This window comes from Cheilinus undulatus, linkage group 1 (genome assembly GCF_018320785.1).
Source record: "Cheilinus undulatus linkage group 1, ASM1832078v1, whole genome shotgun sequence".
Classification (NCBI taxonomy): domain Eukaryota; kingdom Metazoa; phylum Chordata; class Actinopteri; order Labriformes; family Labridae; genus Cheilinus; species Cheilinus undulatus.
The window spans coordinates 47,252,161-47,323,804 of NC_054865.1; the positions used below are offsets into that span (position 1 = coordinate 47,252,161).

Genomic DNA, 71,644 nt, shown 5'->3' on the forward strand with positions numbered 1-71,644 from the left:
CCAAAAAACTTTAGGGTATCCAGTACTTCAGCTCAAAAGCATGGTTCTGAAAGTCAAAGTTCTGTTGCTTTCCTCCATAGAAGATTTGATTATGAACCATAATGTCTGACATGTCCAAGGTAGACTTACCACAAGCTACCTGAGTGTGAAATGATGGTATGTGCTCCTGTAAAAGATTACATTTCACATCATATCAAGCTCTTTTTAAGAAAAAACATAGCTTAGTCACCATTTCACCCAAAAATTCCACAGTACCCACAATCCTACAAATTAACAGCAATGTTTCTGATAGGTGGGATCTGCTGTAACCACAGAACTGTCTACTGCACCATAGAACGATGATCAGTGGCTGGTGATGCCACCATAGTATGAAGCAGAATACAAGTAAACTATTTACAATATAATTCAACACTGTCATTTAAAATGTAAATACTGCATTAAGTATAAATGTAGAGAGAAGGTACAAACAGTATATGGACAAAAATATTTGGCCACATCTTTTAATCATTGAATTCAGGTGTTTCAATCTGACTCGTTGCCACGGGTGTATAAAATCAAGCACCCAGCCATGCAGTCTCCTTTTGCAAACATTTGTGATCCTAAATAGGTCGTTCTGAACATAGTATTGTGATGGATACCACCTTTGCAATAAGACAGTTTTTGAAATTTCATCCCTGATGGATATTCCACAGTCAACTGTAAGTGATAATATTAGAAAGAGACCACATGAAATCACAGAGCAGGGTCAACAGCTACTAAGGTGTATGGTGCGGCAAAGCCTCCACTGCTCTGCTGATTCCATAGCTGAAGAGTTTTGAACTTCCACAGGCATTAATGTAAGCACTAAAACTTCATGTGATGGGTTTTCATGGTCGATCAGCTGCATGCAAGCCTCACATCACTAAGCCAAAAGCCAAGTGTCAGACAATTTAAGCTTTTTGTTTGGAAGTCAGATGAGTTTGGAAGTTGCCAGAAGAATATTACCTGCCTGACTGCATTGTGCTAGCTGTAAAATTTGGTGGAGGAGGGATAATGTATGGGACTGTTTATCAGGGTTTGAGCTAGGCCCCTTATCTCCAGTCAAGAGTAATCTTAATACTTCAGCATACCAAGATGCTATGCTTCCAACTTTGTGGCATCAGTTTGGGGAAGGCCCTTTAGAGACATGTTTTAATGAGTGTGGTTTGGAAGAACTTGAAAAGCCCACACAGATCCTTGACCTCAACGCCATCAAGCACCTTTATGGTGAAGTGGAAGGGAGATTGTGAGCCAGGCCTTTTCATCCAACATCAGTGCCTGACCTCATAAATGCTTGACAGAATGGATGGGCACAAATTCCCACAGAAACACACCCAAATCTTGTGTGAAGTCTTCCAAGAAGAGAGATAGTTGTTATAGCTGCAAAAGGGGTGGCAACTCCATATGAAAGCACATGTATTTGAATACTATGTCATCACAGTCCCTGTTGGTGTAATGGTCAGCTAGCCAAATACTTTTGTCCATATACTGTACATGAGTTGAAGTTTGGAAAACTACAATTTACAATTAATTTAAGAATTCCCAATAGATTGTGGGGTACGTTGTCCATCCTTTAAAAAATGTGTGCACAGAAATGTACCTTTGCTTTTTTGTTTTCAAATATCCTTTTTGTGCTGAATAAAATGTATTAGGTAGCTGGTTACATTGGTTCATGCATTAAAAGTGTTGATACAAGGATTTTTCAAGAGAAATTGACTTCTTGCACCCACATCCACCCAAAAAAGTGGGTGGGTACGGTTAAGCTCTGTATAGCAATACATTCTTGTAGCTACCTAACCTTACAAAGCAGATAGATTTGCCCGTTTTCCGTGTTTCTCACTGGCGAATCCATCTTGCAAAGCTCCCATCTGGACAGTTAGGGCCCTTTTAGAAAGTGACAGGACCAGTCAGCGTAGAGGGGCAGTTCTCTATGGAGTTTACTCCTCGGTAGCGGCTACGACGTCACATGTTTTGTTGCTCTGATTGGCCTGTGAAGATGTGACAGACAGAACGTTCATCCAATCACCCTCCGAGTTAATTTTCATAGGCTCTGCCCTTTCCCAAACACTGTCTATGGAAGGTTTCCCAGATGGATGTGTGAAACACATCCATCTGGCGTGTCAGGTTATACCCTAAACTAGCATCATTTCTTTTAACTTATCATCACAAGGGTGTCAAACATTTCCACCGTTTTCCAAGAGATTACAGATTGGAATGGTGAGCCGTGCAGATAGATATTGAAGAGAAGTGTTTGAAGAGGCAAAGCCGTCCCTCTATCATCACCAAATTCATACCGTACATGTCTGGCCCATCATGGAAACAAGATGAAGACAGAGTCCCCTCTAACACTGTTTTTGGTTTAGGTTCGTCACCTTAGACACTACTATGAAAGCCATGTGGCTGAAATATTCTTGCCAATTTTAAGCTCATTCCTACTTGTGAATAGCATCTAAAGGCAAATTAAAGTTTTGGTTCAAGGGGCAGAAGTCCATAATAAGAAATGCCCCGAACAAAAATCGCAACTTGGTATTCTGAGCCTTTTTACTATCTTGTTGACCTCCAGCACAGAGATGGTCAAGGCTCCCTGACACTTAAAGTTTAAGGGGATTTTTTTAGTGAAAGTATATCCATCAATCCCCTCTTCAGGAAACCACACAGTTTCCAAGAAGTCTGTCCCAGAGGTCTACTTTTCAAGGGACTGAATGGTTCAGTACTCCAACCATAAAACACCCCTCCACCCCATCCCCTTTGTTTACTAAAGAGTACTAACATTTTGGCAAGGTTCATGAGCTGCTGCATAGGTTAAGGGGAGGCCAACAACATGTAGTTGGTATTTATCAGTCTATTGCCTCTAATGGCTTATTGTCCTTTTCCACCAAGTAAAAGACTTTAAAAGGGTTAAATCTCGAAGACCTAGAGGTGTTGAAAAAAATAAGTTAATGTCAAAATTCCACATATTAATCTACAACTCTGAATCATTTCAAAATGTCCAAAAATCAGGTGCCCCTTTAGCACAGTTAGTAGAGCAGGCCAAGAGTCCTTGGCACACTCGTTACGAAATGGTGCTGTTTGGTGCATATCTTCTCGCTCTCTATCTCCCCTTGTTTCTGATCTCTCTTTAGCAATCCTATCCATTAACGGCAAAAAAGCGCCCCCAAAAAGAAAAAACAGTCCAAAAGTTAAAACATTTAAATGTACTTGTTTCAAACCAAACTATATTTTCCCACATTGCAAATTTGAGGACAGTAAACCTGCTGGCTTTTCATCTTCTATGCACCATCTCCTCCTTTCTTGGTTCACTGATGCAGCAGGGATGTGTCAGTCAGGCTGCTGAAATCAGCGCTAGCTCTCACGGTCAGTAATTTATCATTTGTCAAACATACTAACAGTACTGCCTGTACTGTTTATGGACTAGTTGGACATTCAGCCAGTCCTGCTTTCATTAAAGAAGAGTGTTAGGATGCACTGTGATTTTTGCAGTCCCTCAAGAGAGAGGAAGCCTAACTCCATGCAAGTATGAAGTATTGCATCTAAGTAAGGTTGTATGTCTGCCCCATGAAAAACAAAGCATGTAAGGATCAAGTCAGATAAGTAGCCACCTCAAGATAAAATAAGTAGAACAGCCATCACCAACTACTGACCATCACTTTAGGGATCTGCCAGTTAATTCTGAACAGACATCACCTCATCAACAATGAAGACTTCACTTTTTGTAATACAACGCCTATAAAAGTATTCAATCCCTTGATTGTTTGATGTTTTACTCTTTTGTTGATTTTATAAATCATGATCAATATAATTTGACAAAAAAATCTTAAATGTCAAAGTGAACAAATAATTCTAATGCCAACTGAATAAAAATATGTAATGTAAAACAACTGACCACATAAATATTCGCCCAAATCAGTTCAGTATTTAGTAGATGCTCCTTAGCTGTAATCACAGCACTGAGTCTGTGTGGATAGGCGTCAATCAGGCTTGCACATCTGGACACTGCGATCTCACTCCATTCTTCTTTGCAAAACTGCTCAAGCTCCGTCAGATTGCACAGAGTATGAACAACCCTTTTCAATTCTAGCCATAAATTCTTTATTGGATTGAGGTCTGGGTTTTGGCTCGGCCACTCCAGAGCAATCCCCTTGTTGTCTTTAAACCATTTCTGCGTAGCTTTCACTGTATGTAGCAGGTCATTATCTTGCTGGAAAACAAATCTTCTCTCAAGCCGTAGTTCTGTGCAGACTCAATAAGATTGTCCTCCAGGATCTTCCCATATTTCGCCACATCCCTTTTGGTAAACTCTAGTCCAGATTTAATCTGTTTTCTTCCACAGTGTCTTTTTCTTTGCCATTCTCTCATAAAGCTTTGGCTGGTGAAGATCCTGGGCAACAGTTGTTGTAAGCAGAGTCTCTCCCATCTCAGCTGCTGAAGCTTGTAACTGCTGCAGATAGGTCACTAGTCTCCTTCTTGTATGATCACTCAGATTGTGAGGACAGCCTGATTTAGGCAGATTTACCCATGTCCCATATTCCTTCCATTTCTTGATGATGGATTTAAGTGAACTCCATGGGATGTTTGGTGCCTTGGAAACTTTTTACATCCATCCCCAGACTTGCACTTCTCAAAAACCTTTTCTGAGTTGCTTGGAGTGTTCTTTTGTCTTCACAGTGTAATAGTAGCCAGGAATAATGATTAACCAGTGACTGGACCTTCCAGACACAGTTGCTTTTATACAGTCACTTGAGACGCATCACCTAGGTGATCCCCATTTTACTAGTTGTGAAACTGCTAGCACCAGTTGACTGTACTTCTGCTGAATTAGGTCTATCTCTTTGAAGGGGGTGCATATTTATGCAGACACTTATTTTTCATTACATACTTTTGTTTAACTGACACTACTTTGTTTTCATTTTGACATTAGGGTATGCTTTGAGAATTAGGAATTATTTTAAATCAAAAACAGTTTTGGATTCAAATTGAGGCCCCCAGAACGTAAATTAAATTAAATCATGACATATTGTAAGATATACACCCCTACCTGGCATGGCATCAAACCCCAACATAGATCTTTGACACCATGTTTTTCTCTCAATATCACATTTATACAAACATAATCTTTTCCAAAAACTGCATACAAATTTTCTGAGCCTAAACAGACGCCATGAACTCAGGCAATGAGGTCCAGCTTCTCTTCCAGGCCTGTCTTTAAGAAAGGGCGACCTACTCCAACCAAGCAAAGTCATTCATTTCTTTTTAGGCCAATCGATTGGGGGCTTGGAATTGTCTGGCCCCTCTGCTGGCAGCAATTTACCTCTAGGGACCCCTTCCACGTGCTACCTGCCCCGTGAAACAGCTCCTCAGGTCATGCAAACCATTTCACAATGAATGGTTGGCAATTTCTGGACAATGGTTCTGATCTTATATGTCTGAGATTTATTTCTGTTGAATTTACTTAAGAAGTGCTGCTCCTGTTTTATCAATTATACATACAGTAAATAAACAATAGCACTTATGTGATCAAAAACTAGAATTGTAATGAGGTGTTTCACGGTGTACTAGCTGTCAGAAGTGATGTTTTGTTCTGTCTGAGGTGATAGAAGGGACAGATGAACAGGCCATAGTGACACCTAATAGATCAGGTCTTTACGACCCCCAGTTTAGAGATGAGAGGGAGACCTACTGCGGCCAGAAGTCCCTCTCTCTCGGGCCTGCAGCCCTGACCTCCCCAGGGGAGCGCGTTATTAGGGCCCATATAAACTTTTGAAGTAGTGAGTCCAAGGAAAGGCCAGGTATGTAAGGCAATAAATTGTGACTTTAAATACAAACACGAAAAGTGAAAGAGTGCATGACCCATGACACAGAGATGACTACTTCTGAGCAGTTCTGTCCTCTGTTTTTCTCCCCTTCGATGGATACCTGTCAGCCATAACTTATTGCTTCCCTCTATTACACTCAATGGTAATGAGAACTAAAAGGCTTCTCTGAAGTGTTTTTCTTTAAGTCAATAAATCCTTACCAATGATTTGGTGCAGCCATGTAAAACCCCTCATTAATCGTGACTTCTAAATAATAGGGGAGAGATTCTTTAAGGCTTTGTCATCAGAGCAAATATCTTAACCAGCACTCACATGAATCCCTGTTAGAGGTGTATCAAACACAGCAAACATATTTAAGTGCAAGATGTTTCTTGGAAAAAATGCAGTAGCTTCTTCAAAGGTGAGTTTGCATGCAAATACACTAAAAGTATTTAGGAGCGCATACCACAAGAGCATGCAGTTCTAAGAGTTTATAGCTCCCTCTCATGTCCGGTGGGTGAGTGACAGTATGAGGCAGGCAGAGGGTGTTTCTTCATTGCATCTCGGCCAGGGACAGCTGACTGGTTGGGATCTAATTGCTCTCAAGTGAGGTCAGCAGGAGGCATTTATCTAAGCAGAGTACACAGCGACAGTGGAAGATGCACAGAGTCAGCCTGCCAGAATCAGGGAGACATCCATGGGAATTGACAGAAGCTCCAAGCTTACTTAGATGTTTTGTGTTGCTGGGTTTTAGGGCTAAGATTCTTCAAATTAAAACTCGACTGAAAGGGAATACACCTCTGAAAACTCCAGTCAACATTCAGAGCACGTGTGAGTATCAAATATACAGATTTTTTTAAGCAAGAAAAAAGAGTTTGTTTGATTTTAAGTACATTCTGTAACTTGATATTGCATCACTGTAGTTAGATTGCATAAAATAAACCTGTAAAGCAATCTAACAGCAGTGATGCAATATTTAAAGTTCACTGGTCCATGACAAGGGGGCATATGCCTGTCAAATTCACAGTATAAATATTGAGGAAAACAACAGCTATTCTTTTCATTAAAGAAAAACAGATGCTCTTTAAAAGTAGTTTAAGAATTTATGAGAAATCAACTACTGGGGATATTCCAGACATAGTTTCATTTTTTTGGCAGCTGCCTAAACAGCCTTCAACTTGTAAATATACTTGTGGTTGTTATAATTTTATTTTATTTTACTGCATTTACTAAAACCCAACCGGTCTACTTTTTTTTAACAGTGCCCTGCATAACATTACATGAACTGGATTCTTATGCCTTCCAAGTGGGACTATGATCACAAGAGGATGGAGCAGTCAACTCACAGCATCAGTGAGGATTAAGAGAGATATCATCTTTTAATTCTATCACCTGCCAACTTCTTCACACCAATCTCCAGCCACCGCCAACTAACCTCAAAAGTCTTCTCCCCAAGTGCTCTGCGTCAACATCCCACAGGGATTCCTGCTGCGGGAACAGGGAGCCGAAGGTTAAGCACAAGGGCTCAAAAGTCAGGGGTCAGGGGTCGGCACACAGATCTCTATTTCACATTTCACATCAGTATGTTGTTCATTGACCCCCACTGCATTGTATTATAATGCGCAAATGGATGCTGACATGGAACCTTCAAAATCTGTTCTCGGGACTGTACCTGCATGCAATCTTCCTGTTTGGTAGCGTGTGTGTGGTCTACAGTGACTGCACTCCTGAGCAACTTGCCGCCATTATGAACTGCTCCAGACACGAGCGCCACACCAGGAACTATGACTACATGGAGGGAGGAGATGTGCGCATCCGACAGCTGTTCAGCCGCACGCAATGGTTCCTGACAATTGATGATTTTGGCAACATCAATGGAACACAAGACCCAACCAACTGCCACAGTAAGGATGACTCTTTTAACATCTTATAAAACAAGTGGTTTCACTAAATCTCATCTGTATGTTAAAGACAAAACACCACCATTACAGTAGGTGTGAATTTATTTTGAGAATTAGTTCTTTTACACCGACTTTTGCTGTGGGATTTTTCCACTGAGTCAGTAACAAACCTTTCGCCTGTCAAGGTGACAGAAGCACGTGGGCGGTGTTATTGTACAACAGTTCTCGCAGTGTAATCACAGAGCTAATGGGTCATGTGTCTTTGTCAGAGCAGCCGAAGTGACAGGCGCAAAATGAAGCAGGTGTAGCTTTAGGCTTTTAAAACTAACACCATCCAAACACAGGAGGTAATGAAGTAAATAGGAGCATCTTGGAGACCAATGGGTGCCAGGTCTCTCTGACCACTGACTCTTACTAGCTACTTAAGTTAAAACAGACGTAAAGTATTATGTCAGAACGAGAGACTGGGACCAAAAATGTTGAAAATCCTCAATAATGAAAGAGGACCTTCTGATGAACCCACTTCAAATTACACTTCAAACAAATGAACCCCAAAATTAGTGGTTCACAAAGCATAAAATGCATGCCACTAACTACTGCGGCTGCTTGTCTGGTTATGGATGTTTAAAAGGGTTAACATTTTTTATTCTTGTACAGCCAATGTTTTTCAAATTCATGTTTAAAAGATACTAGTGGAAATCTCTGACATGGTGAGGATGTTTTGAGTGGTTATCATTTCCTCCTATCGGACAGTGTGGCTGTGGCAGGAATGTTGGTCTGACGGGGAAATGCCTCAAAGCTGATGGAAAAGACACTTGTGTAATCACTGGCAATACAAGACAGAAAACTTAAACACTCATGAGGCTACCGCATTCTAAAGATGAAGTGAACTGTAAATGATAAGCCTCTAAATAGACAAGCTCTGTTGACATAACATGTATTAAATCAGTGAGAGTAATGGAGAAAAAGTCCTCAAAGCATATTGCGTGTTTCACAAACAGAGTCTAAAAGACTAGAAACCAAAATGAGAAACTTTGAGTGCCATTATTTTGGGCTTCCACATTCCATGTGCCTCTGCAACAAAATACAGGCTTGCTTCCCAGAACAAAAAAAAATCTTCTCTATTATTTCCAAGTGTTGCTTTAATCAAAATCCAAAGACTAAAACTTCATTTTTTTGTCTTTGTAAACGTATAGACCACTGAAATGTTTCAGGCTAGTAGAAAAGAAAAAGAAATTACTCAGCAGCATTGCACAATACAATAATAAAATGTGTGACTTCTGGTTTTGGGTGCTTCAGTAGTTTATGGCATAGCTCTGAACATGTAAACAAATCCTCAAAGCAAAACCAATCCCTTTATGGATAAAGGACACATTAATGTCTAACCAAATACTAAATCGAAATAACAAACACATGTCATCGCTCTGTGGGACAAACCATGAAACAACTAAATAAAGTTAAACCAAAACGTGATAATCATATCAATAAAAAGTTGTGTTGAGCCACTTTAAAGAGCAAATAAACAACGTTCAAGTGGTTTGTCAACCAATTACAAACCAAAGCATGACAAGTGGAAAACAGGGAATTCAAAGAAAACAGGAAATCACGCACGTTATCATATAAGTGGGTGGTAGTACTTCTGAATCCAACAGATCTCTATATTCTTAATCATTTCTCTTTAACAAGTAGCTTCTACAGGTTTTACTGTAGGAGTAATGCCATTTTTTCTGTTGTACTTCTTTCGATAATACACTTCAGTAACCTAAACTGATGTTGAGCAAAGGGATGCACAATATCAAACTTGCTTTATCTGGTAGCCAATAATAAAAATTAACCTTAGCCTTACCAATACAGATAGCTCAGACCTAAAATTTCAGCCCGTATCCCCAATCTAAAGTTTAAGGAACGAGGATGAAAAAAAGGGAGACTTCAGCTGACATGGGTCTGTTGGTCCTGTCTAAACTCCAAAACGTATTCACACATATGGCCATACATACAGACGATACTTAGGTTGTAAATATCAGCAGAAATGTGTATGCGTATGCCGATACTGGTAACCCATGTTTTTACCTGATCAGGGTCTCTACACATTTTAAAAATCAAATTAAAGACATTTAAGACCTAAATGAAAAAATAATACCGCTTTTGCAAGTTGTCAAAAATGAAAGGCATGATATTTTTGGCACACCAGACCAGGACTGAATTCTCTGATTAAGAGATCTGTTTATGAAATGTTAAATGCTATAGAGCAAAATAAATGTTTTGGGTCATAAACGCCCAAATCGGATGATTTCGGGAACATTTAATGCCTCTATTCTGGCAGTTTACAGCATATTGATATTTATCATAACATATTTTTGGTGCTGAGCAGGTGTGCTGAGTTGAGTCTAAACAATTTAACTATTTAAAAGCAGAATATTACTTTTTGTCAGTTAAGACCTGTTAAATAAGGGTGGGCTACAAGAATTTTTAAGTAGGCAACCTGGTTTGATATAACAGTACCAAGTTTATCAAATCACAGTGAGTCAGGCAAAATTTAAGAGGGGTATGGGGGTCTTGCTACAGAAATTTAGAACATCCAACAATAAATTCCCTGAATAATGGAGAATATTTCTGCAACAATTCGTGGGGGAAGATGATTAAAATTGGTTAGAAAACAACAATTGAATAAAGACGTGTTACTCAAAGTGCCTGCTAAAATTCAAGATCTCTCACTGGTAAAATCAGACTTTTTAAGACTTTTATGGCCTAGAATTTCTAATGTGCCATTTAAGACTACTAACTACTTTTCACTGATCTTCAGGAGCCCCCCCTGTCTGCTGATAACTGAAATCATACAGATAATATGGCGGATCCATGTCCATCCATGCATCCAATGTATTATTGCTTGCAATGAAAATTTGAAATTTGGAGCACATGTAATTTAATTTCAGATAATTTTATTAATGTAAGTGTTCCTTTTATTGCAGACTGGGTACATTCTAGTCTACCAAATAGAAATATTTTATCCTAATTAGATTTCTGAATGGTACAGGTTTCTAAGAAGTCAATATCAATCTTAAAATCAGTTGTACGGTTATACACTATGCTTGGAAAGCTTTCCATAATTCCTTCCAGTGAATATAAACACTGGATTGAAAATCAAAAAGCAGGATTAGGGATTACCCACAGTTAGTTTACTTAGCTGAGAGTTGGATCAGCAAGTGATAACAAATCTGTTCAAGCTGAGGTTCATCTGAGAGGCTATACGCATCACAGCCAAAACGTTAACAACATGCACATGTGTATGTGTGACGAGAAATGAGATCCATCTTTTCACTATATATAATATGCTTCTTAATGCAAATAAATACACACAGATATAAGCCTTAAACTCAAGCTTTCAGGCTCAAACATGTCTCTAAAGTTGTCAGAAATGTATAGTTTATAAGGAAATGCTTCAGCTAACTTTGAATGGACAGGGCTCCCAGGTTTAGTGGAGCTACAACCGCATAAATTTGATCTAAGAAGCTTCTTCCCCTTCAGTCATAGCAAATAATATCAAACAGGGGAATAGAAAGCAGGGGTAAGTCACAGTCAAAGGGCAGTAATATTAAGTTAAATATCAAGTGCAAGCAGAGCACAAACAACATTCCAAGATTGGGAGACTGCCATCTGTTTGTAATCAAATACTAAAAGTGCTGCACGCTCAATGTCAGTCTGAAGGGCTTTAATAGAGTTCTTCCCTTTTTCTCTGCCTGTCAGACGGGAGAATTTCTGTAATCTATAAAAGCGAAAGACAAGGTTTATATAAAACCAAATAATCTACTATCTAGACCATGTGATTTACTTTCAAAAGCATATTTATATGTTTAAGTTAGCTTTAACTTTTGAGTCAATGCTTAAAATCCTTCATATCTGTAAAAAATAAAATAATGGCTTTAAACGATATGTATGTTGAAGCTTTTGTTTCTGGCAAGGATAACTTTTCATGTCATATTCAAGAAAACAGACCTACTTCTGCTTATGATTAGTATTAGCATTTAATCACATGTAAAACGGCATTCTCCACCTTCTTGGCCTGCAGGATCAGTCATAAGCACCTTTGTTGTTAACGGAGGTGAAAGCTTTGACCACAATTGTAAATAGCCCCAGTGAGATATTTTCTTTGTATATTTATAAAAACTACAGTGGCATGATTTGCCTCTCTCTTTTGAAAGCGAAAACAAACTTTATTCTTTCAAAAAGGTTTTGGCCAAAAAGTTCTAAACCAAAATAGTTAAGTATTTCTTCTCTCCCACATATTCAAAGAGCAGGCCTACAACGTAGCGTGCAAAGCCCATGCAAGGAGGTGGTTTGTTCAATCCCAGGAGACAGAGGCCTAATCTGTCTCCCACATGTGCTATGGCATAGGTTGTGGTTTGTGTAATGGCCACCCAGGCCAGTTAACAAGACTTGAATAAAGCCAGAGAGACCACAGACTGATTAACCACAGGGACTTCCATCCCATTTGTTAATGAAGATGAATGTTGAGAGCAGTGTAGAGCCTGAGTGAAGACTACATGTCAATAGAGTCTTATCTGTCCTGTAATATGTCTTCCCTAACTGTCTGAATGTTGGGCAGGTATCCTGGAGATCAGGACAGTGTCTGAGGGGGGCATCCTTGCCATCAAAGGCGTGAAGAGTCAGTATTATATCTCCATGAACAAGGCTGGACAGCTGCAAGGCAAGGTAATATTTTTCTCAGTGAGAAAAGTCATGCACTGTTTTCAGCTCAGGCAGTTAAGCAGAGGAAGACATGAGTTTGCCAAACATCCTTTGAAATAACCAAGAAAAAAGTATGAATAAGAGTTGTTTTGGATTAATGTAGTAATGTTTGTTTTATCCTTTCCAGAGGATCTACAATGAAAACTGCAACTTCAAGGAGGTTTTCCTAGAAAACTACTTCAATGCTTACTCCTCTGTAAAGTGGACTAAAAATGGCAAAGAAATGTTCATAGCTCTTTCTCAGAAGGGAAGGCCGATGCGAGGAAAGAAGACCAGGAGGGAGCATGTTGCATCGCATTTCATCCCAATGAAGTGTAGAGAAGAGGAGAGGAGGGTGGAGTAAAAAGTAGAGGACTAATGAATTGCAAATTATATCAGATTTCAGTCAAATATCATATATGTTAACAGACACATTTAAACTCTTTAACAGCATCACACTCATCCACTCTCCTCCAGTTTGATCTTTTATGATCTACTACTTTTTGTCATTCTCATTTCAAAGTAAGGTATCAGATTGGCATGTTTGAGTACTCCAAACAACCTGAAAATAAGATGCTGAAACAAAAAAATTGTGACATTTTTTAAGTAACTTCCATTGGTACGCCAAATGTAAAACTAATAAAACCTATTCAATGTTATTATTATTTTGAGTATTACATTTCCTTACAAAACATTTAAGTGTTTTCTTATAAAACAGTCAAATGTATTACGCACAGTCGGACTGTATCCTCTTCCAAAGATTTACACCCTGCTGGATGAGAAGACCTGTGATGGTCAGCAGAAAGGTCCAGAGAAGAGATTTGGCTTGACCAAGACGTCCTGAAGCAAGCTGGACTTGTGTTTTTTTAATGGTACAAGTGCTCAGAGCACACGAAACTAAGGCAGGGTGGATGGCACGCCCATTAACATTGTGTGCGTGTAGGAGTCTTTTTTGTACTGATCTGTTGTGAACCATCTGTCCTTCCTGCAGTGAAAACTCTGATCATTGTAGCTGTTCACTGATTCCCTCTTCATTATTGAGGTGTGATTTTGAGGTGTGATTTTGAAAGCTAAAATATTCTGCTGCTGCTGAAAAGATATCCACATTAAAATACAAAGTGAACAACAATATATTATTGTACTATATTATTGTACTGCTACGAGTCTTGTTATGGTGGCTGCGGCGGAGCCACAGCTGCATCTCATTCATGTTTTGGGCTGCTTACTTGTGATGGACAATGACTGTTCTCCACCGTCAGTTACATGTTAATTTGCCTGAGTTAATGCAAAATCCCCATCGATAATATTGCAGCCCCACTAGGCATTTCCAGGTCCAGTAGAGGTTTTTGTACATCAAAAACTACACACCATAACAATAAACCAACATTGTGGTTTTATTTCTCATAAGGAGGGAGAAAAGCTGTTAAAAGTGTCCTTCACGCTGTCAGTAATCCCAGAAGGCTTTGCAAGTAGCTTTCTTGCATATCACAAAAGGCACTTTAAGCAGCTTTTTTCCCTTATTATCTGAAAAATCATCCCTGAGACCAAAACAATGATTACTATTTAACACATGCAGTTTATGGAGGAGTTGCACAGTCTTCAATTTAAAACAAGAGGTAAACGGCAGAGATGGGCAGCACTGGTCTCTACTCTTCGTATTGTGTTATTGTTTTGATTGAGAGCCCCCTGGAGAAATTCACATACAATGTTTTTAAATAACTTAGGGCAGGAGTGTCCAAACTATGGCCCATCCCCTCTCTGCTTCACATCCTTATTCTGATCAGGGGCGAAGCAAAGGGGCTTTTCCATTACATTGAGCATCTTGGCTCTACTTGGTTTGACTCGGCCCGGCAGTCCAGCACGACAGGGGATTTCTTTTTCCGCCACAACCGCGCTACCCATTTGAGGGTGTGTCTTGATTTGAAGACAAAGCGTTTTGAGTTGATGATATTAAATAGCTGTGCTCTAGTAAGCATTATTTTGCTATGCCAAGAAGAACAAGAAACACCCACTGTTTCTGCTTCAAAGTTTCTTCTTCTTCTATTGGTTATCCTGCAGGTATTTCAAAGTTTGGTGAAGCAGTTGCTACTTAAACATGACTGCAAGGCATCCCCAAATGATGACAAACCCGAAACTGTTGCGACGTCACTGCACACACTTGGAGGTGAGGAGGGCGTGCTTGGGCCCTGCTCCAGTATGATAAAAAGTTCACAAAGATCTTTTGTCTTGAATCTTTTTGTTCCTTTATATCTTTTCTTCTATTGCAAGTCCAGACTGCCAGATTTTTTCAATAAAACTACTTGGTAATGATTGAAAAAACTAAGAAATTTGGTTCATGATTTATCATTTAGGAGGTGGTGGTGGGTCCTTACACTTAACCGGTTGACAATTACTGACTTAAAAGATTTTAAAGGACTAGAGAGAAATACAACAACACTAGTGGCAATTTTGAAGGCAAGCTCTATTTAATAAAACTGCAATACCCTGAAACTGTAACATTAATATTCCATACCATTTCTTTTTTAAGGAAAAGAAGAACAAGACAGAGGAATTTCATTTTACAATGTCCTCTTTCTCTTACTATGCACATGGTTTAACTTGGATGTCTTACTCTGCAACTTTTGACACCATGTTAGGGTTTTTGACCACAAGAGGGCATAGAAAACCTCTGACTAAATTCTACATTAAGTTATGATGCTTTCATTCCCTGTTATTGTCTATACCGCTTGCAAGTAATGCTTAGTAATGTAATTTTGAGACAGTGGTTTGGTCTTACCTTGACATGGAGGGAGTGACATTGTTGGACCAATATAGCCGGCTAAAGAATGGCGTTCAGGCAATGGAAGAATGCTGGACTTCTACAAATAAGACTGTAGTTGGAGTCCTGTGAAAAAGAAGACCAAGTTGACACTGAGTTATCATATTTCAATAAAGTGTATCTTAACTTATCAAAGATGCATTTATTGCTAAAACCAAACATTTGGAAGAACCCATTCTCCAGGGCACTGTAAAACAGACATAACTAGGTTTTAAACAGAAAGAAAACAGACTATAACCCAGACATTAAAGGTTACCTTAAAACAGACCTAAATATGTATAAGAAAGGAATAAAACAGAACTCACAGCATTCACAAAGGGGATCTTTAAATGGATCCATCCACAGTTCAGAAAGGGAGAAACCAAACATTAAACAGATACAAAAAGGCTCCTTTGAACAGACTGACCTTTATGCTACACCTTAACCCATATGCCAAAGAGTACCCTGGTAAAGGCTCAAAGGGTATCCCACAGAGGCTGCGAAAAAGCATCAGCATTTGAAGGCCTGGGATTTCAACAAGTTGGACCTTTAGGAGATTGCTAACAAAATATGAGCATAACTATTTGTGCAGTAATAGAGCAAATTTTGTTTGACACGTTGATGAGGTTTGTTTGCACTTGCCAAATTATCTAGTTCATCTGAAGAAAGACACTGACATCAGTTTTCCAAAATCCTAGCACTTTTCCCTGCTGTCACCTGACATTAATGAAAAACGATATGGCATTAGTTCACTTGCAAAATTTTCTACCTTTCAACAGCATCCTCTCTTCACATCAGTAAGGTATTTATCACACCAAGCATCTGGCAACATACAATCTGTGCAGCATCCATCCTTAATGGATCTAATTGCAATATTTAAAGCCATTTGATTAACACTGAATGTGAATAACATTTCTTAATACAATTTCGGGTAGATCTGCTTTTAATAAAAACTATCTAATGAAAAAGGATAAAATGTGTAAGTTTGGCCTTAATAAAAATACTGTTGAGGGATTAATCCTTACTAACTTTTAAACATTATTTGGTAAAATTAGCATACAGTTATTCAGATTCAAAGTCTGTAACTCCAACCAGCCTGTAGAGAAAATGTATTTCACATTGGGCAACAAGTGTTTCAAATATAAATATAACCACAATCCTCAGGAGATATTAAGCAGTACATTTCCCAGCTTAGCTGATTTAACGACAAGATAATCAAATTTGTTGATGTTGTCTTAAGGAAGATAGAAGACACATTGCAAAGAAGCATTTGGGAAAACTTCAGTGTCCACTGACAATCTTGGATGCATGACTTACATGAATTAGATCATTCAATCAGATAAGAGAGGATGAGATGTGGTAATACAACTCAAGGATAAATGTATTAATCTGTGATTGAAGATAAAAATATAACTACAGGGTCAAATGCCACATTTATTCCCTCCTTGAGTTTATATCTTGATAAAAAGCTTAGCAGACAAATTGGCAGAGTGCCTCCACCATAAGCTCATACAAATAATACATATTAGCACAAGCATGCAGGCACACGCACAGAAACACACAGGCAGACATGAGGTTTACCTTTTGCCTGAGTTCACATCTGGAGTGGAGAACCCCTGTCAGATAAAGACAGTCAAATTGAGAGAGCCAACCCCTGAAATACGTTTGACCCAAACAACATCTGAGCAAGGTGAAGGCTTCTGCCAAGTCACGCAAAGTTAGTCTTAGCAGATAATTTGTAACATGTTCAAAATGTAAACACATTTCAGACTCAAGGCTGTGTATTCCCAACAGGACGAGGAGAGGCTGAAGCCAAAGAGAATGAGAGAAAACTGTCATAGACGTGAAAGCTGCAGACTTCCAAGAGAAAAGACGCAACACAGTCACGCCAGACACATAAATTACATTTACAAGGTGTTCCAAGACCTGCAGATTTTGTTTAATAAAATGCTCCTGAAATCACAAATCATCTCTAGTTTTTTTCTTTTTATGAAATGAGGGATTCCCATCCACTCCTCTTCATCTGCTGTGCATTAGAGGTACAAAGTAGCCAAATTACGAAACTGGCTTTACTCTTGCCAGCAATGACATGGAGTTTCTTAACAGTAAAAATATTGCCTTGTAACATCGCTGAATGTACACTATGCAGGTAAGTTGTTTAAACAGAATGTCTAAACTGTTTTTATTTAGCATTACTGATACTTACATGTGGGTAATAAGACATTTCTTAATGGAATTTTACATTCTATATTAGCTGTTAACAAATCAGATATGGTTTTACAGCAGTGAATAAAAACTGTTTTATAAATCACAGTACCAGCTGAGCAGTTTTAATGTCTGTACTTCTTTACTTCCTGCATGAAAAGCTTCTGTGCAGTTCGATAAACCTCCTGGGATGAATAATAACTCTATGACAATGATTGATCATTCATTAGATTGTTTTAGAACGGTATTACATTTGTATTTGTGTGGAAGGATGAACACACAGCACCACATGTATTCCATATTTTATATGGTATAAATGAACAGAGGTTGAAGGAAGTCTGACACTGGCTGTGAAGAGCTGCAGGGAAAGATGGAGTGAGACAAACAGAAAGGGGGAGGATGAGAAAGAAAGGCAAGGGAACATAAACAAGGAAAGAGGCTGGGGAGTCTCGTGCGAAGTAAAGAGGTGGTCTTGGGGCAGCGGGAGAAAAGGGAGGCCCCAAGGGGGAGGGGGAACACGCAGTTGAACTTGATACATTTCAAGGCCATAAACCTTCATTTCCACTGAGGAAATCTGTGGTTATGCAATGTGGGGATTTCTGTGTTCCCTTTGTGTGGAACCCCCAGAACACCAGATTATTGTGAAGGAAAGCTGAAACCTCCAAGAACTCACAGGAAAATCACCATATCAGATAATATAATCCACAGGATAAAATAAGATAAAATGTTTATGATAATCATATCACATTTAAGACAAGAAAGTCTACTAGCTTGTAGCCATTGTTAAGGCCATTATTAAAAAGATGTAAAAACTGTCACCTCTGGCATCCAACAACAGTGCTGTGAGAAATTATTTGCCCCCTTTCTGATTCCTGAATTCTTGCATATTTATCACACCTTAATGTTTCATATCATCAAACCAATTTTTATATCTCACAACAACAACCCAAGTAAATAAAAAATGCAGTGTTTTAATGATTATTTAAGTTTTTAAGGGGGGAAAAAAATTCAAACCTATCTGACCCTGTGTGAATAAGTAACTGCCCCCCTGAACCTAATAACTGGTTGTGCCACCCTTGGCAGCAATAACTGAAATCAAGCATTTGTGATAACTGGTGATGAGTCTTTCACATCAGTGTGGAGGAATTTGGGCCCACTCTTCTTTGCAGAATTGTTTTAACTCAGCCATATTGGAGGGTTTTCCAGCATGAACTGCCCGATTAAGATCACACCACAGCATCTCAATTGGATTTAAGTCCGGACCCTGACTGGGTCACTCAAAAACCTTAATTTTGGTTTTCTTGAGCGGTGGACTTGCTGGTATTTTTCGGGTCATTGTCCAGCTCCATAGCCCAAGAGCACTGGAGCTTGAGAGCTCAAACTGATGGCCGGACGATGGCCTTCAGGATTTTCTGATAGACAGCAGCATTCATTGTTCCCTCAATCACAGCGAGTTGTCTCATCCTCCTGGATGAGTCGTCGTTGCACTCTTGGAGTAATTTTGGTTGGCCGACCACTCCTTGGAAGGTTCACCACTGTTCCCAGTTTTCTCGATTTGTGGATAATAGCTCTGACTGTGGTTTGCTGAAGTCCCAAAGTCTTGAAAATGGCTTAGTAACCTTTTCCAGATGGATAGATTTCTATCACTTTGTTTCTCATTTGTTCTTGAATTTAATTGGATCGTGGCATGATGTGTTTCTTTTTGAGATCTTGTAGCCTACTTCACTTTGTCTGGCAGCTTCTATTTAAGTGAATTCTTGATTCAACAAATCTGTTAGTAATCAGGCCTGGCTATGGCCAGTGAAATTGAACTCAGCTTTCCAAAACCTGTGGTTAATCACAGTTAACTCGTGATTTAACAAGAGGGGGCAATTACTTATTCATACAGGGTCAGATAGGTTTGAATTTTTTTCCCCCCTTAAAAACTTAAATAATCATTAAAACACTGCATTTTTTATTTACTTGGGTTGTTGTTGTGAGATATAAAAATTGGTTTGATGATCCAAAACATTTAAGTGTGATAAATATGCAAAAAAAAAAAAAACCTCAGGAATCAGAAAGGGGGCAAATACTTTTTCACGGCACTGTAATTGTGATACACAAGCTTAGTATTGCCCCTTAAGACCAGAAATGTCATGGGCTCCTATATTTGCCCAGCTCAAATTAAGCCAAGCCAGGTGAACATCTTTCTAATAGTCTACATTAAGAATTCAGTCACACGTATATCTCAGTGTTTTTCACATGTTTACAGCTACCTTATTCAAACTACCTAGTGTTTAAACACATTTTAGATTTCACTTCACTAGGATTTTTATGTCTCATTTCACTTTAAAAACTCATTGACAGCCCAGTGGACAAGTCAAAAGTTGTCTGCACCCTGTGTTATAAAACATTTACCTTTATAATGCACCTTATTTCCTTTTCCATCCATGACAAGCTCCTTTTTTCTGTGGTTAAGTTCATGTCATATGCTCCATTTCATTAATGTCAGATGTAAAAATTGAGAATGATATCACACTCAGTTTGAAGGCTTTCCAGTTACTTCAAATTGATTAATCTGGTTCCTGAAGTCCCTCAGAGTTTCTTAGTCATAATTCCAACTTCAGGGGGGAATGAGATGACTAGCATCTTGGAATTTCTGAGGTCAAACCAAAACTGGAATGCACCAATAAACTTTGATCTACCCATAAATCAAAAATCCTCATTTTTCTTTGAAAATGAAAGGTCTGTATCCAAATGGGAGGTTTTTACCGTAGTTTTAGACAGCACAGAATACAAAATGAAACAAAAGCAGTTTTAAATGCAAATGATGTTCTAATGCCATCTCAAGGGTCAGATATCAATAATCAGAAAATGGTCCACAACAAATGAGTCACGCATACCTTCACACTCTGTAAAGTCACAGAAGTCATGAATCTGTCTGCCTTTAAATTAAAGCTTCATGTTTATAGCCCTTTAGAGGGATTAACAGGCAGACTTGTTCCAGTAAGAAAAGGATAGAATGGAGACTGTGCAATAGAGGAAAGGATAAAAAAGAATTACAGCAAAAGCCTTGGCTGTCTCACTTCACTACACCAGGAAAAAAATGAACATATTTAAAAAGCCTATTTATAATACAGATGTATAAGAGCAGTACTGTGCTGGATTCGCATGCAACACAGATTCCAAACTAGTAATTCTGTGTGATAGGGTTAAGATTAATTATTCAAGTTTGACTGAACAAAATCACAGCAATGAGAGCATTAGGATCAATAATAATTTCACTTACTGATTGATGACAAAGGTTTCATTCATTCCTACAAACATAATACTAGTGATTGTAATTCCAGCTCTTTTTAGTGATCTGGATCATTGAGCTCAGCTCAGCAAAAAGAGCCAGCTCCCAAACAGATCCTCATTAATTACATTAAGGCTTTATTAGACCAGCCAAATATAGCAATGTTTTGACATATGGTTGATATTTGTGGTGGTATTTTGCTTCAATTGTGCTTACATGTTTCAATTCATTATATTCTTAGAGAGTTATTCTCTGAAATGTCCCATCAACCCAAAATGCCTTTTGGGCTGGATGAAACCTGCTCACTGGTTAAGCAATATGTCACCCCTGGTAAAAAATGTTAATGTTACACCATCAAGCACAAGTCCTTAGTGAGTGGTGTAGCTGTGGCAGAGGATGAGGAGAAAAGAGCATCCCTAATCTGTCAATCAGTAACAACAATAACAAACAAACATCTCTCAGACAGATCACAAATTCCATCGCTCATATAAAATATCCAGATTGTTCACAAACAACACATCACTATATGATACAAAAGATTCGGTCAGCAAGGGTTGCCAACTTGATTAAATCAAATGTAGGGCTGAATATAATTAAAATATTTAATTGCAATTTATCTTAGAATTTCTGTAGTTATTCATGATTGAGCATCCTATTCTGGAATTTCACTGAAACTGTGTTTGTCTCATTTTGGATTTTGTACTGTGTTAAACTAAGAGTAAATAACTTTATGTTTGACACAGACCTGGACTGAACAGAAGGCATATATGACTTTTGACTTGTCCACTGAGCTGACTGTGAGTTGAAAGATAAAAGATTAATGCTGACACTCTGACTCAGATAGTTTGGAAAATTAAAAACATCTGTTGTCTCCATGAAGATAATTGTGGTGGGTATTTAAGAAATTATTTGTCTTACTATATATGTGTTCCAGTTACTGGGACTCATATAAATATTTTAAAAATCAATTAAAAAGAAAAGTAAATACATTCTTAAAAAGATTTGATTTTCAATTAGCTGCAAACGAGAGTAGCTTTGGATTATTGTGCTTCGAAAATGCATGCTTTTTTAGACTTATTTTGTATTATATGAACATAAATATGGCTACCGTTTTCTGCATAAACAGCTGATCTGTCTAATGAATGCATAACAAAAATGAGGTTATTGCTTGCATGTAAGATCAATGAATTGTTTACAACTTTGGTGTGCTTTGTTTTAAATGTGATTTCTGTATCAGTGTTAAGTATTGCTAGTGCTGAGCTCATGGTGATAAGTATTAGGTCTTTATAATAATACATCAAAGAGTGTGATCTTCACCCCACTCTTTGTGAAGTGTCTTAAATTAACATCTGTTACGACTCATTTCACTTATAAATTTTAGATTCTTTATAAGCTATAATTTCCTTTTACAAACCTCCATGAACTGGGGGTAATGTTAGTGTGTTCCTGAATGTAAATACACTATTATGCACTGGGCTGAAACACAATGCCCTACTTAAGTAAATATATACAGTACATCTCACCATGAGCTAGGACAAAGTCCTTTTGACTCCACTTTGGCTGGTGTATTCACTGCAGGTCCAGCTCTTCTAAGAAAAGAGTTTGGGCTTTATACCTGAAAAACAAGATGTTTGAAAAATAGTTGTTCAAAAAGTCACACTATGTCAGTTTTAAAAAGTCAAAGAAGCATTGTGGGGAATGTATCCTCAGTCTGTGGTAAAAGCCATAGGACATAGAGGAACACAATGCATCATTATTTTATCTGGCCTTCTGTCAACACTAAAACAAACATTCCTGAATGTGGTCAGATGGTTGGCTTTTCCTTCCTCTGTGTCAGACTAAACAGAAAAGGAGGAAACATGAATGAATTTTAATAAAGGGTTATGTGAGGCACGGTCAATCCATTCATATTTTTTAACCTCAACAATTGTTGTTGTGTTGCTATTCAGAATTTAATATAAAAAGCTATACAGGGCATAGAGACTGAAAGACGGTTCAAAGTACAGCAGGCAATCATGTATGTAGAAACTGAAGCTTCAGATTTAAGAGAGCCGAATCTCCTTAAATCTGTGGAAGGATAACCAACAGACGCATATTGTAGAAAGAAGACACAAAAACAGGCTGCTTGATCCTCCACAGCCTGTCCTGATGACAGGAAAGTTTCTGTGATTGATTTGACTAATATTGATAAACTGTTTTACTGTGGCGATTATCATAGCAGCCTGGCACAAACTACACATTTGGCAGATTTGTTATTGTTTGGAATCTAATATCACAGACAACGGAAGGTCACATTTGATACGCATCTGTTTGCCATGCAAGTCTGCATGCGATTGTCTGTTTCATAAGAAGGGAGACAGCTCAGGTATCTTTGAAATCTGACATAGAGCAATCTGTTTTACATCATTCCAAGAACATCTGGCTTTGAACAAGACAAATTCATATTGATATTTTAGACTATTCTTTCCCAGAAGGAACCTTTAAGGCAGGGTTGTCCAAACTTTTTTCACTGAGTGCCACATACAAAAGTTATAAGGATAAATAGGCTGCTTTGATATAACTCACCTTTGAGGCCTTTGCACGAGTCTGTTATTTTCATATGCACTTTTCGAAACCATAATCTGATTAAAAAACATCAAGTAAACAATCCTTGCACATCGAGTTTGGTTCCATTATTTTCTATTCATTGCAAAAATTCACATCATAACCTAAAAGGGTCTAGCACTGAAAAGAAAAAAGTTATGATGATAATGTTGTAGCTCTTTCACTCCTTGACAAAGAAAAAATTTGATCCACCCTGACAGAACTTTTCATATATCTAGGTTAATAACGGTGCAGGTAAGCGAGCATCACAGCGCTGCACCAAGTTTGAGAGAAAGAGAGCAACTTTTCAGTTTCTTTCTTAGTGTCTGCAAGTACAAATTTTGAAGTTAATTGAAGAAATTCCACAGATGATATCTATAAAATACTTGGGCAAAGCCCCATCATGACAAAGTGATAACAGAATTTTTGACATTTTTGCAAATCTATTGAAAAAAATGAAATATCACATTGAAGTAAGTATTCAGACCCTTTACTCAGTACTTAGTTGAAGCAACATTGGCAGCTATTACAGCCTTGAGTCTTTTGGAGTATGATGTAACAAGCTTTGCACACCTTGACTGGGCCATTTTCTGCCATTCTTCTGTACAAATCCTTTCAGTCTCAGTCAGGTTGGATAGGGACCATTGATGGACAGCCATTTTCAGGTCTCTCCAGAGATGTTCAATAGGGCTCAAGTCAAGGCTCTGGCTGGAACACTCTAGGACATTCACAGAGAAAGATGGATTCAGAGGTGGAAAGTTACTAATCACTGTTACTTTTGTGTACTTTTGCTGTTTAAATACATTTTGAAATTAGTACTTGATTCTTTTTGTTTTAATCAGAATTACTGTCACATCCCAAAACAGCAAAACTGGAGCGGTGATGTCTCAGTGTAAAAATTTGGAAGTTGATATTGACTCCAAAAGAGTAATTCTAACTCCATTCTGAGTGAAACTGTTTTCAGTGTTGGAGTTATTTGACAGTGTTGATCCACCAGTGCTGGTTCAATTCTGTTGAGTCAATCTAAGCAGGACCACTGTGAATTTAAAAAAAAAGGGGGGGCTAAGTTAGTTGTGTTTAGATGTTGCCTGTTGTACAGTGATGCTTGCTGGGGTTGTTTTTTTGCTCATGTTTCTGGTGGACACATTTGCACCATGAGCGAAGTTATCCAGAGTTAGAGTTCATGCCTGTGACTTAAGGTGATCCTACAGGACACACAGTGCATATTCTTCATCAGTATAAAGTGCATTGCTATGAAAATGACTCTCTGTTTTTCCCGAGGGAAAGTGTTAAATTTAACTCTATATGAGTTTGTCAATTTTGCTGTGATTTGACTTTATTATACAGGTGTGACTTCATCTGAACAACCTGGTTGGAGATCTAGTCTCTTGTTCTTGCCCATAAGGAAAGATCATATTTTCCCGTAAAGCACCTCGGTAGCTATTCAGTACTTAAAGTAAATTTTATATAAAATTCTTTTTACTTTTACTTTGGTATATTTGCTTTTACTTTAGTATATTTACTTTTACCTAAGTACATTTTAACCAGAGAAACTGTATTTTTCTTGAGTACAATAGTCATGTATTTTTCCACCTCTGGTTATTTTTACCTGCAAACCTGCTGATCTCACAACAAATACCGAAAAACAAGCAGACATTTCTGAAATATAAGTGACCGCAATCATTACATAGTCTAAAGGACACAAGTTTTAACGTAAAGACAGTAAGACAGTCTAACAAGCTTATTATTTGAAATAGCCACTTCCATGAGCAACTTAACAACTTTGTAAAACAACACAACAGCTAGCTTAAACATCGAGGTTTTATGATTTATTTCATTTAACCCGTATCCCTGGTGTACGTTATAATGTCTAGACCCATTATTTGGCTAATCTAAATATACTCTGTAATACCAGTATATGTTTTTGGTGAGTTTTATTGTTATTTATCCATAAAAAATGGGATAAGTACCTTCTCTTGACTGTTTCTCCCTCTCTTCAGGTGGGGTCGCTGCCCATCAGCACACGTTCGAATGTCGTTGCTCGGCAACATGACTGACAAGTTCTCCTTCCTTCACGCGGAACCGTACATCCGGCGTAGAAGAAGACGTTCACGCTGCTGTACATGATATAACAACCTACCGATACACACATTTTATCCTTGGTATGTGATGAGCTTTTGGACAGCTTTTCGCCACAGGTCGTTACTTTTATTCCGTCCTTTCGTTTTTATAAAGCAGCCAAATGTGTCACTTTGTTAACGAGGCTACTGAGCATGTGGCAAGCATGCTAACAGAAGCTAGCTTACTAGCATGAGTGCAATATTTACTAAACCGTACTGTCAGATCTCACTGGAAGTAAGAGAGGAGATTAATAGCTATGCAAAGGATGGGTTTTATTGAATTCTGTGCTTTTAATCTTAGCCTTCAATTGTAGTAAGTTGTCTTTAATTCGCTTCACATTAACACACGTGATTTCTCATCATCGTATTGCTTATTTTCCTATTAATAGAGGTGGAAAGAGGACAAGACCATAGCACTCAATTTAAGTAAAGCTGCTTCGGTTAGAATTTACTTTGGATGACGTAAAAGTACCGGATTATAAATCTACTCAAGTACGTGTAAAATTAACTGAAATTCACTGAAAGTTAACTAATTGAGGAACTGCACGGTAAAAAATAATGTTTTCTTATAGGCAATAACAACATTGGAATATTAATTTTCACAAGTCACACCTTTCTCATACAGTGAAATCCACCAGTGTATTTTAGATTTAATATGGATTCAATCTCTATGTGCTACTGGCCGTCATGTGCATTCACATACTGTCATGTTGTTGACAGAAAGCTAGGGCCTCTTTGTTAACCCAAAAATGTGCTATAGTAAAAATAAAATCACACCTTCCACAGTAGACTCAAGAAAGTACAAGTACACAAAAGCTATCTGATTACAGTAATTTGTGTGAATAAAACTAGTTTTTTCCACCCCTGCCTATTGACCCTCTGACGTCAAATTTGTATAGAGACATAGGTTACAAAAGTTAAACAACTTTTGCACCTTAAATCACAGCCACTATTTTCTAATTCTAGCCTGCCATTGTGCCATTCTAACTAAGCTATCTTCTATAGCAACTCTTGAACTCAGGTGACAATCCTGGGTATTTAAAGATTAAATCCCCACCAACAAGTCAGATATTGAACATCTTTTATCAATTTTATAATCAATTTTTTTAAATCAGTTCTGCTGCTTGCAGCTATTGCTATTCACCACGATGCATTGAGGCAGGCTATCACAGCAAATGGCAGGCTGTTCCATTGTTGATCATGCTTTGTCAAAATGTGCATGTCTTTATTCTTAAATCCTGGAGGAGCCGACCTGAATAGCTTATAATGGAGAGAAAGAGAGACAGAGCGCCTGTGATGTGTGTCCCTGCTTTGTATAATCACTCAAATAGCCAATACAGAGAAGCACAAGAACTTTTTTTGTAGAGTATGATTTTGAATGTTTTTTGTAGAATATGATTATTCTTTCTCTTTCTAGTCCCAAACCGATGGGAAATAAGTTTGTGCAAAAAATGTCTGAATCATTAATATTTACTGTGTATCACACACAAAAATCTTTGAGTTTTATTTTATGTTTAGTTTTTTTGTCTTTGTAGTCCCATAGTTTTTTTTTTTTAATTAAAGTAAGATTACTTCACCACACATATTCTTAAAGCCCAGGTTGTCCTGATTAAAAAAAGACATTCAGAGCTTGACTGTGCACAACAGTTTTAATGTTTTCCAAGCTTTTTAAGACAATAATTTCAAGCACAACAAAATGTTTTAAACAGCTAAAGGCTCAAAGGGTTAAAGATTGAAGCAGTGTCTCTACTTACTTTTATATATGGCAAAAGTCTCCCAGCCAGTGGAGTTAGTTTTGCGCAGAAGGTCCCCTCCCTCTTGCAGTTTATTTCCAGTGTTCACTTCGCTGTTAATTATTAAATCAGTTCAGTAAGTGGTTGTGATCAGGGCTGGAAAGCAACTAAAGACATTTACTTACATTACTGTAACTGAGTAGCTTTTTTGTGTACTTGTACTAACTATTGAATTTCCCTTCGGGGATAAATAAAGTTCTTGTATTTTAGTCCTTTTAATATTTATTAACCACTTTTACTATTACTTGAGTATATTTTGGTGAAGTATTCATTACATTTTAAAAAATTATCAAGTACTGAGTAAAAACTGAAAGCCACAACAAGGTTGTCGAAGCTGGCCAGTAGTTTGACTTCAACAACATGTGATTATCAGTAGCACATAGCGAGAAAATGATTCCACATTTCATCCTTAAACAGCAGTTGCATTTTACTTTAGTTTAAGTCACGCTATAAATAACCAACCTGGCTGGAGACTCATATTCTCTTGTAGTTATTGCACATTAAGAAATATTCATATTTCATTGTGAAAGCCCCTTAGACATGGGGCTTTTTGTGTACTGTGGACTACTTGAGTAGTTTTTGAAATAACCAATTTTACTTTTACTAAAGTTTAGTTTGGCAAAAGTATTGTACTTCACGCATTTTTTTGGAAAAAAAGCATCAAGTACTGAGGAAAAACAAAAACAGCTTAAAGCCAAAATGAGGAGGCATGTCCAGTTCCACACTTTCTGTTAAAAAGTGGAACTAGCCATGTTTTTTACAGAAAATTTAAGCTTAAATTTATAGACTAGTATTTTACTTGTGCTGGAGTAAATTTGAACCAGAAAACTTTAATTTGACTTGATAACATTATTCTTATGCTTTTCTAGTGTTAAAAAATAGATAAGAGAAGAGGATTCTTTATATCTCTGAGTCGAAATCAACTTTTTTCACTCTTATTGTTCACTCTAAACGTATGCAAAAAACATGCCCTATGGGTCTAATGCCTTATTCTGGAGCACCTCTGCAGCGCTCAGGAAGGGAACCAGCATCGCTCCCCATTTTTCTTTGGTCCATGCAGAGACTTTAACCAGGTGACCTGCAGGTTTCAAACTCAAGTCCTTACAGATTGAGCTACTGCTTCCCCAAAATAGATAATATATTTTATTATCATGTCTTGTGTACGCTGATGGACCACTGCTGTCAAATTTGATAAAAAGTCAGATAAAGTTACAGGTTAGAAAGATACAACTAAAAAACGTCAAGAGTTAACATTGATAAAGAAGTCCCTATGTAAAACACACTCATAAGAATAATCACACTAGTTGGGGCACATTTAAAGATAGTGGCGTTTTTTAAAGCAAGTTTTGAGAGTTCACCGTACAGGTCGTTCTGAAGTTGATTCATGCTTACAAAGGCTATACGAGACATGATTCTGGGGTGGGATTTTAGTGGTTGTACATAGCAGCTATGCATCTCTGTAGCCTGGAAAAGAGCATTTAAGCAACAACAAGTGAAGTTGTTACCCATTCTCATCAAAATATTAATACACCATAGATTTGTCAAATAAATGACTCATTTGTCCTACAAAAAAAAGACTTATTTATAATCTTTTAAATAACCCCTCACTTGATTAATGGCTTTTCCACATTGCTGTGCTCCTGACATTTAAATTTGTCTAATTTGTATTATTTTTGTCATGTAAATTCACTTTGTTTGTTTTTGTCATTGTTGTGCAGCTATGAATGTAGAGCCCACATACTCAAACATTGGTCTGTTAACATTAAAAGAACAAGCATGAGTAGCCTGGATCAAGACCAGCGTCTCCATCCCAGTTGCCGTGACAAAACAACAGTCTCCAGTGATTCATCAGATGCTTGTGAGCTTGCCAAGCAGCCTTTCCAAGGTCTAAAATTGGCATCACATGAAGTGCTGGAGAATGCGCAGCAGAAAGGCAGGTTGAAATGCGCTAAATGTGGAGGATCAAGGATGTTCTTCTGCTACACATGCTGCTCATTAGTCGGTGTCGCCCTGCAAGAGATCCCTTTAATCAAGGTCAGTAAGAGGTTAGGACTCAAGTGATTTCTCTTTTTCAAAGAGGCCTTCAGCTGTGAGGTTTTTACCATGGTAGTATCCTAATGTGGTGGAAATAAGTTATGTTTTTTTCTATCTAAGAGGGAATTTCTCACATATGGTGGTTGAAGAGTCACTGTCCTCTGAACCTGACTCTACATGTTGTACATTGTGTCCAGCTTCCTGTTAAAATAGACATCATCAAGCATCCAAATGAGACGGATGGAAAGAGCACAGCGATACACGCCAAGATCCTCGCACCCAATGATGTCACCATATACACTTACCCCTGCATACCTGACTATGAGAGGGATAAGGTAAGTTGTTTTTTATATCAGAACAGATGCGGTTTATTTACCCCAACATACTTATTGTGGGTATGCACGTTAATGGCTGCAGCTAATTATACTTCTCTATATTACTTTTCGTTATCTATACTAATAATTGGTCTTGAAATGAAAGTTCAGGAATTATGTAAACAGAAAGTTACATGTCACATCAGCTCAATATCTGCACAGTGGCCCAGGGGTTGGTGCTGGCATCTCATATCAAGAATGGTCTGAACCCCCACATGACAGGGCCTTTCTGTGTGGAGTTTGCATATTCTACCATGTATTCGTGGGTATTTTATCACACAGTTGGTAGGTTATAAAACAGTGGAAGTGACAAGAAGCATAACTTTATGTTTTTCATCCTCAAAGGGCAAAGGAGTGCAGAGGGAGAGCTCTGTGGCTTTTGGCAGAAACTAGAGTGATGTAAATTATCATAAATATCATAAAATGTGGGACTGCTATTGTGCTGCTACTGAGTTATGCAGGTGACAGCTCTGTGACAAGAGGAGCTGTAGTCAGCGTGCTTGTTAACAGATTCCTCACACGTTCACTAACAGTGGTTCTCAGATGGTCCTGCCTCAGGACCCACTGCCAACTTCTTAATTAGAAACCCAAATTTCTGATAAATACCTCAGAGTATCCAGGAAAATACACTAGAAGATTCACAAAAGTTTTGAGACACATTCCAGGTAAAATTCCAAAAAGTTTCCTGGAAGGTTTCCAAAAAAACCTCCTGATTATTCCTTGTGAAAATTCCTGAAACATTCCACGAAATCTCTTGGAAAACACTGCTGAAAGGTTCTGTGAAAACTCCTAATTGTTACTGCTAAAAATGCAAGAGGGTTCCTGGTTCCTTGTGATTTTTTTTATTTATAGTAAAAGTCCCAGAGAATTTTTACCTAATACTTCAGCAAAAATTTCCACAAAAATGGAAGGGGAAATTACTTAAAAGTTAACTAAAAGGTTTACAGGGAAAATTCTCCAAAGATTTCAGTTACATTCATGATGTCAATTCCTGAAAAATAAGAAAAAAATCAGTCAAGTACTTCATTTGTTTCCGCTAACAACATGGCAAAGGATTAAAAATGCTTCAGATTCTTTGACCTTTTTTTTTTTTTCATGCACACATTCGGGACCCATTCAGAACAGCTCTGTGACACACTTTTGGGTGCTGACCCACCACTTCAGAACCTTTGCACTAACATATTAACACTGCTTTAAAAGTTAAGATACAACAACTTTAACATGGTTGGAGTACACACATAAAGTATGTGATGCCAGATTATGACATCTCCGGTCTCAAGCTGGGGTTGTTTGTCCAGTTTAATTGAAAGAGTCTGAAAGGACACTCAAATACGTCAGAACTCTGTTTGTTTTTCATTAGGATACCAATTCTTATTTAGAAAAGTCTTAATTTTTATGTTTAACTCAAATCCAAGTTGGATTTGGTTGCAAAAAAAAATTGTTAAACTGGGTGGTTTTTATAGTGTACTAGTGCAAATCCCTAAAGACCCTCTCTCTCTGTTTTACCACCATTCATCTTGATGGAATGTGTTCACCCTGGAATGGGCAGGACCAGTGTCTTTTGGGCTAGGTACCTGGATGGATTTCTCTTCTGGCTTATGGATGGCTTGTTAAGCCCAAGTTTTTGTTTTCCAGTTCTTTCCTTGTTTTTTTGCCTCAGCAGTCTAAAACACATCTTTATTCTATCATAAAATATGAAGAAAAATGCAATTTCTTATTGTTATGAAGCTTAAATAAAAGGATATTTGGTATTTTTAAATGAAAAATAAAAGTTTGTGTAAAGTCTTTTGCACATCTTCAGTGGTCTGTGCTCTTTGTTTTCATTCTTCTGCATGGTGTTATTCATCCTTTTCTTCTGAGAAAAACATCCTTGTCATGAACCCTTATTGTTTGTTCATATTACTGTGTTATGTTCCTCAAAGGAGCTGCTTTTAATCATGCTTTTAAACTCTCGCTGTTCATAAAATTCTCCAAATTCCCCTTTCTTTCTTTTGCATTTCTTGTTTTTTTTAGCTAATTTAGATTTTGATTTAATTACAGACTCTGATTTTTTATAAGAAAAAAACTTGAATAGATTCTGAAGATGAAATCAGTTGAAATTATAACCTTTAGGTATAGGCATAATCAGATACTCTAGATTGACTTAATTCACAAAAGGTGACATTTAGATACAAGCTCTGTTAGTTTATTTCAACCATCAGGATCCAAATAATTCCTCCTGGCTATCTAATTTGTTGTATTTGACTGAACAACATCATGTTTCAGGTTTAAAACAGATTTATTCCTAGATAAGTGTTACATCTCCTGTGTGTTAAATTTAGAATAAAAATAAAATCAATAAGAAATTTAAACATATTAAACATAAACAGGTTTCTGAATGAATTCCTTTATTGTGATCTTGCTCTGTATGATGTTGTTGAATCTGTGTTCCTTCTCTAGGTGGTGGTGGTGTTCCCCGGTCCTGGGGCGGTCTCTGTCAAAGACATGATGCAGTGTTTGCATGACAGCAGGTCACATGAGTCCTCTGATGAACGCTGCATAAAAAGGCTGAAGAGGGAGGAGGGTCAAGGTGCCACAAACACTGACAAGAACTCTGAGTCAGGGACCCCTGATGAAACACAGGGCTCAGAGTCCAGGGTGTATCCCCTCCAGAAGGTGGTCTTCATCGACAGCACGTGGAACCAGACCAATAAGATCAATACAGATGAGAGACTGCAAGGTAATCATAACAGACTCCATTTGTGCAGCTTTTCAAAGAGCTGCTGTTGATTGTTAAGGGCAAATGTACTTCACCCACAGTGCTGTTGAACGTGATCTCACTCTGCTTTAGTTTGCATTCTGACTGACGCACGTTCTTCTACAGATTTTATCCGGGTTGAGCTGAAGACGAGGAAAACCTGTTTCTGGCGCCATCAAAAAGGCAAACCAGACACCTACCTCTCTACTATTGAGGCTATCTATTATTTCCTCAAGGACTACCATGAGCTGTACATTGCAGAGGAATACAAAGGAGAATATGACAACCTGCTTTTCTTCTACTCTTATCTGCACTCACTCGTGAACACAGCAAAGACTTTGGCGGGAAAATGCTGAAGGGAAAAACTGGAATCAGCTATAAGAGACAGTTTTAGCTGCAGCTGAAGACTCAATTTACATACAATCTTTTTGGTTTCCTGTTTTATTAAATGGTGAAGGATATTTTATTTGTAAGGAACATGCAATAAAACGAATGGTTTACAGCCATTTCAAATGAATAAGCTGTTTTGGTTTTAAGTACCATAATCAGTCTCTTGAATGTTTTATTTATTGTGATGTGTGCTGCCTTTCGAAAGAGACCTTGATCTCAACGGGACTTCATAGGGTTAAATAAAGGTCAAACACAAAAAATACATATGATAATAATATCCTTTGGTGGCTCAAAGCCTTCATACAGTAAAATTAATAATTCCTACAAATGTACAAACAAGCAGTCCCGCTCACATTCATACCTGTGGGCAATTTAGAGTTACCAGCTAACCTAACAAGCTTGTCTTTGGACTGAGGGAGAAAACCAGAGTACCTGGAGGGAACTCATACATGCACAGGGGATCAGAACCAGGAGCCTTGATGCTAACGGATCTTTTAAATTAGAAATGTCCTACATGTCAGACATTGTACCTCTTCTTCTGGTTAAACCTAAAGCCTGGCCAACACTGTGAATTGAGCCGATTCGATTGGCCGACTTTTCATATGGGTTTCTGGCATAAGACCTTGCATAGTTAAACATGTACTGTAGTTTTTTATGTTCTAGGCAAGTGTGAGTACTATTTGCCTTTTATATATTTATGTATTTACATTTTAAAGCAGTAGCACGCACACAAAAAGGGATGCATTTAGGAATGCAGGTTTCTAATGATATATCCAAACTAATTTTAGCCAGCATCCATATTATCTACACATTTTTTAGTTGCAAAAAAGTTTCTCCTGTGCAAAGAGAGGCTGAATCAAGCTGAGCTGCGAGAGGAATGTGGAAGGAGACTGTTTTACCCTTGGGGCTTCATTCATTACGTTAAGGGCTCACTTTGGGCCTTGAGTGTGTGGCGCCCTAGATAACCACATCTACCTGAAGGTACAAATGTACATTTTGCTGATATTTAAGACCTGCATATGTATTTTATACAAGCAAGGACTGCTGTATCAGTAGAAATTTTTATTATTGGTTATCACAATATTCAGCTTCCTAAGCTAATATCTACTGATATCAATATTATGCTGATAATAACATGTATCCCTAGATACATTGCTTTTAACTGTTTCAAGTCTACACATTTTGTTCACATTTAAGCCTGTTCTAGAGATCTGGCTGACTTAAGTAGCCTGATATTTTTGAGTTTGGAACATGTCATGGTTACCAAGTTATGTTCTGACTGAGTGAGCTGGTATGCCTTGAGTCAGTTCTAGGTTTGACATGGGAATTATACAACCATGCATTACTACAACTAATTTTTTAACCTTTATTTGATCAGGGAAAACCCCACTGAGTTAAAAAAAAATTTTTAAGAGTGTGTCCTGGCCAAGACGGGCAACCAAACATACAATCATAATAGTAAACTGAACAAAACATGAAATAAACATATAAAATATTTGTCAAAATTGGACAACAATCATAAAAATCACATAGTGTAGATCAAGTAGAGCATTTATATACAGATGTATCCTCTCCAAACCACCCAGCAATCTTTTAAAAATATCTAGTAAGACCTAGTCATTTGAGTCATTCTAGCCAAAGGGAGCAGAACATTAAAGGCCTGTTTTTTTTCCCCAAGTTCAGTTCTGACACATTTTAACCCTTTAAGACAAGTTTATGTTGGTCTCAGAGGTCTCCAAAACATGCCTGTGAAGTTTGTTGCTGAAAAAAACACTCCAGTATTGGATTTTTTCATGTCTAAAACACCCTGTTTCAGCCCTGCTCAGAACAAGCTGTTTCTGTGTCTGTAGCTTTAAATGTTACTGAGCGGTCTGACTTCGCCCCTCACAGAAAACGGATGTGGCTTAATGGCTGTGGCTCTCCTGATCAGGAGAGCAGGGCAGAAATTTTTTCCCAGCACGGGAGGGCCAACCAAACCTTGGAGCGGTACCAACTCCCCACATGAGATCATGAAGGAAAAATCTGAGAACGGCTTGTTTCAGCACATATCTTCTGAAAGGTGGAGAAAGGGAGGGGGCACAGAATGGATTTTTCTGATTCTTGGGGGGATTGTGGACAGGCCAGGGGCACATATTTTTGCTAGAGAAGCCTGAAAAAGTGTATTTGGCATATTTGACCTTTAAGGCACTCTAGCATTGTACATGATTTCAAGCCACATTTTAGGCCAGATCTGGCACCACTGGCTATAAGAAGGGTGTGACCCGATTTTAGGCTCGGCACAAATAATGATCAAATAATCGAATGTGTTGTGTCAAAGTTATTATTTAACTGTTCCCTACTGCATCAGAATGTCCTCGTCCTTGAATCATAAATATCAAACCTGTTTGATATTTATGATTCTAGGTCGAACTGCAGTTGACAGAACCCACAACAACCAGGGAGAGCGAGCAGACTGGGTAGCATCATCTCAGAAAGAATTTCACCCCTGTTCTTCGTTGTTTTTTTTTCTGCAACTGTAATAGATGACAGAGGATTTCTGTTGTCCTCCATGTCTGTTTTTCTTTCGGAGTCACATTTGCTAATATGAGTTTCTGAAAGATCTTGCAAGCAACAAAACAGTGAATAAAGAAAAAGATAATTTTAACCTTTTTCTTGAGAAAAAAATCTCCCATGTGACATTGTTACTACAGACAGCAGGTGTGTGGTCTAATAGTCCGACTGAGTCATCCAGTGTCCAGTGGGGGTTAGCACCCCAAGGGGGGTCACCAGACACTTAAGAGGGGATCACTGGAATCTTTCAAAAACAACCAAGAGAAATTTAACATTATTTTAAGTGATATATTTATCCATTTTTGTAAAAATATCCCTAAAATTAGTTCAATTTAATGTAAAAAAGAGTTAAGTTAGATTTGTGCTTAGATAAACTGTAAATAACATGTACAAAAACACACTGAAATGTAAATTTGGGAGGGTCAGAGGCTGAAAAGTTTGGGAACCCCTGATCTAGAGTGTGCATTCAGAGGGCTATAAGATAAAAACTCTGTTGAAAATGTCTTTTTGTCTGCAGTCTCCCACATCTCTATATTCGTTTAACGTTTGAAAATTATCTTATAAAATAAACCAGACAGGTTTAAATATTTTTATTTACAAATTCATACACAAATGTGCTTCAGTTATTCAAACCATATGATTAAATTAATATTGAATCTTGGAAACTTTCTGTAATCAGATAATTTGCTGCTGACACTTAAAGCCATTTTCCAAAAATATATAAACTTAAAGCCAAGACTGGAACTCTAGAATCCGTGCACCTGCCTCTGGGCCTGACTTCTTCCGTCTGTGAAGGAGGGTTAATGAGGGGTCACTAATAAAAGGCCTCTCTGATCTTTGCTTGAAGGTTATCACATGTTTTCTTGGCATCTCCCAGCAGCATTGATGTGTTGGGCTTGTAGAAAATAGGGTTATCTACTGCAGCGTAGCCCACACCCAAGGTACGCTTCATAACGATCACCTGCAGAAAAATAAGAGTCCATGGTCACTTTCAGTGCAACACAGCAGCGGAAAGACTCAGATACTGATGCCGTCATTTGATAATGTACCTGTTTGGACTTCCACACTTCCAGGACAGGCATTCCTGCAATGATGGAGTTAGGATCTTCCTGTGCTGCAGAGTTCACCGTGTCGTTGGCACCGATTACCAGCGTCAAATCAGTCTCTGTGGGCCACAGACGTTTACACGTTTATATGAAAAACAGATGAACACACAAACTGCTAACTAAATGGTCTACAATTGTGCTCTCTAATGTGATGGGATCCCCAGAACCACACTTATCTCCCGCGCTCATAAACAGAACCATGTGTCTCACGCTGCGTTCCTGGTTGCTAAGAAAACAAGACTGTTGCCCTGATAACAAGGCATGTCTAAATATCAAAACACATCACAAGGCTGCTCCGACTGCAGATGAAAGGAGGATGTGATCATTACAAACAACTCATCTGGTGTTATTATCTGACACCTTCCGGCCAAAGTGACAACCACACAGCTGTAAATATTCTGACAGCTCTGTGATTTTTTTCCTTTCATAAGGGGGAGTTTACCAGGGAAGTCGTCATTGATCTCATCCATCTCCAGGACCACATCATAGGGAACTCCAGCCTCAGCCAGGAGGACATTCAGCTGGCCAGGCATACGACCGGCCACTGGGTGGATACCAAACCTGTTTACAGTGGAAGCAAAAACTGATCAAAAACAGATTTTCATTTGCACATAAGACTAACAACTCGCTCACTGATGATGCCTGTCTACTTTTCAAAAACTCCCGTTTTTTTTCTAGTGCAGTCCTTCCCAAACTTCAGCATGATGAAGCCAAATTTGAAACCTGAAAATCCTCTGGGATCCAGCAAAAAACATTTTACAACAATGACATGGGATGTAAATATTTAGCTTTTATTCATCATACTTTTGTTTCATCAATAGAGATATTTCAGTGCAAATGCTTGACTTTCAGATACATTAGCAATACTCTGAAAGTGTTTTGGGGGTCACAGGGTACAGTCAATGAGCCACCATCTTTTATTTTGTGTAATCAGGCATCTACAAAATCACCTACATTTTCTTTTCTAACATTTTTTCTGTAAATTATACCTAGAAAACTCTTCCGAAGAAGCAGCAATGTCTGTGAAAAATTATGAATTTGTAAAACCGGGAAGTGAGCAGCAGAGTAAAATGTTAACAGAGTGTCACCGGTTAATCCAACACCAGTTAAACCGTGACACCAGTTGTACACATCAGACAAAATAAATGATAAAAAGATGACATGAGCTAAAACATCTAGCTGTATTTTGTTGCTTCTCAGACTTAGAATATCAACATTTAATCAAATGTTTTATGATCATTTAAAAGCATGAGTTTTTTTCTCTGTGATTTTAAGTCACAGTACCTCTGGGGCGGTCTGGTGGGCCCTGGCCAACAAAGCAACAAAACAGTGAATAAAGTAAATGATAATTTTAACCTTTTTCTTGAGAAAAAAGTCACATCACAAAGAAATGATGCTCTAAGAATGAGTCTTACCCATGACAAGTATTATCAGCATACCAACATAAGGTGTAGGTGTCAGCATACCAGCAAAAGCTCACGTTATGCATATTTTCAATTTACAATTTATACCATCATTAAATTAAATTTAGAGAAAGCCATTAACTTTAGATATTATTTGGTATTTCATGTTGAAAGCATTTAAAATAAGGGATGCACCATATCAGAATACTGGTATCAGTAGATGGTAGCTTACTAGCAGGCAGGCCTGCTCACAGAATAATCAGAATAATCTAGGCCCCTGAGAAACCAAGAGACTGAGCCCTCCCCAGTTGTGATTTATTGATTATCTTGAGCATGTGTGTTGGATCAGGCATAGATGTGAGCCTCCTGGCTAAGACTTACCTCATTTTTGAGCTGAAACTATCTTTGAGTTCTAATGTTCATGTTACTTATTCATGCCCTTTTAATTACTTTTTCTGCCCTTTTGTGGTAAAATGTTTCCATTTAAAAAAAATAATCTTTGCCACTTTTTAACAGTTTTCAACATTTTCTGCCCCTTTTAAAGCTTTTTCCCAAATTTTGCCTCTTGTAATACATTTGCCATTTTCAAGCCATTTTTGCCACTTCAACACTTTTCACTGCTTCTTGTTACACATATTTTGCCACTTTTAAACTATTTCTGCCACTTAAAAACTGCATTTTAACATTTTCTGCCCTTTTTTTGTAACTGATTTTGTAGATTTTATCCAATTTCTGCCACTTATAACCCATTTTTGCCTCTACTCACTTTTCATCACTTTTTTGCAGTTTTTACCACTTTTTACCTGTTTTTCATTATTTTCTACCAACTTCTCCCCTTTTTGCCCTTCTTAGCCAGTTTTGCCCATTTTAACCAATTTTGTCCACTTTAACCACTTTTCACCACTTTTTGCCACTTTTGACCATTTTTTTCCAGTTTTTCCATCTTTTTCTTGTTTCATTAACTTTATATTTCCCCCTTGAAGGTTATTTCAGTTCTTTCTCCTTTTTTTCTCCAGCACCCTGACATTTGAGCAGATCATGGCTTAGCTATAAAGCATGACATTACTGTCCATGTGGTTTAGTCATTGTGCCCATCCACATTATTACCAGAAAAAGATGATACATTTTTTTTCTTTGATTAGAGTGGTCGTTATTCAGATAAATATATATTTGGTTATCACGGATTAATTTGACAATGGGCCATGATTTTGCTAATTTTCGAGAAAAAACTCTCAAGTTAAAAGTCGTCAACATGAAGGAAAAAACTAGAAAATTTTGACTTTAACAGTTGTAAATGCCTTTGAACCAAAACTTATACTTAGTTAGACTCTAAAATTGAATATCCAACCACTGTTTTCAGTTTGGTTTCCTTCAAAGTTCTGACTGTACATTGTGGGAAATTTACGTTTTTATAAACTTGAGTTTTTCAGTGTCTCATGTCAAAATTTAAAAACTTTTAAACTCAGAAATTTAATGTTTCTCTTGTTGATTTAAGACTTTTAAACTCAGAAATCCTGTTTGTTTTCTTGTAAATATACATTCTCTCAAAAATATAACAGATACTCTCAGTATTTTAATCTTTTAGGGTAACCCTAATATGCTGGTATACTTTCCATAAATATATCTATATATATAAACATAATTTAAAAAAAATATGTACATGTAATTTTGAGCAGACAGGGTCTCACACCCCTGAGATCTTTGGTACCTACCTGACCAGCTTGCCCTGTTCCCTCAGCATCTTCACCATGTCTGCGATTGGGTACTGGGCCTTTGCTGCACAGAGACCCCAACCTAAACACAAAAAACAAATACAAAATAAGCATACGAAGACAAAAAGAAAAAAAAAATCTCCCATCAGCTTATGATGAAATATTATACAAACCATGATTTAACCCTTGCAATAAAACCATTTAGAGATTTGTCATCTTCTTTTGGTTGGTTGAGACTATTATTAATAATGCTAACTGCCCAGAAACATAAGCATTTGACCCAATTTGTTAATATTTGAATGAAAGCACAGTAACACTGCCTGAACAGTAAAAACTAGTTATCCCTTTAGGGTTTGTTCTTTCTTTCCGCCCTTCTCCACCACAAGTCTCCTCTATTAAATCATAGCGGTTCACTGGTCTTAGAGACATTTTTCTCAGTAAAACTTTTGCATGTGTTGTGCACTTTTGTGTCCCCTGCGTGCAAAGAACTCCTTTCCCCAAGTCTGGGTAACCCCTACTTAACCCTGGTGGTCAGGTACCTCGTAGAGTTCAGCACTGGCCCTAATTGAGTTTTTTGAAGCCAGTCGCCCGTAACCCGTTTCTTCCAATTCTCCAGAAAACTGGAGCCTTCTGTTTCCTCACTGCTGTACTTTGTTGTTGACAGCGCACGGAGAAGTCCTGGGTCTGGACTCAATAGCTCTTATGACTTTTCACTGTTTCTCTAATCAAAGCAACATGTTGGACCACACAGCTGTCATTGCGTAGGTTTGGAGCCACTTGAAAACAACATCGATCCAAGTAACCAAGAGTGGTTCCTCTTACTCAGGCCATTCGACAAGTACTCAATTGTCGGACAAGTCTGGCTTTTTCTGTTTAATAAATCAAGATGCGGTCAACATCTCACACTCAAAAATCAAACCCATCATCCTTAACTCTTTGCTGACAAACATGCACTGACACACTGTACTGTATATACTGTATGTGAGCACCAGACATGTTTCTGCGGGACCATTTGTGAACAAACTGCGCCCTCTTGTGGTGCCAAGGCTTCGGTATTTCTAGTTGAGTTGCTGCTATAATAAATCAGTTCAAGTCCCTGAAAGTTTGCAAATTCCTCTCAAAACCTTACAAAAATATTTTGATTGTCACTTGGCGGAGCGGTCATGCTGAGCCTTTTTGTCTGATGAACTTAATCAGATGACAGAGATAGCTGATGTTATTGATGCAGACAGTCTGAGCAGCTGCAGCTGGAGTTCAGAGGAGGATCCACGCTCTCCCGTGATGAGAGAACTCCATATTAAAGTCGTGCTCCACCTCAGTCTCTGAAGTCAACCCAAACATCCTTCTACATCTGTCTGAGCGATGAATGAATGAGCTCTTGTGTTCCTCTGATCCTTTGATGAATGACTGGCTTTAATATTCCAGTCGAGACCGCCTCTATATGTTAGCTCTCATGAGGTAACTTTTGTTGGGATTTGGCATAACATAAATAAAAACTAAGAGATTGATTTGAATATAAAGGGAACGCCATGAATTTGAGTCTGCTCACAGGTTTCAAGAAGAAAAATAAAACATGAAAAAATTGGCTTAAAGACTTCTGCAGCTCCTGTGGGGAACGTTGGTATTGTGTCGCTTTTGGCGCCCCCTGTGGACACTGCAGAACCTTTTATGTCTTTGCTGGCTCGCCAAGAGGGGTCTGACTGCAGGCCGCAAATCTAAGATCCCTCCTCTGATCCCCCGAAAAGAGCCAGCTGAGGTGGTTCGGGCATCCCATTTAGGATGCCTTCTGGGTGACTTCCTGTGGAGGTCTTCCAGGCACATCCAAATGGGAGGAGACCCAGTGGAAGACCCAGAACTTGCTGGAGGGATTATATGTCTCATCTGGCCTGGGAGCACCTTGGAATTCCTCAGGTGGAACTGGAAAATGTTGCGGGGGAGAGGAATGTCTGGGTTTACCTGCTTCGCCTGCTGCCACTGCGACCCGACTCCGGGTAAGCGGAAGAAGATGGCTGGATGGATGGATGGATGGAGCATTTTTGATTAAAAAAAAAAAAAAATTCCAACATTACTCATAAACTAAGTCTGGCAGTTAGATTCATGGAATAACCACACAGAAAATAGTCTGATGTCATGATTAAATGATATATACGCAAGTTTTAGAAGTAGTTATGTAAAAAGTGGCTGCTTTTAGCCTTGTTAGCTTTAGCTAAAGCTTCTAACTACTTCTTTAACAGGTCTAGCTCAGCAAATGCAGCATGATCTTAAGCTGAAAGTCTATCTACAGTTTTATGTGTCGCCTTAGCCAGTCAAAGAATGAAATCATTATGGCCCTAGCGATGCCTGCACAAAGTGACACAAAATATACGTCATTCTTCTGGAAGCACTGGAATGGATGCCTGTATGCATTTTAAATCTATTTGTGTTGTTTTTGTATTGTCTGTGTTTCTGTATGTATTTTATATGGACCTGAGTCTGGAATAAAGTTTATCATCATTGCTTACGTAGCTTCATTTGAGAGCCATACAGTACAGAACAAGCCTGGCAGAGGTAGGGAGAGAAAGATTTTAAAGACTTTGGAAAGAAAACTAGTGAGAGAGAGGACTTAACCAATCAGGAATAATAGTCTCAAGGAAGACAATCACTAGAGCCCTGCACAGGAATGGACTGAGGATGCAGACAAAGAAAAGCTTTACTTCTGCAAAAAAGATACCTTCAAGCTAGACTGAAGTTTGCTAAAGACAACCCGGAGAAAGATTATCATACTGGAAGCATGTCCTTTGGTCAGATGACACCAAACTAGAAGTTTAAGGACATAGAGGCATATAGCCAAAGAATACCGTCCCCACAGTTAAATATGATGTGGATGCTTGAGTGCATCTGGAACTAGGAATCTCATAATGGTAGAAGGAATCATGAAGAGAGAAGGATATGCGAAGATTTTGAAAGAAAACCTCAACCATTCAGTTGCCAAATTTTGCCTGGGTCATCACTTTGTCTTCCTACATGAAAATGACCCAAAACATCCATGGCTCCTGATGAAGACCTACCTCCAGAAGTGAACATTACTGACTGGCCTGCACAAATCTCTGATTTGAATCCCATTGAAAATCTGTGAGGTGAACTGAAGACCAAGATCCATGTCAGAAGACAAGGAGAGAAGGTCCGCACACCAAGGAGCTCCTATATCAGGCTTTTATTAGCAAATGAAGCAACGTTTCGAGCCTATATGCTCTTATTCAGACTTGTGGATGTATCTGAGAGTACCCATCTTAAATACGTGAACATCCACATGTGACTTTACACAGCTGAAGTCCATCAGTATCTAATTAGGTATCCCCACATGACAAATTTAATTTTAAGACCATCAGATCTGGAGGAGCTTAAGAGATTGGCAAAGGAAGAGTTGGCTGGGATTCCTCAAGAGATGTGTCTGAGACTTGCTGAAAACTAAAACAAACGACTGCAGGCTGCTATCCAGCAAAAAGAAGACAAAACTGACTATTAGCAACGGGGGGGGGTAATAATTTTAAACCTGGTAGTTTTTATTTTTTGTGAAATAATTTTGTTTCTGTGTGCAAAGTAAAATAATATAAGCATCCAAAATAAAACTTGGATTTCTGGAAAGGCAGTGTAATAAAACCTCCAAGCTCTGTTTGACAGCTCTTGGGAAATACTTTTTTAAAAGTCTAATTTTAATAGGCGGGCTATTAATTTCAATACAGGTTGTGAGTTAACCTAAAGTAGAATGCAACAGCTGTTTTGGGTTGAAATGTGGAATCAAGCTTTCTTCTTTTGCTATTGACTGTCATGTGATCAACACCAAACTATGGGCAAGTTTCATGTCATTAACAGAAAGCTTGGACTTCCTTGTTTTGGCTTTTTTTCCTAAGGATTCAGTGCTTTTTAAAGATGTAATGAAGTACAATACTTCCCCGGAAATTAATGACTACTGAAAAACTACTCAAAAAAGTACAAATACACAAAAAGCTACTCAGTTACAGCAATGTGAGTAAATGTAACTAGTTACTTTCCACTCCAGCTCTAGAATGGGATGAATGGCTGATATAACTGGACAAAAGATCCAAAAGATGGAATCTGCTGTTCTGCTGCATCGATTTATATTTTTGCCTTACTGCTACCTGTCCTTCTTGTCATGGCAGACATGAGGGATTAATCACAAAGGCAAAACTTTATGATTACCATAGGTTATTCCTCCTTGATGCCTCTTCAAAAAGAAAATTTTTTGCTGGTTTTATTCAGTACTTTGACCAAGACTTTTGCAAGAAAAGTTAAAACAACATCCCCTTCATTGTACTTAAATGTCTGGTGTCATGCACAGTGTGTACCTGGGGTGATGATAATGCTGTTGGCCTCTTTGATAATGTCAATGGTCTGGTCCACATTGACCTCAGTGTGAGTACCAACAATCTCCATTGGTTTACCGCCTAATGTGGAGGTGGTGCCGTACCCACCAAGGATCACATTTGGTAGGGAGCGGTTCATAGCCTGAGAGGAGAACAAAACAAAACTCAGGCTGTGGTTCTACATATACCGTGTGTTGGTTCACACCTGTGCGTCGACTCACCACACACATGATGTAGGAGAGGATGGCACCGGAGGAGCCGATCAGAGCTCCCACAATCGTCATGAGGTTGTTGTCTAATAAGAAGCCTTCAGCACAGAGCGCCCATCCGGAGTAGCTGTTCAACACGGTGATGACCACGGGCATGTCAGCGCCTCCGATGGCTGCAGTCAGAGTTACACCCTGTGGGTGGAGAGGAGAAGTTTAGCAGCCTTAAGACAAAAGTTTGGAAAAGATTAAAGCCGTGTCAGCCAATTAAAACAATGAGGGTTTTTTTCTCACATTAGTATCTTCTGTATTTATGTTGTACAAACATTTAGATTTCAGCATTTTGGAGAAAAGTTAAAAAATAGTTTCCTATGTAAGCTACAATTTTTGTGTAATATGCACCCATAAACCATTAAACCTCTGACATTTCAAACCTGGAGGCAGTTTCAGCAAAGAGGACACAGAGGAAGGAATTACTGTGATGTAGGTTAAGGTAAGCTCACTCCAAAGGACGCTGGAAAAAGAAAAATGCAGCTTGATCGCCTCTCGGAATGCACTGCACAAAACAGCAGCCTACATGGGAAACTATTTTAAAATGCTCCCCCAAATATAGACACCTAGTGTCTTTCTTCATACAAAATACTAATAGAAGATACTAACATTATTTGATAAAGTCAACAAGTCTTAACATGACAGATCTCTTTTAAATGTCACATTTCAATGACTTAAGTGAAAGTGTGCCGTCATGTTTCAGTCCAAGTAAATATCAAGAAGCTGATTGATTTGTGCTGTTTTTCTGTCCTGTCCTGTATTTACCTGATATGCTACATAGACTGTTTAAAAAGTCTATGGCAAGGGATATATTTCCATTTGAGCTTCACCCCAGAGACAGGGTATATACAGAAAATCACCACGTACCTTATACAACCACACTTAAAAAATACTGAAATATTCCTTTAAACTCTTGCCGAAGACAGCTGAGAAAAGCTGAAATATACTCTCCCCCAAGAAAAGCTTTCAGTGTGGTTCTTTCCCCTTTTTTAAGCCAGAAATTTCCAGTTCTGATAAAACTACCACTACAGCTGCTTCAATGCTAATCTCTTCTTCAGCCACCACAGTTTTCAGCATTTCCTCTTTCTACTCGAATGACACTGATTGGTCGGTCATTCTCTGACTTGGAACTAGAGCTTCAACTTGAAGCTTTGGAAGATGACTCTGGCCAATCAATCTGTTTTAAATGCTACTGTTATAACCTGAAACTACTTTAGAATATACTGTTGAAATATGGCTTTTTGTTTTTGATGAAATTATTTAAAATTTGACTGTGTCTAGACAAGTCAGCTTTATTGATTCCTGAAACTCACCATAATGGTGGAAAGACCAGACACTCCCAGCAGACACCCCATACCAGTGCCGTAGCTTGAAGTTAGCATAAACGGCACCATGCCTCCCACTGATGCTGCCATTAGGCCAGCATTCAACATGTGTCGTCCTGGCAACAGAAGAGGGGCAGAGTCCAGGAGGCCTACAACAAATGAAAAAGCAGTCATGATCATTTTATGGGAAACTGGAGATAATTGTCACTGTTGTTGGGCTAAAAACCTGATAGTCAGTCAATAATTTCTTCTCTTGAGCAATGCTGGGTGTTTTTTTTTTTTTAATGGAGTACTGTGGATGCTCCTTATTTAAGTCTATCCCATCCACAATCGAGCAATGCTACCACTAAGCAGTCTCAACAATAACAAATTACCAGAAATCCTCCCATGTGTTCCTCCCGATCATTCCCACTACAACGTACACCAGAGTCTGCTGGAACATGCACAAAAACCCAGAGCAGGCCTGGATTTAGTCGAGGATTTTTGGCTTTAATAGATGAAAGATGCAATCAGCACCAGAGGACACACGGCTCAGTGTGATTATATAAATATTGTGTCTGTCTCGAATGAAGCTCAGCCTTTTAAAGGGAAAATGTTGACTGTCTACAGACACAATGTCTTCATTAAATCATTAGAAATATGAAAGTAAACTACATTACCCTGAAGCTTGCCGTAGGCCACAAGGGAGCCACTGAATGTGACACCCCCAATGTAGGTACCCAGGTAAGCCACAGTCTTCAGGACACCAGCAGCCGGATGGGTTTCCAGGTGGGGGTATTCAATCATATACTCAGCTACGCAGGTGAGAACAGCTGCCAGACCTACAAGGCTATGGAAGGCTGCCACGAGCTGAGGCAGGTCTGTGATTTCAATACGTTTGGCAATGGTCAGACCTGCAACCCAAGAAAGGAGACAAAAGAGAGGTCAGTAAATCTTAATGTGTTATTCCAGTCATTTTAGCTGAGTCGAGGCCAGACACTAAACTTCCCATGCACACTGGCTGTTTTGGAACACAAAAAACATGAAAATATCAAGTTAAAGGATAAATGGTTTTAAGGCAAACACCTGGTTTTAGTAATTTAAAAAATCTTCAACGCTAGACTAATGAGTCTGAAGTTTAGTATTGTTGTGTGCTTACTGTGAAAACATAGGGTCCCTAATTTAACACTGAGTGAAACCTCATGCTCTGCTGCCTGTGAGTGCGTATATAGTTTGAAAACCATTCATCATCCTGCTTTCCTGTGGCTATTAACATGTACAAAGTCACAAATGATGATGAAATCCACTCATCTTTCTAACTGGGCAGCATGATTAATGTTCTGTTACGAATTAACAAAAACTTCACACTCTTCAAACGCTTCAGGAGTCGCATGCAAGCTAAGAAACATGGAACACGTTCATGATTGGCTCGCACTTTTCTAAACAAGCTGTTGGACTTCAGAAGGAGCCGTGCTTGAGCTTTATTTATACCTTGTCTAAAACCAAGAGTTGCTTGGTAGGTGGTGAGACTCCTTGCCACGATACAGCATAGTGCTGTCTGGATGGCCTTTTAATAGTGGGCATAACGGTGTAATTACGCAGTGCTGCAATCAGCAACAACCACTGCCAAAAAGGTGTTCTTCAAAACATGAGTACCACATACTGACTGTGTTAAAGGAACTCTTTTTGGGGCGGTTGTATCCAAGAGGCAATCTTTATTGAAGTCAGTGCAGAAGTGCAAAAAAACGCAGTTTGAGTGTGCACTTTGGACTAGCCACAAAGCCGAAGAAGTCCAAACAACCCATGTTAAAAAGTCATTTTTTACAGCACAAATAAACATGTTTTCAGCCTTGACTTGTCATACCAGAATTTTGAATTTCGATACAATACTAGTTCAAATCAAACAATTTTAGAAAATTTGCAGATTGAAAAGAAAGAAAGACATACCAAATAGACATAAGTATTCAGACCCTTTGAAAAAATACTTTAAATTTAGCTTGGGTTCCTCCCATTTCTCTCTATTGTTGCTGAGATGTTTCTACACCTTGGTTGGCTCCTGTGGTAAATTTAATTGATTCAACGTGATATGGAAGGGCACACACCTCTCCATAGAAGGGAATGGCTACCAAAAAACTGCTGCACTGAAGGTTCCCAAGAGCACAGTGGCCTCTCCAAGAGTTGGCGGCATAGCCAGAATCAGCTCTAAAGATCCTGTGTAGAGAAGTTCAAGAAGGACAGCCATCACTGCAGCCCTCCACAAATCTTGTCATTATGGCAGAGTAGCTAAACAGAAGCATCTTCTCAGTGTTTATTGCATGAAAGCCCACCTATAGATTGCAAAAAAAAAAGCACCTGAAGCACTCTGAGACTGTGTGAAACAAGATTTTCTGGTCTGATGAAACTAAGATTCAGCTGTTTGGCTGTAAATCTAAACATTATGTCTGGAGGAAACCAGGCACCGCTCATCATCTGCCCAATACCATTCCAACAATGGAGCATGACGATGGCAGCATCATGCTGTGGGGGTGATTTTAAGCAGCAGGGACTCGGAGACTGGTCAGGGTTGAGGGAAATGTGCAGCAATATCCTCAGTGAAAACCTGTTCTGCAGCGTTCAGGACCTCAGACTGGGCTGAAGGTTCACCTTCCAAAATGACAATAACCCTCAGCACACAGTCAGGACAACACAGGGCTGTAGAAACCTGAAAATAGTTGTCCACCAACTGTCCCCATCCAACCTGGCTGAGCTTGAGAGGATTAGCAAAGAAGAATGGCAGAAAATCCTCCAATAAATGTGTACAAAGCATGTAGCATCATTTAAAAAAACTTGAGGCTGTAATTTCTGCCAAAGGTGCTTCAACTAAGGACTGAGTAAAGGGTCTGAAAACTTATGTCATTGTGATATTTCGGTTTTTTATTTTCAATATATGTGTAAAAGTGTCTAAAGTTCTGTTTTTTCTTTGTCACGATGGGGTACTGAGTGTAGATTAATAAGAAAAAAAATGTAAATGATTGTAGTATTTGGCTGCAACATCAGGGGCATGACTGATGTGACTGCAGGCTGACACAGTGCAGCCATTTTTCAGGAGACTTAAGCCCCACCTCAGCTTTCTTTCTGTTTCTAGGTTGATCTAAAGGTAACATGAGGTAGTGTTTTCAATATGGCAACCACTGTGGATTGGGCTCAAAAGCCTCCTTTACCAAATAACTAACATCACTCAGGATATTGTCCAATCTTTTTTAGAGTTTATGGATGGATCTCGGGCAGCAGGGATATACCAACCCAGGGTTCCTCCTGTGGCCATGGCCAGAGACATCTGAGACAGCAGCTCTGGAGAGGGTTTTAGGGCCCCGAGGGTTGCAGCGAGGCCCCCAGCAACTCCCATCATGCCCAGGGCGTTTCCCAAACGACTGGTTCCCTGTGCAGAGAGGCCTGCCAGTGCTCCGACACAGCACAGACCAGAGCCCAGGTACATCATCTGAGGAAAGAAAAAGACACACAAATTACAGTGCAGTCGTTTTTTCAGAATCATATTTATCTGTGTAACTGACTAGCATGTAATTAAACTTAACAAGTATTAAGACCTACAGCCTTAGCTGCTTCAATATGGGTGGAATAAGAATATGATCACCTGCTCAATGCTGTAACCAGCGGCCAATGAGGCTCCGTATCCCCCCACAAACGCAGCCCCAGGCAGAGCATACAGGTAGTTGTACTCAGGAGGGTCAGTTGGCCGCTTGAACATGTCCAACATCCTCTGAGTAATCAAGAACCCACCTGCATGACAAAAAGACATTTTGTTTAATCTTAATGGGGATAATTTTCATCAGTTTTTATATTTTGTGCTAAAATGTTAGAGGTCTGACCGGCAATGTTGATGGAGGAAACAAACGCAGCAGTTAGAGCGAGAGTCTCAGGCAGGGTGGAGGGTGTAAGACCTCCCCCCATCAGCACCAGACCTCCGACCGCTGTCAGACCTGACAAAGATGACACACAGAATGTTTGAAAATATGAAAAAAGGATATAATGTCTTAAAAAATACTTAAATCCCTGATAGTCTACCGACTTCTAACCTGAGATGGCGTTGGTAACAGACATGAGGGGTGAGTGCAGAGCGGGTGTCACGCCCCACACAGTGTGATATCCCACAATCCCTGCCAAACCAAAGGTGGTGACCATCTGAGTAAAGGCTGCGTTTGGTGATATGATGCCCAGAGCTAGACAGGTTGACACACCTACAGAGACACAAAGCAGAGCAGGGTTGTTGTTGTGATTGTGTGCCTGCTGTGTGTGGTTTTCTGTCTTGTTTTGGTGGAAAAATGTGCAGTTTGTTTTTTTCCTCTTCAACTATTCCATTGATTTAATGATAAAAAAGGGGACTGGAAAAACTAACACTTTTATTTTTATATAACATCTTATGCAAGTAGTGACTCACTATTTCTCTGAAACTTCAAAAGAATTAAACTTAAAAGTCAAACTTGACTGAAAATCACATTCCCCACTGTTCTTAATTACACTGGAGCGTCTCCATTCAAAGGTCTCGTTTAGATCCAGTGATTTCAAAGCTTTTGCAAAAAAAAAAAAAGCTCATTTAACCAAGACCTATTTTTCACCAGTATTGTTTAAACTAGAGGTTCTCAGCAAGGCCCCAAAAAGCAGGTCACAGAGCTGTTTTTAGTGGGTCATGAATGTGTAACTGGGAAAACATTTGTGGCCCATGGCGGACAGACATCCATGTAAATATGGAGCACATTCATAGAGTATTCAGACTCCCTTCACTTTTTTCTAATTTTCTTATATTGCAGCCTGATGCTGCAGTCAAAAAAAGGCCCATCTTATTTTCTACACTCAGTACCCCATCATGACAAAGTGAAAACATAACTGCAAAATGTTTTGCAAATTTATGAAAGATAAAAACTTAAAATATCACACTGATATAAGTTTTCAGATCCTTTGAAAAAGCCCTTTAAATTCAGCTAAGGTGCCTCCCATTGCTCTCAATCTTTGCAGAGATGTTTCTACACCTTGATTGGAGTGCAACTGTGATAAATTAAGTTGATTGAGCATGATTTGGAAAGACCTCTCTATAGAATGCCTCACAACTGACAGTGCATATTAGAGTAAAAACCAAGCCATGAGGTCAAATGATCTACCTAAAGAGCTAAGAGAGAGGTTTGTTTTAAGGCACAGATCTTGGGAAGACTACAAAAAAAAATCTACTGCACTGAAGGTTCCCAGGAGCACAGTGGCCTCCATAATCCTCAAATGGAAGAACTTTGCCAACACCAGGACTCTTCTGAGAACTGCCAAACTGAGCAACTGGGGAGAGGGGCATTAGTAAAAGAGGTGACCAAGAACCTGATGGTCACTGTGACTGAGCTCCAGAGATCCTGGAGATAGGACAAAGTTCCAAAAGGACAACAATCACTGCAGCCCTCCACTGATTTGAACTTTATGGCATAGTTGCAAGACAAAAGCATCTCCTCAGTGCAAAACACATAAAAGCCCGCTTGGAGTTTGCAAAAAAAAAGCACCTGAAGGACTCTCAGACTGTGAGAAACAAGATTCTCTGGCCTGATGAAACCAAAATTGAACTGTTTGGCCTCAATTCTAAACATTATGTCTGGAGGAAACCAGGCATCACTCATCACCTGCCCAATACCATCCAAGCAGTGAAGCATGGTGGTGGCAGGTGGGTTGAGGAAAAGCTGAATGTAGCAAAGTACAGAGATATCCTCAATGAAAACGTTTTCCGCAGTGCTCAGGACCTCAAACTGGGCCAAATGTTCACCTTCCAGCATGGCAATGGCCCTCAGCACACAGCCAGGATAAAACACAAGTGAAATCTGTGAATGTCCTAGAGTGGTCCAGCCAAATCTCTCACTTGAACCATGTTGAACATCTCTGGAGAGACCTGAAAATGGCTGTTCACCTACAGTCCCCATCCAACCTGACTGAGCTTGAGAGGATTTGCAAAGAGGAAAGGCAGAAAATCCTCCAATCAAGGTGTGCAAAGCTTATTGTATCATATTCGGAAAGACTTCATGATGTAGTTGCTGACAAAGGTGCTAAATCTAGAATATATGGACATTTAACTTTCTGAAGTAAATCACAGGAAGAATGAACTTTAAAGCTCCATATCTTCGCACTGAGATATCTGTCCTTTTAGCTTTAAAACTGGCATACTATAAAATAAATTCTTGATTTTTAAGGCAGTAGCAGATCTTTCTTACTCCATTTACCTATTGTTTTTGGTCCATTTGGTCCAACAGTTAAATATTGCATAAATGAATCTTTACATGAAGTAATATTGTTTGAGTAAGCCCGAAAACACTCAAGAAATTCAATTTTCTCTAAGTTATTGTTTGGTTTATTGTATAATTTAATTTAAACATTGTGTTTCCATTGGCACAGAGGCCATTTTGGAGAGAACCAGAAAAACAAAAACATGTCTTACAATCATTTTAAAACACTTTCACAGAAAGAGGAAACACCCTTCCTCTAAATATCTCTGCATGAGTTTTAGTGTTTGAGTCTAACCTGCAGTGTAGACACCCGCAGAGGTCATGGTGCGTCTGAAGGGAGAGACCTCAGCTGCTTTCTCTGCCTCCAACTCTGCCACTGTTTTCTGTTTCACTGGGGCCGGGGGGGCTGTTTTGGGAAGCGGGGAGGGGAACATGTTGTTGCCTTCCTGGACATATTGAAAAACAGACATGTGGAACCGTGTGAGAACTCAGAGGACATCCAGAGTTTTGCGTGAGAAACAGAAATCAAAACTTTGGGCTCGTGCATTGTGGGAGATCTCGCCTGAATGGTTGGAGCGCTCAGAATACAAACTCAAGGACCGCAAAGGAGATTATGCTGAACAAACAGCAATCACAAACCAGTTAACAGTGGCTCTGAAAGGGAAATTCTCTTTTAAGGGGCCTGAATAATGCTTAGTTTAACAAGGAGTAAACTGATATGTCCTATTGAGGTTGCATGCTCTCCCTGACATAAACAATGTGTCAAAGCCAACATTCCTGTAAAAGTATATTTTTAAACATTCATAACATTCCTGCAGGGATCTAACATGAGCTTTTCCCAGTCGGCAATGGGATTTTAGTGCTCATTTGGCACAGGATCGTTGCATGTCAAGATCTGATAGCTCATGCCGAGAGGGAGAGATCAATGCCAGGAGCGTGAAGCTGCCAACGAATAAAAACCCACCTTCATGACCAGAGTCCCTCGGATGACGTGGTCAAGAGTTCCATAGTCGAATTCTTCTGTGGGCTCATAGTGGAAGTACTCCTTATCTGGGCTGATGGCTTTCAGCAGCTTCAGGATGTTGTTTGAGTACAGAGTGCTGGCCTGGGTCGCCATGCGGCTGGGCAGGTCTGTGTAGCCGACGTGTGTTACTCCCTGGAAAAAGAAGTACAAAAGTTTGTAAAGACTTCTTAGGAGGGGAACATAACGGAAAAAACAGGCATCCCAGAGATCTCCCCAGGAAGCTGACCTTGTAGATGTGCAGCTCTCCAGGCTTGGTGGTCTCAATGTTCCCTCCTGCTTCTGCAGCCAGATCCACCACCACAGAACCGTCCTTCATCGACTCCACAAACTCCTTCTTGATCAAAATTGGAGCCCGCTTCCCTGCATAGAAACAAAAATGGAAAGATCAGATATGCATAAAAAGTTTTAATACCACGCAATCCAAGACACAGGAAAGCTAAAGGATAGTGAAATTTCGGCTCATCGTCAACAAAAGATAATCTTGATCAACTGAAATTACTGACATCGCTCCTACACACAACCAAATGATTAGTCGTTGGGAGACAAAAAACAAGAGAAAGGCTGCAAAAACTGCTCTTTATAGCTAGATCAGTGATTTTTTGCAGATATTTTTTATCCTTTCTTTTGCCCTATTCACAAAGGATTAGTTTTACATCAGAACCTCTGGTAATGTGCAATACTCTCTGTCTGTGTTTTTAATCCTGTGTGAATTGACCATTTCTGTAGTTTGCAGAGTAAAAATTCCAGGACAAATTACCAATCATATTCAGCAAACACAGAGGTCCATAGGTTATTCTAATTCTGTGGGAATCAGCATCTCTATTATTTAGGGTGGTAATTATGGGTTTTTTACAGTCTGTGTGGCTTTTCCAGCGTCTTTTTCTGATTGAAAAAAAATAATACAGGTAGCATAGGAGCATGTAAACAAAGTTTTGACACATAAAGGTTAGAAATAGTGCTTCTCTCTCAGGTATTTTCAGTTTATGAGTACAATTGACTTTATTTCACTTATTTATGTAAAACTCTGCTGTCCAAATGTGCGTGCACTGTGATTCTGCTCTGCTTCCTGAAGTTTCTCCTTGCAAAATCCTGATCTTATATCAGTGTAATTTAGCCGTACATTTCATGCATTACACAATTTACGATTTCAAATGTGTCCCTCAGCATTCGGTGACTATGCTGCAGCAGTTGATCTGCACAAGGAGAGTTGTTATGGATTTACATCAGTCCAAAATTAAGAGTGTAGAATAATATTCACAGCATCACCTGCATAAAAACTGTCAAAAGTAACAGGAGAGGTGCATATTTAACATTAGACATCTCCATTTCTCATACATTAACAGGAAGGATGCTCAACTTTCTCTCTTCCTTTGTCTGATCAGCTGCAGATACCCACAGATGATTTAAGTAACCTCTCTGCATAAGGAAGAGTTATGGGAGATTGTTCACTTGTTGTTGCTTATGGACAGCCTGCTACAGATCTAAGATGTATGCATACAGAGGGAAAAAACACTTAAGCACATGCTGTCTGTTGGAAATGCTGGTAAACAGTACAGGGCACATGAAGGTAACATCACCTGCACAACACGACATGCACAACATTTTATTTATTTTGATAAACTATAGAAATAAAAATTCACTTGCTGCAGCAATGCAGCACCCTTACATTTTCCTTATGAAATATCTGTAAAGTGTAATACATGCCAGACTTCACTCATCGCCTTCCAAACACGGACATCAGAAGTATTCACAAATTAACAAAAGGTCCACAGGTAAATCTAATCCTGTGGAAGTAAGGCATTAGTCACATTTTAGTCATATCTCACCCTGTACAATTTTAGTCTATATTTAGTTGACAACATTTCAAAAACATGTTAGTAATGTTTTAGATGTTCCCATATCATTTTTTCCTTCCTGATACCAATTCCAATACCAGAGCGTTGGGTATTGCCTGATAAAAATACTGAACTGATACTGGTGTAAACTTTCTGTAAGCTAAGAACATAGTCCTACAAACAGAATAGTAATGTGCAGCCTCTCTGTGACACTTAAAGTTATTTTCCTGCTAATTATTGTGAGTTTTACTACATAATTTTAAAATAACAATGACACAGAGGGTCACATCACAGGGTGTCTATCTCTCTTTCTCTCCATTATGATAATTCAGGCCTCCATAATAATTTGTGTTTTTAAGCATGTACAAGCATTTAAGCATAATGCGATGAAAAAAATGAATAAGAAGACGTTCAATATTGCATCTACCAGTGTGGATTTCTGGAGTTCATCTTTAAAGTCACCCAAGCTCCAGGCTTAACAGAAATGCTTCCATTTGGGCTACGATTAATGGACTGGCACAGCTTCAAGAGAAAAACAATGTTTCTTTAGAGCATTATTGCAGTTAAACAATCAGCAACTAACACTGCCTTTTTTCTTTCTGCAGTTTTTCTGATTAATCCTAGCAAAGATTGATGTGACTGGCTTAATCTCAAGTAGTTACATGATTTTCTGGATGCTGAACCAAAATGAGCAAATAGTAACCATCAGTTCAGCATAAAAAACAGAACAGGTGGTTATTCTCAAAAAGGGAATGATCAAATTCATATTAAGTTGCTTGAGGGTTGTTATAAACTATTGACTTGTGCTGCCTTACAACATGAAAGGACAAAAGACAGGACCAGGAAGAAAACCGTGTAACTAACCTGGAATCAAGGCGGTGCTGATGAGAATGTCGACCTCTTTGCACTGCTTAGCAAAAAGAGCCATCTCAGCCTCAATGAACTCCTTTGACATCTCTTTGGCATAGCCTCCAATACCTTCTCCAGACTCTTTTATATCCACTTCTAAAGGCTCTGCTCCAAATGACTTGAACTGCTCCAGGGCTGCAGGTCTGACAGTCGAAACACAGGAAAGTTAATACAAGAATCATGATCATAACAGCTACCATCATGCAACTGGAAACATGCTTTATATTTACATGTAAATATTCTGTATTTTACATGTAAATACTGTTTTTGCAAAATAAAAAAGCAGTAGAGCAATGAAGGAAAAAATGCTCCTTACCCTTCATTTCCACATACCCATGGTTACACCGACAAGTTAATCTGAAGTCCATTCATTATTATTGAAACCTCTATTATAATGATGTTTTCTTTAGAAATGTGCTGCAAGTTTCTTGACAAAAATGAACTTCTGCAGTGCATTTCGGAAGTGAATTTGTCATTTATAAAATCAATAAAATGGTGAAACATCAAAGGGGCTGAAAACATTTTATAGGCACTGTACATTAGGTAGTTTTTGATCAATAAATCAAAATCAGTTGCTATCATTTGTCAGAGGTTTCTGGGCAGAGAGACACTATTTCTAAGTAACAAATCTGTAATTTCTGATGGCCATGCTTTAAAAAAAACAGCACATCGACATTTTTCCAGACAACTATAATGCTACTCTTGCAACAACCATGTTAATATCTTACCTGGTGTCAAATCCTCTAACTATGGCCCCCATTGACTTGGCTGCTCCAGCTGCTGCCAAACCAGCTACTCCACCTCCAATTACCAGGACCTGTTAACAACCACAACATTCATTGTGGCCCACTGTGACTATTCTGTGTAGAATAGTGAAATGACGAAGAATAGGGCAGCTAGCACCCATGTTGACATGGATTACAGTCGACATTTACCTTAGCAGGAGGTACTTTTCCTGCAGCTGTGATCTGACCAGTAAAAAACCTGCCAAAGTGGTTAGCAGCCAGAACCACTGCCTTGTACCTACAAAACAAACATTCACGTCACATTTTCCAATCATGAATAGCTACAAACACTTTAATGTACATGCTTTTCTTTACCCAGCGATGTTAGCCATGGAGCTAAGTGCATCATATCCCTGTGCGATGGTGACTCGGGGCACCTGGTCCATGGCGAGCACTGTACTCTGCCTCTCTGACAGCTTCTTCATCAGCTCTGGGTTCTGAGCTGGGTAGATGAAGCTCACCAAGGTGGACTTTGGCTTCAGAAGGTCTGCTTCAGTCAGACTGGGGGCTCGAACCTTCAGCAGAAATAAGGCTTTGGTTTTCTGTGACCAGGTAAATGTTAGAAGAAGAGCCAAAAGTAAATATTTCAAACCTTGAGGACCAAGTCAGATCCAAGTGCCCCCTTGACATCAGTGATGGTGGCTCCAGCATCGATGTACTGCTGATCAGAGAACTTGGACTCTTCACCAGCCCCACTCTCAACCTGTACCTGGAAACCCTGTTTGACCAGGGCCTGCGCACCGGCTGGAGACAGCGCCACGCGACGCTCATTCTGTACAGTCTCCTTAGGAACGCCGACCACCAGGTCCTTGTAGAGCACACCTGAACACAGAAAGCACAGGTAAGCAGAGTCTACAGTAGGGCTGTGTGGCATGAGAAAGTTACATGTTATGTTCAAAAGATAACATGAACCACAGTAAATTAATAAGACTGCACATTAGGTATAGCTCTCACTTTGTATGTCTGTTTGCTGTTTTTCATCTTTTACTCCATACCAGTGTTTGAAAAATGTTTCTCCTCAATCCTAAATCAATCTAAAGATGGTTTCATTACTTAATTGGCACCAATGAATCTGTGGATAGCTAACAGAAAACTTCAGCTGCATCAAGACAGTGTACAAGCTTTGCCATCACACCCCAGTCCTTCAGAAACCTGCAAAATGTTCACATACTAAGTGATAATGTATTACTTCTTCACATTTAGCCTTTTTTATGATTAAAAAATTTTATTGGTTTTCAATTAACAGTGAATCCAAACATACAAAACCCTAATCCATTGCCCACCCCTGGTCATCACCATAAATACAATCAGTCTTGGTTGTAAGCCTCAACAACATTCTATCTCAAGCATAGTCATGTTAAATTATCAAAAAAAAGGGCAGATTCAGACCATATGCCAATAAAACAATAACAGTAATGTTATACCAATGATCGTAATAAAGTCTTAAAGAACAAAAAAAAAACAAACAAACAAAAACAGGAAAAGTAAAATGTTCACTTAATATTTATCTGTCTGTAAAGTAGTATTTAAAGAAAAAAACAACAACAACAAAAAAAAAACACTTATATGAAAAGTACACAAGTTATACCATAATGATGATAATAATATAATAATAATAATAATAATAATAATAATAATAATAATAAATTAATTAAAAATACATGAATAACTTACTAAATAAAGATGGAATAAGACCATCATCATAAACCCACACAAATGTCAGATATTTACCCCATTTTCGATGGTACACTTCTAACCTTCCAAACTGCTTATAGGACATCCTTTCAAACGCTGCCACTCGGGCCATTTCAACAGTCCATTCTTGGAATGAGGGCACACTTTCCTTCTTCCACCCCCTGAGCAGAATCTGTCTGCCAATCATGATACTTGTTTGAATCCAACTTTTAGCATGTTTTTCACATCCATTTAAAAGTGAGTCATCACCTCAAACAAATAGTCTGGGACATAAAGGGTTGGAATCCTTGTAATCTCACTAATATTGTTATGTATTTTGTCCCAAAATTCTTGTACTTTGTCACAGGACCATAAAACATGCAATAAAAAGCCTTCCTCAGATTTGCATTTCCAGCAATCTGGTGTGTCTGATAACTCGAGCTGATACAATCGAAAGAGAGTCCAATAAAAACGATGTTTGATTTTAAACCGAATGAGGCGAACTCTCGCATCGCTAGACATTAATATCTTACAAATCCTTCCCCACTCTTCCTCATGTAATGTCAGACACAAATCTTTCTCCCAATTCTTTTTAAGAGCCAGCATAGTTCCATCACTCAGTCCTTGAATCATAATACACAGCTGCTTCATGGCCTTTCTCATAACACTTCATAACTTTGTGAATGAACTTGGGCGTTCTTCGAGCTGATGAAGTGGAGCCAAAAATTCCCGCCAGCAGGTGGCGGAGTTGTAAAAAAAAACGGGGACTGGGAAATACAATATTATTGAACTAAATCCTGATAAGATTTTAATACTTCATCTTGGTACAGATCCCCTGGTGAAACAAGGCCTTTTTTCAGCCAATTCTTCCAAATAAAGGGGTTTTTATTAATATACAGTTTTGGGTTTAGCCAAATAGATGACGAGTCATTCAAGTATGGATCAAAATTGAACAAATGAGCCATTTTACTCCACACCAGTTTAAGATGAGCTATAATTGGATGTGCTTTAACTTCCTTAGGAAGTTTTACTAACAAACATTGATTTGGTGACAAAAGGGCAAGAACAGACTGCTCCATACAAAACCAAGCGGGAGCCCTTTCAGGAGGAGGTGTCCAATGGGCAAGGTGTCTTAAATAAAAGCATAATAATAAAACAGCATTTTAGGTAATCCCGGCCCCCTCTATCAGCTGGTCTTTTCAGTTTACTAAGGTGTACTTGAGGTCTTTTACAATTCCATATAAATGTTTTTATTATCCTATCAAACCATCTAAAATATGAGAGGGGGATCTCTATTGGAAGAGAATGGATGAGATGATTTAATTTAGGAACACAGTTCATATTAACAACATTGACCTTTACAGCCATTGACAAATTAAGAGTAACCCACCTATTATAATCACAATTAATTTGGTTTAAAAGGGAATCAAAATTAACTTTAATCAAATCTTCCAATTGAGGGGGAAATAAAATTCCTAAGTACTTGATCCCTTTTTTACACCACTGAAAAGCACCTGTCTGAAAAACTGTATGTGGACAGTATGCTGTTAAAGGGAGTGCTTCTGGTTTGGACCAATTTACCCTGTAGCCTGAAAATTTTGAAAAAGTATCGATGGTCCTTAGGAGAAAAGGCACTGATCTACTGGGGTCAGCCACAAAACAATAAGATGTCATCAGCATATATCATAAGTTTGTGCACCTGACCCCCAGTAAGGATACCTGGAAAGTCAGTTGCCTCCCTTATAGCTGCTGCCAGAGGCTCTATAGCAGGGGTCACTAACTGTCCGGGTCCGGACCCAGACGCCATCCGATATGGACCTGGACCCGGACCTACAATCATTAGATTAAAAGGGAACTTTAAATTTGGACCTCTTTGAATTTTAGTTGATTTCCCCTGCTCTATAGCCAAACAAAACAGGAGGGGTGAGAGAGGCGAACCCTGCCTCGTACCCCTTCCAAGTGTGAAATAATCTGAAATAAGTCTGTTGGTTTGAACAGTAGCTTCTGGGTTCATATAAAGTACTTTAATCCACTTAATAAAGGTGTTACCAAATCCATACGCTTCTAAAATTTTAAACAAATAATGCATTCGACCACATCAAATGCCTTTTTGGCATCAAGAGATACAGCAGCTATCAGGGATTGGACCTCAGATACTGACCACATAATATCAATTACACGTCTTATATTGTCTGATGAATTGCCGCCTTGAATAAACCCAACCTGGTCAGTATGATTAAGGAAATAACACTGTTTAATTGATTTGCTAAAATTTTTTAAATAATTTTAACATCTGCATTAAAGGTTGAACAGGTTTTAATTGAGGATATCTCTGTACTTTGTTCCACTCAACTGTCCCTGCTGCTGAAACACCCCCACAGCATGATGCTGCCACCACCACGATTCACTGATGGGATGGTATTGGGCAGGTGATGAGTGGTGCCTGGTTTCTTTCAGACATAACGTTTAGAATTGAGGCCAAACTGTTAAATCTTGGTGTTATCAGACCAGAGAATCTTATTTCTCAAAGTCTGAGAGTCCTTTGGGTGCTTTTTTTCAAACTCCAAGCGGGCTTTCATGCCTTTTGCACCAAAAGAGGCTTCCGTCTAGCCACTCTGTCATCGAGATCAGTGGAGGGATGCACTGATGGCTGTCCTTCTGAAACTTTGTCCCATCTCCACACAGGATCTCTGGAGCTCAGTCAGAATGACCACTGGGTTCTTGGTTACCTGTCTAGCTAAGGCCCCTCTCCCATGATTGCTCAGTTTGGCCAGATGACCAGCACTTGGAAGAGTCCTGGTTGTGGCACACTTCTGCCATGTGAGAATTATAGAGGCCGGTGTACTCTTAGGAACCTTCTGTGCAGTAGAATAATTTTTTGTAGCCTTCCCCAGATCTGTGCCTTACACCAATCCTGTCTCTGAGCTCTGCAGGCAGATCCTTTGACCTCATAGCCTGGTGTTTGCTCTGATATGCATTGTCATCATGGGGCAATCTATAGAGAGGTTTCCCTTCCCAAATCATGTCCAATCAATTTAGTTTACCACAAGTGGGCTCCAACCAAGGTGTAGAGCAGCTCAGCAACAATACAGAGACATGGGAGGCACCTGAGCTATAGAAAAAGTGTTGTTGACTTATGTAAATGTGATATTTCAGGGTTGGTGTTTTTTATGAGTAAAGAGAGAGGAAAATAAATTTAAACAACTGTAGCATCAGACTGCAACATAAAAAAATTGTGAAAAAGTAAAGGAGATCTGAATACTTTCTCTCTGAATGCCCTGTATGTCTTTCCAATATTAAAATACCCAGCAGGGTTGTGGAATTTAAAAGACTGGACAAATAAAGATACTGTACAGAACAAAACTGTACTGGGCTTTCTCAAGGTTCATGGTTCTGCTCCAATCCCAGTAATTCAGGGAGACGTGGACTTGGCAACAGGGTCAATACAATGAAAACATAAAATTTGATTGTGGAATCGACTAATCAAAATTTCAAAGGACAGAATCAATGGAAAGTATTATGTGGCGCAAGGTTAATAACTCTCCATTTGCAAACAAGCTTTGTTTGATTTTTACAGACGGATATGCTGCTGATCTACAAGAGTAATTTGTTTGTAATGTTAACTCACTGGAAGAGGTTTTTGACTCAGTTTGAAGAAAAATGTCTTGAAAAATCTTTTGTCCAAACCAAAACTAAGGACATATGCCCAGTTCAAACAGAATTTTATGCCTCAATAGTACATTACATCTCGTTTATCTAGAAGACAAAGTTCCTTGGTTGCACAGTCCAGATCTGGTTTTCTTCCCCCTGCCACTGAGGTCAGTGATTCAAAATATTCCAAGGAAAACAGACTTTGTGAGTTGTGTGATCTGGTTAAAGTGGAAAGTTAGTCCCAGTTTCTTTTGTACATGAAATATGAGATCTAAGAAAGTTACTGCTCGATGAAAAGGCATGTCAGAATCCTGACATACTGCAGTGGCCTGATAAGCAACAACAGGAAAGGCTGTTTAAATCTGATGTTCTTAGCTTTGCTTATTTAGCCTCAAAAGCCTGGAAAAGAAAACAATGTAGTCTGTTTAATATGTCTTTAGTTTGTCTTCTTTCTCCTCTTTTTTCTACAACAATAAAAAGGTCTACAAGGTTAAATTAGTGTCATGAGCACAATTAATGTATTTTTATTTGTATAGCACCAATTCATTACCAAAGTCATCTCAAGACACTTTAAAAGGGCGCCAGTGTAGATCGTATTTTCTAATGTATCATTTATAAAGATAGACCCAACATTAATCCACCATGATCACAGCACTAAACAACATTTAACAAAGTTTCAGTGACAAAGAAAAAACACCCTACATGGCAGAAATCTCAAGAAGAACCAGACTCCTGTTGAACAGCCATCTGCCAGAGATGTGATAGGGTTGAAAAAGGATAGAAGGAAACATAGAAGAGGGAAGAGTGGGATGCAGAAGAGGAAGATGCAGACTAAGAGAGATGCAAATAAAAAATAGAGAGAGAGGTGGAGAGAGAGAAGACAAATATGCATAAAGAGAGAAGGAGATGCAGATATAAAAAGGGAGGAAAAGAGACACAAGAATAAGATGCAGAAAGAGAGAATATGGATGCAGAAAAAAATGGCAGATGCAGAAATAGAAAGAGAGCAGATGCAATAAGACAGAAGATACAGAAAGACACAGAAAAGAAGACACAGAAAGAAGAATTGGGGTTGTAGAAATAGAAAGAGATAAGAGGGAGATACAGAAGGGCAGAATACAGAAATGCAGAGAAAGAGTAGGAGGAGCTACAGAAACAGAAGTGCGCAATTAGAAAAAGGGGAGACATGGAAAGACAGAAGACAGAAATGCAGAGAAGAGACAAGGGGGTGGTGCAGAAATAGAAAGAGAGAAAAGGGAAATATGGAAATGGAGAAGGAGTTGCCGAAAGAGAACAGAGGGAGATACAGAGAGTGGAGATAGAAATGCAGAAAGAGAGAGGATGGGATGCAGAAACTGAAAAAGAGAAGAGGGAGACACAGAAAGGAAGAACAGGGTAATGCAGAAATAGAGAGAAGCATCAAATGTAGAAGGGGAGAAGAGGTTGCAGGAAGCGGGAAGACGGAAAAACAGAGAAAAAGAAGAGAGTAGTGCTGAAATAGAAAAATATTAGTGGGAGATAAATAAAGAGGGAGACACAGGAAGTGGGAAGATGGAAATGCAGGGAGAGGAAGGAGGGATGAAAAATGTAAAGATTGAAAAGGGAAATGCAGAAAGGAAGAAGAGGGCCTGGGCATAGGATTGTATGTATGACACTATAATAGAAAAAAAATCAACTTCAAACAGTTATAACTGAAAACTAATCAAGTTCTGGATATTTCGACACACTCAGTCTGCAATTAATCACATGCCATGAGGTGTATACAGGGCATTTTTTAGAGAACAAAATCATTTTTGATAAATAAGAGGAACCTTTAATGCAAAAAATAACACCTCTATATGATATAAAACATGGGCACTAGTGTCTATTTATCTTTTAGTGTAACATCCCAGGAGAGCATGCGTGTACGGCACAGATTGTGTGCCCAGGAACAGTGTCAGATTACACATTTCTCTCCATACACGGCGTGGTGACCTAGCCGCCATGGAGACATTATTAGCAGGTGATTGGCTCAGAGCCAGCACGCACGCCGAGAGGCCTGCACTTCCACACTGACATGCTCAGAAGTCAAAGCTAAAAAGCTCTCAGTAACTCCCAAACCTGCTTCCAATACTCACTTTCACATGTTTTAGAACAACGCTGACTCCATAAACAAACGCCTGTGAGCAGAAGCTGCCAGAGAGCACTTACACTTTCTCATGTCACCTTTAACTGACCTCTTTCGTGTTCTCACATTTAAGCAGCAGCTTCTCGAAGAGCAAAGCCACAGCCGGCTTCTCTACCAGCTTTCCCTATTTAGGGAAGATCTTTAGCAACCTGGGGCAAACGGTTCATGATCTGTGCTGAGTTTTCCACTCCTCTGGCCAGGAGGACTGTGTCCTTGAGTGAACTCGCATTCTTCAAATCAAACACAGAGGAAATCCAAAGCAAAAGAAAGCACGCAGACCCCAGCCTGTCTTCTGTGAAGAATATTATGAGGTTAAGATGAGATTTTTAAAGTGCTGAACATATCCTACCTCTAGAGGCCTTTTGGTCCCATAACACTGGGAAAGTCCGGAAATTTCTCCGTCCAGGTATTTTGTGACGGGCACCTCGCTGGAACAAAATCACAGAGGAGCTGGAGAAGCAGCGCAGGAGGGTCGACATGGCTGCTGAGCGTCCGCCCTGAGACTCCCTCTGGCACTTTAATTCAAACACAAACAAGCAGAGGTAGATGACGTGTTAATACTACTTCTGCATCTGCTGTCAAATAAGAAAACACATCCTAAATCCCCCCCGAAAAGTTCAATCCTGAGCCCACACACTCAGGTTGTCTGTGCTGCAAGGCCTACAGACAGCAGTGTGACATTTCAGCCTTACAGGACACACGGAGGGTTGATTACACACTCCGGGTCGGACCGCGAGATCTGAAATTATGACGGCACAAGACGGGGAACCGTGCCAAGTCTGGCCTGGTTGTTATGGGCATGAGCAGAGGGAACCGGGAAGAGAAATCAGTGTTTAGATAACACGGTGCAGCCTGAAAGGACAGATCAGGACTCACATACAGACACAGACCTCCTTAGTAGGGGTGTCGAAACAACAGAATTTAAAACTGTCTTGAGTTCACAAACTAAAGGGCGACATTTCAATATTAAAATCCTGCCAGTGGTTCTCAACTTCCGGGTCAGGACCCAAAAGTGGGTCATGACTTTGTCTAAGGGTCTTTTAGGTGCATTTGTTCCATTGTTTGAGTTTTTGACAGTAGAAATAGAATAAAACAGCTCTGTGTAAACTTATCCTCAACTTATCAACAATTTTCATTGTGAATTTAACCAAACTCATGGTAAATGAGCCAGAATCCTTTGTTACTCTTCTCTTGAACTCTCCCTCTAAATCTAAGAAGATTTCACTGGGAATAGGAAACTTGCAGGGACAGGGTTGAATGATTTGGAAAAATAATGTACTTGCATTTTTTTTAACCCAAAATGGCAACCATGATTCATTAAGCAATTGTAATTTCAGTTTCTCATCCTATTTCTCAACAAACATGCAATAACTCTTTTTATATTACTATGACCACAGTATTTGGTAGATTAAACTAAAGCTGAACAATTCTGAAAAAATAAAAATCAATGCAATTATTTAGACTCATATTGCAAATTGTACATGAATTGTTTTACTAAAGAGAATGATGGTTTTAAGTCTTTCTCATTTCTTATTAGACAAACATAAACAAAAATAAGGAAAGCTGTTTTTTTGGAAATTAGTCTAGAAAAGATTGACACTTGAATGTTTGCATGATGTGTAGAGTATAAAATCTCTGCCTCAAAAAATGTTTTTCCCAGGTATTTTGATGCACATTTTAGGTCAAAGAAACATTGCACCTTCTGGGATTTGAAAATTAAAGCCTGGTAGTACGTTTGGGGCTCTGTAAATATCAAAAATGAAAATAATAAACCTAAATAATTTTTTAAAGTGAATTACTCATTCTAATTGTGATTATTTGGACTCATAATGTAATTTTAATATGATTAGTTTAATTGGAGGAAAAAATCCAAAGGGAAAGTATGATTTTTTTTGCAAGTTATCCAAAAAAAATATCATTTGAATCCTTTAATGTTTTATAGAGCACAACATCTCTGCTCTGTGTCTTAAGCTTAAAAGCTACCCATTACATATTATTGTTGATTGTAATTCTTCTCTGACTTGCCTCTTACAACCAGAAAGGCCAGGTAAAGGTTCAACTTTCCTCCAGCAGCACAGTCACCCGAGAAACTCTACCCAAAATCCTCCCGTCTGCTCACAGGGACGGACCAGACCAGACGACCTCCCGCAGCTTCGACGTCACATCTGCACTATTTATGTATAAATAGCAAACCACGTGACTCCACTCATGACCACCATTAGAAGAGATAAACTCACCGAGGTTGCTGCTTAACACTCAATAAAACTTGTAGGTATTTCAGATAACTATGCTAATCCCCCCTTTCTTTACAAGTTACATTCAAAGGAACTCACATGAGTCTCGCAATAGTTCATTTCGACACCAGAAAACAATGTTTAAGTGGAAGAGAAACACAGAAGACCTAACTTAAATTTGAAAATCATACCATTTCTTAACTTGTCTGCATTTTCGTTTCTGTACACGCGGTGCCGCCAGAGCGTCAAAAATGCAAAACTTGGAAATTGTTGGACAGTCAAAACTATTCCCCTTCGCTCTCTATTAAAGCTTTGAGTGCGTCAATTTCAATGAAACATAACCCTAATTAACAAGTCTTATACCCGCGTTACTTTCTCTTTGTGGTTATCCCCTAACATGTAGACCAGTGGTTCTGGTGGTGGTGGTGGTGGGGGGCTTTCTGGGGCTAAGCCATACTGGGGGAAAAATCATGGTCAATTGTAAAGTTAAACTGTGGTATATGCTTAACAAAGACACAAATATCTTTTTAATTTATTTGTGTAGTAAGTAGTAGTAAAATAGTAAAAATGTAAATAATTTTGTAAAAAACAAAATTAGAAGACATTAAAAAGATGGGTAAAAAATGTCAAAAAATAGTGGAAAAAGTGGTGAAATTGGATTTTAAAAGTAGCAGAAATGGGTTAAAAGTGCCAAAATTTTGATAAAAGTGGCAAAAATAACAAAAAAAAAAAGCAAAAATGGGTTTAAGATGGCAAAAACAGGCACATTAAGTGGTAAAAGGGATTAAAAAGTGGCTGAAATGGTATTAAAGTGCCAAAAATAAGTGCCACCGTTGGTGAAATTGGATGAAAAATTGATATAAACTGGCAAAAATAAAGGGTTAGCTGAGTAAAAATGGGAAGAAATGGATTAAACTGGCAAAAATGGACATTTCAAATTGTGAAATATGGCATAAAAAGTGGTAAAGAGGGGTTAATAGTGGCAATAATGGGACAACAGAGCCAACAATAGGCAGAGTGTCAAGATTTGGTTTAGAAGTGGCAAAAACAGGCAGAAAAAAAGCAGTGCAAGTGGTCTAAAATTGACAAAAAATTAGTTTTAAGTGGCAAAAATGTGTTAAAGTTGGCAAAGTGGGTGTAAAATGGCAAGTGTTATTTTTAAAATATTCTTATTTTTTTAAGGCATCTGGAGACCCCATCTCAGTGTCTCGCAACCCCCCATGGGTTCCTGACCCCAATGTTGAGAACCCCTTATTTAGACAACATTTGCAGAGTTGAAAGGGCAGGGCACATAAATCTTGACCTTGGTGCCGGAGATTGGGGGCTCGAGTCCCAAATCAAATCTTGAAATTTCTCAACATCAGGAAGAAGGAACACAAGAAGCTCGAGAAATACCAAGAGCTAGAGAAGATGTGGGTGTGAAGGCAACGGTGGTGGCAATAGTGATTGGGGCTTTGGGGGCTGCCACCCAAGCTGGGTGGATGGCTCCAGCAGATACCAGGAACAATATCTGAGAGCTCCATCCAGAAGTGTGCACTCCTAGGGCAGAACCCTCAGGCCCTAAGGCCTCTGGTAGAGGACCTGAGCTTGAAGGAGACAATAGGGGGGAGTTTTTATATACTTTGGGATAGCGTTCCATAGTTTAAAGAGAAAAAGTCCCAATTATGAGATGAAAGTATGAGAAATGAGATTGAGAAATTAAGTTTGAATTATAAGATAAATAATCAAAAGTATGAGATAGTCAATGAAAATTATGAGATTGTCCTATTATGACTTAAAAAGTCAAAATTATAAGATACTGTCGTAGTAAGGAGGTTAGTCAAAATACTGGCTACAAATTCAAAATTATGAGGAAAAGTAGATTATATAACAGTCAAATGTTTAAGAAAAAAATATTGTAAGATAGTGTCATAATTATAAGATGTATGTAATTTTTCTGAGATAAAAGTCAAAACATAAAAAGTACAATTTTAGATACAAAGGTCAAATTGTGAAATAGTTTGTCATATTTGTGAAAAATCATAAATCTCACCGTTTTGAGATAAAAAGTCGAAATTATGTGATTATATGTCATAAATATTAAACTAAAGTCAACATTTTGTGATATAGTAAAAATTATTAGATCAAAAGTCATAATTATAAGAGGAAAAGTCACTATTTCTTTACATCTTATAATCACAATTTAAGTTTTTGTCCCCAAATCAATTTGACTTGTTAAAGAATTGCCTAGCTTTGGTACTTTTCTCTCTCTCTCTCTTTTTTTCCTAGTGGCGGAAATGGGCTTCCATACACATGTCATCTATCACCGGAAAATGTTTTGGTTGGCCATCCTCATCCAGCTCCACATGGATTTTGTAAACATTAGAAGACGCTGTGCTCCATCAGCACCGTTTAACCTACACCATTCATCCACCGCTCATCCGTCTTATATTTAATCAGGTATGTTACGATGATACAGTTGTAGACGAACACCCATGACCGCTTAGACGGAAGTTTTAGCAAGCCTTTAGCTAGTAGCATGTAGCCTAGGTGAAGAACTGCACCGATAGAAACAGTGTAGGAATTAGAAATTGACCGTGTGTATTGTTGACTTTCAGGCGAATGCGTCAGTTTTTCTATTTATATATTATTTTAAACCATGTTGAAAACGCTAAATGGCCTCTTAAATGCCTCTTGGTGGATTTATTTGAAGAGATATCTGTTGAGTTTATAAATTCATCAGACTGAAGGGTGTCACTCGATAGGACATCCTCTTCTACAAAAGCTCTACGACAAAGCTTAAAGTCACCAATAAACACGGTCTCTATTTAAACCAGTACACTAGCACTTGCTTCTCGCCGTCTGAGCTCTTTATTTTTGTAAACCTCACCTCTGAAAGAGAACGTGTCTCCTTTTCCTGTCATTAAGGCTGGTGGCTATTGATGGGAGAGGATGTCCTTAAGGCTTCTGTCGCTGGATCCATCAGACCGAGGCTCTCAGAGATGCAGACTGGGTCCAGGCTTGATATCAGCACTGGGTCTGAGTCTTGGCTCTCCTCTTCTGGTGTCTCTACCCGGAGGGAGCTGCTTGTGCACAGCCTGGCCCCGGCCTGACCTTGCCGAGGGCTTCCTGCAAGTTGACCTGAAATGTTGCTCTCCTGGTCTGATCTCCAACCCCCCCTTACATCTGAACCTGGACCCCTCCCAGCTCTCACCTGTACCCTGCCCTAAACTTAAAGGTGTTAAGGTAACGGTGGTGGTCCAGAGTGTTGATTTTCGCAAATACACACCTCTTCGCCTTGTTCATGAGCTTGTGAAAGACATGCTGAAAGGTGTCTATGTCCATGAGAAGTATGTGGTAAACCTGGAGGATTTTGATATAGATTTAAGATATGTAGTCATTGAGAACATCACTCCGGATTCTGCCCCTGCTGGATTGATCACTTCAAAAACAGGTGTGGAGATAGCTGGCATTCAGACCGTCAGGCATTACAAGAGCCAGCTTCAGGGTCGAGACTCAGTCCCACTGGGAGGTCTGGAGGAGGTCGGCAACATATCACTGTGATTATTTCATTAATGTTTGCATGCAGTGTGTGTTTTTTATTCTTTCTCATTTGCTTTATGGCTGTGTTTCAGGTGAGGGCCTCACTGAAAGAGATGCTGCAACTGCCTCTGCTCTATCCCAGCACCCTGAGCTCTCTTGGTGTGTCATGTCCAAGAGGTGTGCTGCTGGTCGGGCCCTCAGGTGTGGGTAAGACCCTGCTGGTTCACTGTGTGGTGGGTGAGGTGGGAGCCAGCCTGGTAGTGGTCCATGGACCAGAGGTAAACACTGTTTATGGTAGCTTTTGTAATTTGTGTGGTTGCACAACAGTATATTGTGTTAGTATATTTTTTTGTAAAATAGTGTGTCATGATTTAATAAAAACTTCTATTTGAAGTTGTGGAAAGAAAATATATATTTTTTGCAATTTTTCTTATGGAAAAATTGTAGCTAGTTTGACATTTCTGGCATCTTGAAATACAACTTCAGTGAAATAAAATGTATTGTCATTCAAATGAAACCATTTATCCTCAAGAAAAATGACGTATTCTAAGTGTTTTTGGCAATGTGGCTTAGCATATTTCTTTAGTCTGTAGTTTTAGGTTTTATTAGAGCAGTTTTACTGTACCGTTTTTGAAAATACAGCATATATTCAAGTAAATAATCTAAAGAAGCTTAAGTCAGTTCACATCCATACGTAGCCAAACAACTGGTGTGAGAGTAGTTTTTAATTCTTAGACTTTTTTGGTCTCCGGCCAAAATAACAAGCAGTCCTTAAGAATTTCTGCCATTTAGAACAACTACCAGACAATTGCTTTAGATACACATGTGACCAATAACCTTTTTTTTAACAGAAACCTGATAAAAACAGCCACACTGTGATATAGCTTCATACACTATGTTGCCAAAAGTATTCACTCACCCATCCAAATAATATAAATCAGGTGTTCCAATCACTTCCATGGCCACAGGTGTATAAAATCAAGCACCACAAAGTGGTATGCCATGTAGAAGGATGGGGTCAGCGGATGCTGAGGCACATAGTGCGCAGACATTGCCAACTTTCTGCAGAGTCAATCGCGACAGACCTCCAAACCTCCAAGCACAGTTTTCAGTAGCTCAAAAGCCCCCTCGAGATGGACTTTGTCTGACATCAGCCATGTCAATCACATGAATATTCACCTCCTAAATTAGCCTTTTGCCTGCTGCCTGCTGTACACAAACATCACCAGTACACAGGAAATAGGTATAGTAAAATTACTGTAAGTTTATATGAAAGGATTCTTACAACATATCCTCAAGGTAACACAATATATGTAAAATTTTCTTATTCACTCTTTACTTATTGGTAATTGGCATCCTTTTTAACTGGACATTTTGACAATTAATACTTTTATCTGCTGGGCATCTGCCTGAGAAACCAGCCAGAGACCAGTAAATACCAGCAAACAGAAACTCAGGTTACACTGATTTAAGACTCCAAATAGACAAACTAACCGTTTCTTTATTACATTAAACACTTTTTGTAATGCGTAGATCAAGTTTAGTTATCAATAAACATTTTTTTGTTACAGGTAGTTGGATCTCGGCCTGGTGAGAGTGAAGAGAAGTTGCGTGCTGTCTTTGAGCGTGCTCGATGTGCAGCTGAAGAGGGACCATGTGTGCTCTTCCTAGACGAGTTAGACTCGCTGTGTCCGAGGAGAACGTCCTCATCAGCACCAGAGAACCGCCTGGTAGCTCAGCTGCTCACACTGATGGATGGGATGAATCGGGGAGATAGATTCTTAATTGTGGGAGCGACAAATCGCCCTGATAGCTTAGACCCTGCACTGCGCCGGCCTGGAAGATTTGACAGAGAGGTGAAGATGATGAAACGTGTATTTGTATGTAATAACGTGTAAATAAATCTCCTGGGCTCACATTTTTACATTTTGCTTAGGTTATTATTGGAGCTCCCACCGTGCAGCAGAGGAAAGACATACTGTCTGTTCTGTGTGCGAGGATGCCTGTGTGTCCCAGTGTGGACATGACGGAGCTGGCACAGAGAACTACAGGCTATGTAGGAGCTGACCTCAGTGCACTGTGCAGGGAGGCCGCCATGCAGGCTATACGGGATAGCTCAAAGGTAAATTAAGAAAATCAAGACTCAAAATTACAAA

General features: G+C 39.0%; 4 protein-coding genes across 5 annotated transcripts in view; 3 read left to right on the top strand and 1 right to left on the bottom strand.

The window, feature by feature from the left end:
- Positions 1-6,456: 6,456 nt before the first annotated feature.
- fgf7 (fibroblast growth factor 7) lies at positions 6,457-13,535 on the top strand. Its single transcript, XM_041791192.1, has 4 exons — positions 6,457-6,641; positions 7,073-7,714; positions 12,315-12,421; positions 12,585-13,535. The coding sequence occupies exons 2-4, from the start codon at positions 7,429-7,431 to the stop codon at positions 12,798-12,800; spliced, it is 609 nt and encodes a 202-aa protein (XP_041647126.1). The 5' UTR covers positions 6,457-6,641; positions 7,073-7,428; the 3' UTR covers positions 12,801-13,535.
- Positions 13,536-25,328: 11,793 nt separating this feature from the next.
- On the top strand, positions 25,329-32,873 carry dtwd1 (DTW domain containing 1). 2 transcript variants are annotated; one of them, XM_041788923.1, is made up of 5 exons: positions 25,329-25,460; positions 28,930-29,245; positions 29,443-29,580; positions 32,059-32,338; positions 32,483-32,873. In XM_041788923.1, exons 2-5 carry the CDS (start codon positions 28,988-28,990, stop codon positions 32,710-32,712), a joined length of 906 nt encoding a protein of 301 aa, XP_041644857.1. In that variant the 5' UTR covers positions 25,329-25,460; positions 28,930-28,987; the 3' UTR covers positions 32,713-32,873. The 2 variants fall into 2 exon arrangements, with proteins under 2 accessions (XP_041644857.1, XP_041644774.1); XM_041788840.1 differs by having other exon boundaries at positions 25,376-25,496.
- A 2,998-nt stretch (positions 32,874-35,871) lies between these two features.
- On the bottom strand, positions 35,872-66,131 carry LOC121509329 (NAD(P) transhydrogenase, mitochondrial-like). Its single transcript, XM_041786613.1, has 22 exons — positions 66,066-66,131; positions 64,082-64,247; positions 56,833-57,062; positions 56,556-56,755; positions 56,391-56,478; positions 56,184-56,272; positions 55,411-55,598; positions 52,938-53,071; positions 52,652-52,843; positions 51,983-52,133; positions 49,516-49,677; positions 49,309-49,419; positions 49,074-49,219; positions 48,725-48,920; positions 46,123-46,356; positions 45,452-45,612; positions 44,103-44,282; positions 43,864-44,023; positions 39,518-39,599; positions 36,845-36,963; positions 36,346-36,461; positions 35,872-36,257 (listed from the first exon to the last, which is right to left on the bottom strand). The coding sequence occupies exons 1-22, from the start codon at positions 66,084-66,086 to the stop codon at positions 36,111-36,113; spliced, it is 3,273 nt and encodes a 1,090-aa protein (XP_041642547.1). The 5' UTR covers positions 66,087-66,131; the 3' UTR covers positions 35,872-36,110.
- A 2,159-nt stretch (positions 66,132-68,290) lies between these two features.
- Positions 68,291-71,644, top strand: part of spata5l1 (spermatogenesis associated 5-like 1) — an 8,287-nt gene continuing 4,933 nt past the window's right edge. The window contains exons 1-5 of the mRNA XM_041786623.1: positions 68,291-68,405; positions 68,874-69,488; positions 69,581-69,766; positions 71,060-71,344; positions 71,425-71,610. Coding sequence (XP_041642557.1) covers positions 68,898-69,488; positions 69,581-69,766; positions 71,060-71,344; positions 71,425-71,610 — 1,248 coding nt within the window. The 5' untranslated portion in view covers positions 68,291-68,405; positions 68,874-68,897. The remainder of the gene's footprint in view (positions 68,406-68,873; positions 69,489-69,580; positions 69,767-71,059; positions 71,345-71,424; positions 71,611-71,644) is intronic.

Excerpts from the sequence above, each read along its gene's own strand:
- fgf7 (XM_041791192.1), top strand. The coding sequence starts at position 7,429 with ATGCGCAAATGGATGCTGACATGGAACCTTCAAAATCTGTTCTCGGGA. Across the intron at positions 7,715-12,314 it reads AGACCCAACCAACTGCCACA|GTATCCTGGAGATCAGGACA; the intron begins GTAAGGATGACT and ends AATGTTGGGCAG. Across the intron at positions 12,422-12,584 it reads CTGGACAGCTGCAAGGCAAG|AGGATCTACAATGAAAACTG; the intron begins GTAATATTTTTC and ends TATCCTTTCCAG.
- dtwd1 (XM_041788840.1), top strand. The coding sequence starts at position 25,468 with ATGAGCTTTTGGACAGCTTTTCGCCACAG. Across the intron at positions 25,497-28,929 it reads TGGACAGCTTTTCGCCACAG|CTATGAATGTAGAGCCCACA; the intron begins GTCGTTACTTTT and ends ATTGTTGTGCAG. Across the intron at positions 29,246-29,442 it reads AAGAGATCCCTTTAATCAAG|CTTCCTGTTAAAATAGACAT; the intron begins GTCAGTAAGAGG and ends CATTGTGTCCAG.
- LOC121509329 (XM_041786613.1), bottom strand. The coding sequence starts at position 66,086 with ATGAACTATTGCGAGACTCAT. Across the intron at positions 49,220-49,308 it reads TTCCTCCATCAACATTGCCG|GTGGGTTCTTGATTACTCAG; the intron begins GTCAGACCTCTA and ends TTTGTCATGCAG. Across the intron at positions 44,283-45,451 it reads CTGGTCTTTCCACCATTATG|GGTGTAACTCTGACTGCAGC; the intron begins GTGAGTTTCAGG and ends CTCCACCCACAG.